Raw genomic sequence first — 71,859 nt, 5'->3', positions numbered from 1 at the left:
CAGGGCTGGAGTGTGAGGTCTGCGGGTGGCTTCCAGGTTTCTACCTCCTATGGAGTCAGGGAACCTTGTTTCTGCCTCTTCTTCTAGCCTTGTGACCTGGGGTATGACCTTGTACCTCTCTGGTGTCCATTTCCCCATCCACATGGATCTGTGGCACTAGAAGCTTCCTGGGGCCCCTTGCTCGCCTCCAACATTTCACTCATTGGCTCAGCACTTCAGTATGAAGCACCTTCTGTGTGTCAGGCATATGCTGGGCTCTGGGGATTGTGAACAAGACAAATAATGTTCTTGCTCTTGTGGAAATTAATCTCATGTGAAAGACAGTAAACCCACATATTACTTAATTACAATCACGAGAATTGTGGGATACTGTGAGATGATGTAAAGGAAGTTCTGTATACTCTGGGGGTTAAGGAAAAACTTCCCTAAAGAAGCTAGATTCAAGTTGAGACTTGAGAGATCAAAATAGAATAAAATAGTATTGCTAATAATAATAACACCTGATATTTTGCAAATTCATTTTAAGTGTTCCTTGGGTGCATCCTCTCAGGTATTGTTGTCAACAACTTTCTGGGGCACTGGGCTCCCTGTCTTGTGAGAATCAGGTGAGAAAAGCCCTGGCAAGTACCTGGCCCAATGTTTGGCATGGACCAGGGGCTCACATCCTATATCCCATGTCCTCCTTCCTTGCCACTCCCCCCCTACTCCAAGGTCTAGCTTCACCACCCTGGGTCATAGATACTACTACAGGGCACCTTCCTTTTCCTGTTCACTGCTCATCACCAGAGAACATGTTTCATTGACACCACCTCTTCACAGGAGTCTTCTGCATTTGCAGTATCATTTCAGCCCTTCTCTCCATTCACAGCAAAGGGAGCCCCATCCACAGTGTTGTGTGCTGGGCCTTCCTTCTGTTCCACCGGGAAACATCTGTTCTTACAATGTTAAGAAACCTTGGTTTTTTGTATTATCTTAGAAGTCACTTCCTCAGCTCCCACATCTTCTTTCTCATCCCACGTTGTTCTTCCCAGAACCATGAGGTCCCTGCAGATATGTCACTGGGTTTCAGGTCTGAGCATCTGTTCCTGAATGGCTTGGTGGTTTCTACTCTTGTCAGGCAAATCACACAGCCACTTCCAGAGCCTAGCTAAGCAGCCACCTCCTCATTTGTGCGCTAAATAGACCACATCTACCCCTCCAGCTGTTAAAGCAGAGTTTCAAACTCTCTATAGATAATGGGCTTCTTTGAAAAACTGATAAAAGCGATAGATCATCTCCTCCAGTAACCTGCCCCCGCAAAAAGCAAATGCACATCACAGCCACGCACACAGTTTCTCTCCCTCTTCCTTCCACAGTTTTGCATAAACCTCCAGGATCTTCTCAGACCCTCACAATCTACCCAGAAACCCCAGTTAATAACTGTTCTCTAAAACAGGACTTTTTTTTGACTCACCCCCAGCATAGCTCCACACAGGAGTAAGCTGTTGTCGGAGGCAAACAGGGGCTGATGATGATGATAATAGAAACCTGCAGACTACAGAGGAGCCCCTGGTGATTCACTGGTGAGACATTGGAGCAACTTGTATGCTACGAGTGAGCCCTTGACTGTTCACCAAGCCTTTGCCACGAGTAAGCTTTCTGGATTTCTCAGTGAGTCTTGAATTCAGCCCATTTCCAAGGCAATTAGAGAGCATGATTTTGCTGGTGGAGTCCTTATAAAGCTCTCTGCTCCGCCCTACAACTGGAGAACTAGATTTAAGGCTGGAATGAGTGACAGAAAAAATGTGTTTGTGGCTATTCACATGATCACGTGAATAGAGACAGTCGAGGAAACAGAGGCAGCCGCTGCTGGGGTGTTTCAGCCACAGGTATTCACAGTTTCCCGCCTTCCCGGGACTGGCATGAGTATGTGTCTCTAATGTGGTCACAGTTCTTTAGAGCCGGGTGCCTTGAAGTCAAGTGCCATGTGTGAAGGCAGTTTTCTTCCATTCCTCATTTCTAGGGATATCTGAAAGCATGAATGGAAGTTAAGTTTGTTCAATACTTCCTTAAGCATCTGCCTGGAGATTCTTGTATTGTTTCACCTTGAGAGAGACATGTGTGGCCTGTTGTGTCATTAACTTCTTTATTTTGATCTCTCCTTGTACTTCCAGAATAAAGTTCATTTGGTCAAGGTTCTTTTAATGCAGTCAGATTTGATTTGCTGTGATTGCCTTTAAGATTTTTGCATCTTTAGTCATAAGTAAGATCTGGCTCTATTTTCCTTTTCGGTACAGCTGTTGCTAGATTTTGATGCGCTGGCTTTGCAGTGATTTTAGAAGCATCTCATCTTCTCTGGCATCCTGGGACAAGGCATGGACCAGGGGGATGATCTGTTCCTGGAAAGTTGAGAGAATGGCTCTGGTCTTTAGATCTTCTGCTGCCAGGGGTGGGGGGTGGGGGTTCTTCCCAAGACTTCTTCACCTCTTCTCTCTTCCTCATCCTCACATTCACACACCTATCACCTTAGAGCTCCCAAGCTGGCAAACACCTGAGCCATCTTTGGTTCTTAGCATCCAATTGTCAGCCTCCAGTTCCCCTAAGTCCTTACTTTATGTGCCCATAAGCTACCAGGCAGGCCCATTTCTACATTGAGGTGGTTAGATCCCTTCGGAGTGCAGTTCCACTACAGGTGCTACATTTAGTAGGGCAGTTGATAAACCACTTTATATCCAGAGAGCTAACCAAGCTGGTGATGACGCCTTGCAGGGTTAAGAAACCCTGATTTTCTGTATCCTCTAGGAAGTCACCTTTCAGCCCCCCACATCATTCTTTCCTATCCCAAGTTGTCTTCCTAGAACCAGGAGGTCTCTGCAAACATGTCACTGAGTTTGAGGTCTGAGCATTTGTAAAGAAGTGGTGATATTTTCCTCTGAGAAGAAAACACAAAGGAGAAGTAATAGCTATCTTTAGATGTTTGACAGGTAGCCACCTTTGGAAGAGATAAAGGCTTGCACCTCCGGGATGGGGCACATCCTCCAGAAGGGAAAAGGGGCCAATGAAGGACACTGTAAGGAAGTAAACTTCAGTCTGCTACAAGGACGATCTTGGAGAAATTCAGAGCTGATCAACAATGGAATTGTGGTAGTGAGTTCCCCGTCAGAGGAAGTATTCAAGGAAAAACATGTCAGATGTAGAAATGTAGTCATGAGAATGGAGGCTCAGATGGATCCATTTGTAAGTCTCTCTGCTAAGTGGTCATGTCTGACTGGTTGTATGAAAATTGGTTGTTCTGTGAACATAATGAATAATAATTTCAGTGGTCTTGAATAAACAGATCCCAAAGCTGGCCAGTTCCCTCACAAATCCCACAGTCCTGCTTCACAGTCTGTTCCTGCAGAGCAAGGGCACTTGGTGATTAAAAAACCGCAGCCATCCATGGTGAGAGACCCTGGAGCCTCACCCACATTCTGTGCTGGAGCCCATGGGCTTGGGGTGATGGTGGGCAGTGCTCTTATTCTTGGCTCCTGCTGAAATAAATAAATTGAGACACACTTCAGAATTAATTTCCTGAGTGGCAATTCCAGGTAAACTCTCAGGGCCAACTTATCCCACCTCCAGGTCGATCTGGGAATCAATGGCCTTTTGTTATTGGGGTTTTTAAGTCAATGTGTCATAGGCCTTTGTACTTTACATTCACTTTTGTACTGACATCTTGAGAGTTTCATTCTGAGAAAACTAAAAGCTCAGAGCTTTCTTTGGCTTCCTTTAGAGAACAGAGGGGCGGTGGTGTGGTGGTTAGACTATTGGATGGGAATAGGAGACGTGGTTGCTAGCCCTAACTATCCCCTGCTCTTTGGCTCACCTCTCAGAGCCTTTCCTTCCTGGATTAAACAGACTCCATTATTCTGACATCCTATGAATTTTCAAAGTCAGCTCTCCAAGAGTCGAAGTATAGGAGCTGCTCTGAGGAGCTGAGCAGAGGCGGGACCTGCCCCTACACTCATGGCACCCAACTCTGCAGGACTCCAGGGACAACAGATTCTCCATTCCTCAGTGGCACCTTGCCCCCCTCTACCCAGGCTCCTCTACCAGACGGCTTCCTCTGAGGTCCTTGGTTGCTTCATACTGGCAAATTCCAACAGCTTCTTTCCAATCTGCATCTCTCTTGGAACATTCTATGGCCTTTGATGCCAACACGCTCACCTGTTTCCTCTTATTACACGTACCTCCCTGCATTCCTCTGCGGGCCATAGGCTTGTCTCTCTCACGCAAACTCTCGATTCCTAGTCTTCCATGGTTATTTTCAACTTCAGCACATGTTTAGGGCCCAACTCTTAATCCACCAAATAGGCTTCCTCTGTGGACTTCCGCATTTTTTGTCTCTGGTGAAAATAAACTCCTGGTCTTGAAACATTGGAGTCATTGCTGAAAGCTCACTCCATCTTCCTGTTCTCCACTGCTTCCTTTCCACCAGGTTCTTGCTTCTTTCACTTCCTCATCATTCTCTCTCCTCCCAATTCAGCTTTTGTGACCATATGCCTGCTCATGCGCCTTCCAGGCTACAGACTGTTCCTTGCTTCATAAGGAGATTCTTCTTATGGAGACTTCTTTGTCACCATGTTCTGAAGACTCTGCTGTTGCTCTACCAGAGGGAAAGTCCATAGTCCTTGGTCTTCTCCATGAATCCTCACCCTCTCCTCCAGCGAGACTGCCTCAGTTCCCCCAAAATGTAACCATGTTCTTGTCTCTTTCATTCCCCTCCTGATGGGGAAACCCCCCTGCCTTTCTGACTCCCCAGCACCTCACAGGCACAGCGTTTGGTGGTGTTGGTTAGTGTTTACCTGGTTGAGTGGCCAACATAGTGGAGGCCTGGGCCTCACACTTCTATGACTGACAAACTGATAGATGGGGCTACCTCTATCTGAGATCTTTGTGAGGTTAGTTCCCCAGGAACTGCATCCTGGCGGGGTGGGGTGCATCTCACTGGCCTGTGAGTATCTGTCTTTGGCCTCTAGTAAGGAGGTCTCCTCTGGGTTTCTTCAGGCCCCAAGAACCCCTGAGAAACTGCTTCTGCTGAGACCCACCCCTTGGGAATTATGTTCCTATCCTCCAGGTTAGTCCTATTTAAGACAAGAAGTTGGTGAAGTCTGAGAGCAGGGGAAGCCCTGGGGAACCACCCCCAGAGCCACCCTCAGAGCTGCATTAACAGAGCCTGGGGAAGTGTCTGCTTGCAACATGGTGTTTACAAGGCAGAGGGGCTTCCTGTCCCGCCTACCCTGCTGGCTGTGGGGCAACCCAGAGCTGTGCTTTTGGGGCGGGTGAGTGGGGCAAAGAAATGCTGAGAGGATTTCCCGGGATTCTTCAGGCATCCCCAGGGGGCACCAGGCCATATTGACTCTGGAAGAGATCAGGGAGATATAGAATTCAGCTTTTAAATGGGGAGAAAATAAAGTATTGCTACCAATAATTATTAATTTGCATATTGTCTTTCGCAGCTTGCAAAATGTTTTTCACAAATGTGACCCCATTAGTTGAACATGGAACCCTTTAGAGCACAAAGAAATTACTTTCTGTTACTACTAAGCGGTGTATGGGTCAAGGACAAGTCTTTTTTCTTTCACTTTTCTTGAAGGGGAGTTAAACTTCGTAGATAAAGGAGTCTTTCTAGGGGAAGGAAAGAGCAGTGTAAAGGACTCCCAGGGGAGGAAACCATTCTGATTCTGAGTTCATCCAAGATGGAGAGTGATCCCTCTCCACATGCACCTGTGAAATGAGCCATGGAGGCTGAGACTGACCTACCTGCCTCCTCAAAGGGGAATGGCCGCCCTGAGGCACCCACCCACTTGCCTGAAATTACTGCCATGGCACCCAGAAGAACACAACTTATGTCCCTTGCTATCTCTGGGCCCCTATACAAGCATCTGCAAAGATGTGGGAAATTGCCTCAGACACTCTTGGCCCCAGGCCCCAGTGAAGGGGCAGTCCATGGGTGGGTGATCCAAAATTGAGTCTTGCCTTCACCACCTGACTTCCAACAACCTGAGGTAGTTTTCTTGTGATTCTTTCTCTGAACCCAGCAGAGAAAGGAGGCAGAACATGAGCTGCCCAGCTGTAGAACAGAGTCCCAAAGGATTCCTGTGACATCAGCATACTAGCTGGCAGGCCACTGTGTCATGGTACTGGTTTTATTTTTGTTGTTGTTGTTTTTTAAAGATTTATTTATTTATTTATGCATACAAGAACTGGGTATAGGCCAGAGGTGTGGGGGGTGAGAGGATTCACCAGAGACAGAGTGGGGAACAGAACAGGCAGACTGAGTGAAACACACTGCTGAGGGGAGCAGCAGGCGAGTCAGGAGAGGTCTGCTGCACCTTGTGGGTACCTCCCTGGCTGGGGATTGAACTCGTGCTGCAGAGGCTGTGGATAGCTTCATAGATTGTGTCTTAACCCCTTGTGCCATTGAGGAGGCCCGATTTTGTAAAGTTTGCTGTTAAGTGCAAGGGGAGAAAAACATCAGGTATGACTCTGATGCAACAGCCTCCCCCATTAACATCATTTAACCAATAATGAACATATAATAATTAACCAATTATGAACACATTCTAATCAACCAAAGTCCATAGTTTACTTTAGAGATTATTCTGGGTGTACATTGTATGGATTTGGACAAATGTATAATGCCTCATGTTTGCTATTATCATACTAGATAGTATTTTCACTGCCCTAAAAATCCTCTGCCTTTTCATGAAATAACCAGTAATATTTCTATTGTCTCCTTAGCGTTTCCTTGGCAACACTATTTTTCACTGAGTTATTTGATCTTGTTTAAGAAAGAAAAGTTTTGTAATGCCCAACTTTCATCTCAAGGTACCTTCTTGTTGCCCAGTAAGCGATAATCTCTACTTCATATACCAAAACAGTACCCTCTCAACTTGAATTGCTTTAGTACTAGCTGGCCAACCCATTTTTCTCTGAAGAATGTCTGACCTTTGGGCCTCCCTGGTGGTGCAGGGGTTAAGATACAACCTATGAAGCAATCCACAGCCATGGCAGCATGTATTCGATCTCCGGCCAGGGAGCTATCCACATGGTGCAGCAGACCTCTCCTGAGTCTCCTGCTGCTCCCCTCAGTGTTTCACTCAGTCGGCCTGTTCTGTTCCCCACTCTATCTCTGGTGAGTCCTCTCACCCCCCCCACACCTCTGGCCTGTGCCCCAGTTCTTGTATGCATAGATAAATAAATCTTTAAAAAAAAAAAGAATGTCTGACCTTTAAATAACTCAATCCTTGCTGATGTATCATGTGGAGAATGTACACTCCTTCTGACTTCAGCTTTTGTGAGATGTCCCCTTACAAGGGAATTTTGGATATACCACAAGGTCTCTATTTAAGGTCAGGTCATCAAACATACTCCACAAATTTGGGGGAAATCCCACCAGTTATATCTAAATGACACATTAACAGACAACAAAAGTGTTGTCTTGCTTCTTAGATGACTAGTCTTGACTGAAATATTAGGCTTCTCTGTTATAGCGGAGAGATCCAAAATAGTAGTGGCTTAAGCAAGAAAGAGGTTTATTACTCTGTCATGTACAGGTCTAAGAATAAGTGAATCAGACTTGACATGAGGGTTTCATAGATTAGGAACCTACACTCCTTCTAGCTTGTTGCTCCATGTTCCTCAACATGTCTTTATTCTCATGGCCCATAATGGCTTCTCTAATAATTGCCATCACATCTGCATGCTAGCTAAGAGGAGGCTGAAAGAGGTGTACCTCTTCCATTTAAAACAGCGTTTAGAAATTGCAGTCATTAATGCACACTGATATTATATTCGACAGAATATCATCATATTGTCATATTTAGCTGCAAGAGAATCTGGAAAATGTAATCTACAATTTCTAAAAATTGTATTACTATAGAAGAGGGAGAATGGATATGGAAGGACAGTAATGAGTCTCATCTACATTTGACCTTTACCAGCTTGAGATTTTTCTGAATCTTCACTGTCATATATACATATTCTTCATTCCTTCACTTGTATAGTAAGCATGCCTTCCAGGCCTTATTAAAAATTGTTATTAAAAATGAAAGACTGTGCCAAATGGTGGAGTCAGCCCAAATAAATGTCTGTCTACAGATGAATGAGTAAATAAAATGTGATTATTTAGCCTTTAAAAGAAAGGAAATCCTGCCACAGGCTACAAATGCTAAATCAGTCACAAAAGGACAAATAATTATATGAGATCTCTAGAATAGTCAAACTCATGGAGACAGAAAGTAGAATGGTGGTTACTAAGGACAGGGGAAAAGGGGAATTGGGAATTGGTGTTTGATGGATGTGAGATGTCAGTTGGGAAGCTAAAGAAGTTCTGCAGGCAGATGGTGGGGATTATTGCATACCAAAATGAATGTGAATGTATTTAATGATTCTTGAAGTGATGAATTTTACCACAATTTAAAAACTGGTAAACTCTCAAGGACTAAAAGTAGAGTTGTCTGGCATTCTAGGGCAGATGCCCTTATTCCTGAAGCGACCCCACTCCTTTCACTCCTTTTGGTGACGTTATTAAGCATATGGTGAATCCAGCCATCAGCGTATTCATTCAATTTACATTTTTCTGCATTGTGTTGAGACTACAGAAGAATTTTCTTAAATTCTATTTTAAAAGCTGTTTTTGTGGTATTTTCTTGTATTACTTGTGAGTGGATCCATTCTAAACGCTAGTGGTCCTTGGTACATTTCCCAAGTGTTCATGAACTGATTCTTCATGATGTATAGAAAATATTGCTAGGTTATCAGCAGTGTATTTCGTCAGTCTGCCTGTTCTGTTCCCTGCTGTCTCTGGTGAATCCTCTCACCCTCCCACGCATCTGCTCTGTACCCTGGTTCTTGTATAAATAAAATAAATCTTTAAAAAAAGAAAAGAAAATATTGCTAGGTGACCGGTGTGCTCAGACACTGGAGTTTCTAATAGTCTGCCTTTCTAATGTTTATCCAAACTGGGACAACTTTTTCTAGAGTTCTTCTCTTTCCTTATGTCTCTTTGTTCATCTTTCATTTTCTCTGATTCTTCAAAATTTATCAGTAGCAGTTCCCTTTCACAACTTTGGGTTTCTTTATGACTGAGATGAATTTATCCTCACATTCAATCCTTAACTCATTTTAAGCAGCCAGCTCCAGACTAACTTCAAGCCCTCTATCTCTAACCCTCCTTCCCCACCAGCCTGTCTGCTCCTTTCTTCTTGCTGTTGTGGTCTTATCCCAAGACGATTTGTCATCCACTTTGGCAATGGCTCCACATGGCCCTGCAGTAGATCCTTAAGCAGTTAGTTTGGCATATAAGGCCATTTACACTGTCACCCAGCCCAGGCAGCTTCATCTTCCAGTATGATCCATATCAGACTCTATCCTTTGGTGACTCTTCCCTAAAGAAACTATGCTGTTCTACATCTCTTGCTCTGTCCATTTTCCCACTACCTTGTCTGAATTCGCAGGGCAGCTTCTCTGTCTTGAAGACTTATCTCAGGAGTTACCCTCTTGGGGAGCCTTGGTTAATTGACCTTTTCCCTCCTCCAAGTTTCTATTGCTCTTGTTTTATATTCACCCCCACGGGGCCAGCTAACCCATTGGGTAGGGTCTAGTTTGAAGGTTATTTTGAATGATGCTGCCGTGAGGGTCCAGGTAGGTGTCCTTTGAGTACACGCCTAGGAGTGGACTTGCTCTGTTACGGTGCCTGCTTGGAGTATGCACTCATAGGCATTGCTGAACAGCTTTCCCTTTGGAAATTGGTCATATCTGTTTACATCCCCATCTGCAGCTGTGAGGGTTCAGGTTGCTTCACTATCTCACAGTGTTTTCTAGCTTTTTATTTTAGCCATTCTAGTACTTGTGGCATTGAATTGTGGTTTTAATTTGCACTCTCTATGACTAATGAAATTGAGCACCTTGTTGTGTTTATTGGCCGTTTGGAGATCCCCTTATGTAAAGGGAATAGTCAAATCTTTTGCCTTTTTTTCTGTTGGGTTGTCTGTCTCTTGTATTTTTGTCTGTTACTGCTCTACCCCATTGCATATGCCTCTCAGAGGCTTGTATTCCCTTCTGACCATGAACGCCTGGAGATTCCTGGGCCCTCAGTGCCTAGCAAATTCCTCAGATGATAGATCCTGAATGCACGTTTGCTTTTGATGAAATAAACCACCTTTGATCTATATTTTGCAGGAGGACAACCGTTATTTTTATTTATTTTTCTATCTATTTATCTATTTATTTTTAATCTTCAGAGTTTTTTATTTTTTATATTAATTTTAAAAATCACTTTTACATCATTGTTAAACAATAATTCTTCCCCCCACTCCCTCAGGTGTAGTCCTCATACAGTTTTCTTCACCAGTGCACCCGTGCACCATCACCTCAGTCCCCTGTGTTCCTCCCTCCCACCCCTGAACCCTCTCTTTCCTCCTCCCCTGCAGGATGTCTCTGATTTATAATTGTCCATTTTTGCTTTGTTGTGTTTTGTACTGTTATTTTTTTTTTACACTGATGTCTTATTTGGTTCCCCTATATTCCTGTTATAAGTGAAACCATCCTATATTTTCTTTTTTCCTTCTGGCTTATTTCACTGAGCATAATTCCTTCTAGTTCCATCCACATTTCTGCAAATGGCATGAGTTTATCTTTTTTGGTTGCTGAATAATATTCCATGGTGTATATATGCCACATCTTCTTGATCTAGTCATCTATTTTTGGGCATTTGGGTTGTTTCAAGGTTTTACCTATTGTAAATAATGCTGCAATAAACATAGTGATACAGGTGCTCTTTTGAATCAATGTTTTTGTTTTCCTTTGGGTAGATCCCTAGTAGTGGAATTGCTGGGTCATGTGGTAGCTCCATTTTTAGTAGACTGAGGTCATATTCACTGGATAAGGAGATTTTTATTTGAGTAAATGAACTTAGGTTGGACAACCTATAAGGCCCCTTTTACTCTGAATTGCTGCAATTATCTTAACTACCCGGTGGGTGACATCCATCTCTGATCAAATTTATTTCTAACTGTCCTACCTGGGCTGTTTTGAACACACAGTTCAGTGACTTCTGGTCTCTGTTGGCATGTGGGGTCTGCATGAGATAATGCATCTTCTATATACTATTGCTGTCTAACAAACAACCCAACATAATGATTGTAGAAAACCACAGCCAGTTTAGCATGTTCATCAATTCAGTGGGCCAGCATTTGGGGCAGGTCACAGTGGGTTGGTCAATGATGTCTTGTCCTCAACTGGAAAGACTTGAGCCACTGGGGACTGGAACTGGAGTGCCTAAAGGGGCTTCTGCATTTGACCTGGGCTTGCTCACACTATGGCAGCCTCCAGCTGCATAGCTAAATTTCTAATGTGACAACTCAGAGCTCCAAGTGCAAGTGTGCTAGCGAATGAGACAGTAGCCACATGCCTTACTGATCTAACTTGGGAAACCACACAGCTTCACCTCCACTGTCCTCTGGTGGTTGAAGCAGTCACAAGTCCACCTAGGTATAAGGGGAGGGGAGCTATTTTTTACCTCTCAATGGGGGAGTGGCAAAGCTGCCTTGTAGAAGAGGCTGTGGGGTGGGAGACAGTATTCATCTTTGTCCAGTACAGTCTTATAAGGTACCTTCTTTTTCCCCCGTGAAGAATTCTCATTTTGTGTTATCACTTGGCTTTGGTGCATTTCCAGATGTCTGTTTGCAGCCTCCAGAATAAACCACCAGAGTAGGGAGTTTGGGGCCAGTGGCTTCCCTACTCCCATTACCACCCCCTGTACAAATGAGGTCCCCCTTGGACAGATGGTGGGTAGCCAAGCACAGAGCAACTGTTCTACAGGAGCATGTTCCCTGGGGCATAGATATTGGTGTTTCGTGATTACTGTTCATTTGTGGGTGTGATAGTGATACTGTCAGGCTAAGAGTGTCCTTGTGCTGGAAGGGTGTTCACTGAAGTGTTAGGTAGACTGTATGAACTTGCTGATGTCTGTTTAATTTTATTATGGTTCAATCTAATATTTAGGACCTTCTTGTTATGATGTCCACAACCTATAACTAACACACATGGTTTAGAAAAAAGTGTGTGTGTGTGTTTGTCTAATAAGGATTGGATCTGCCCATGCAGACAGCAACAAATAGAAATAAGACCAAAGGCAAACGGAGGCTGAGGTATTTCTGTCTGCCTTCCTTCCATCCAGGACTCCCAGCCATAACCTGCCTCTGGGTGGGTTGGGGGTTCTAGCAGGGCTAAGTGGGACCTCTGCAGGCCTGAATGACGTCCAGCTTCAGTGGATGAAGTGAGCTTGTCAGTTTTCTGTACAGAGAACCCCTGAGTCCCTATCCTGGAAGGGCCAGCAGGGAGGGCGGTGCCCTTTCTAAGTACCCTGGCCATCAGGATGTCAATGAGAACTTGGGCAGAGAAATGCTTAGGAGGCTCTGGCTATGGGTGTAGGAGGAAAGAGGGCACAGGGTGGGGGAAGCTGTGGATTACTGGAGGTGGTCAGTTCCTGGGAAGGCCATGACAGGAGCAGGTGCAGAGATGAGAAGGGGCAGGGCCTTCAGCCTCCACTCCAGGATTTGTGTATCCTTCAGGGGCTTTTGAAACAGCCCCTGTCCCCTGCAGCAAGAGGGAAAGAAGCTGAGATGGGGCAGGGGAGGGATGGTGGCAGGGGTCCACTTGTGATGTCACAGGGTATCTCGCCCTTCTGGAGCAGAGTGCCCCCAGAATCTCAGGAACCAGATCCCACTGGGCCTCCCCAAAGCTCCCACACCCTCCTACCTGGAAATTCTCAGGCAGTTCAGAGACAGCTGGCATGGGGAAGCTCATCCCTGTAAATCCTCTGATAAGCCGTGAAAGCCTGTGCATCTTTCTGCTTTCCCATTTTACGGACTGTGTAGAGGGTGTAGGCCACAGATGTGACTATGGCAGGAGACTCCCTAGAGAGCATCCTCAGGTGCACACCTTTGGGTGTGCCCAGGCAGTGCTCTGTGCTCTCGAAGCACAGGCCAGATGTGCAAATTATGCAGCTGTGCCTAGGGTTGAGCACAGCATAGCTTGCTTTTCTTGGAAATCATTGGTGATTTGTTAGAAAAACAGGAAACATTGGGGCCCTGGTGTACATTTTGGCTTTTTTGTTTTTGTTTTTGAACTCCTTTCATCTGTCTCAGAGTCAGGACGTTTTAGGGTTATCTCTGCTCAACCCTGCCCTTCAAGTCTCCTCCCTATAATTCCTTTCCCTCCTGGGCATCATCTCTTTTCTCTCTGCATCTTGCTTTTTGCTGCCTTCTCCCCCCACCCTCAATCACTGCTGTGGGGAGGGGCCGGGTTTAGGGAACCAGAGGAGCAGGTGTTGTATCTGTATCTTGGTGGTGTATGTAACTTCCAGCATGTGCTTCTGTGAATCTGGCTTCCCCACACCTGCCCACCCACTGTATCCACTCCCTCCCCGCCACCCCCCCATCATAGTGATTAGACAGGAAGCAAAATGGGGTGCTGCACATGGGGACCCACTGCAGCTGGGGCAGATGTTCTGTTGCTGACAATTGGTAGTGATATGACCAGGAAGGAGTCTTCATTCCTCCTGGGTCAAACAGGAGTTGAGGGGCCCAGATGTCACTATCCATGAGACCCTGAGACCAAGAGAGAACAGGGCTCTCCAAAGGCTCTAGACAGATGCCTTGATTAAAGAGTAGAGGAATGAGAAGGGCATCTGGGGCTGAGCTCTGACCTGCTCCTCCCAGGCTGAGTCTCAAACACAGGGCTGGGGGCAGCTGTGGTCATTCTGTGCATTGGGCTTTCAATAATTTCCAAACAGTGCGACTGCTTCCTAGTGTCCCCTGTCAGGATTGGCTTGGGACTCATTGTTTAAAAATATTTATTGATTCATGCATAGAAGTACTGGGGTCTAGGCCAGAGGTGTGGAGGTGAGAGAACTCAGCAGAGACAGAATAGGCAGGGATCAAGAACAGGGAACAGAGACAGAACAGGGAACAGAACAGGCAGATCTACTAAAATACACTGCTGAAGAGAGCAATGGGAGAGACAGGAGAGGTATGCTGTGTCATATGGGTCAGCTCCCTGGCTGGGGATCAAACTCAGGTCATAACGGTGATAGTGCTGAAACTTATCTCCTAGGCCACCAGGAAGGCCCTGTTTTGGGGCTCTTATTGTCAATCAGGAGTGACCTCTGAACACGTCTGATGGTTAGTTTTGGGGATGTACTCAAGCCTTCCCACCCCATAATGTGCCACTATGGAGAGGCCCATCTCCCATTTTATGGATGGATGAAGAAACTGAGGTCCAGAGAGATTACATAGCTTAACCCTTTATTTTCCACTCTCTAAGCAGACCCCATGAGCCAGCAAGGCCAGTGGTTCTTAGCACAGGGAGGTGCTTTGTCTCAGGGGCGCCCTTCTGCTGGGTTTTGCCCAGGGTTTTTATTCAACGTCTCTGCACCACTCCTTCAACTGGGACCTCCCCTGTTCCAGGGGAACTGAGCTTAGGGGCTCCCCTTCTGAAGTCATTCAAGAAGGCTGATATGAAAGATTAGAAACTCCCAAGCCTCCTTGGGAGTGTTATTCTAAAAAGCATTAAAATGTCCAGAGATGGATAAGGCATGAAGACTAAGATGGGGAACCGGGATGAGAAATTGAAACACTGATTTAGGGAGCTTCCCAGAAAATGAGTAGATTTGAGGATTTATGGACTAGGGAAGGAGAGTGGGCAGGAAAGTGACTCCTTCTTATATTTGGTCTTGCCTATGAACATCAAGAGGCAACATCAGAGCCGAGGAGCCCACGTTCCCTTTCTTCCTGGTCACCCTTCTTCTGAGGAGCAGAGACTCTTGCCTGGAAGCCAGTGACATCTTTATTTTCACTCACCTGTAATTGAAGTTTAGTGTTTCCTTCCATTATGAACATAGACAACAACCTATAGTCATATTAGCAGTATCTGTAACTTGGTACCAGTAGAAATCCAGATGTTCTCATATCAGTTTATGATATCCCATCAATCCAGGAAAAGGAGGGGAACTTCCTCAACTAGATAAAGAAAATCTTTAAAAATCCTACAACTCACATAATACTTAATGGTGAGAAACTAGATGCTTTTTCCCTCATGTCAGGAACAAAGAAAGGTTGTGGCCACTCATTCCTCCTATTCAACTTTGTACTAGAAATTGTAGCTACTGCAAACAAGAGAAGGAAGTAAAAGGTACACAGATTGGGAAGGAAGAAATGAAATTATGTTTGCAGGTGACATTAGTGTATATGTAGAAAATCCCCAAAAATTGACAGAAAAAAATTCCTGGAACTGATAAGTGATTATAGGAAGGTTGCAGAATATAGGATTAATACAAACCAAGTTATTGTTTTCCTATAGTCAAGTAGGAGCAATTGGAATTTGAAATTAAAAATATACCACCATTACATTAACATCAAAAAATAAGATACTTAGATACAGATCTAACAAAAAATGTACAAGATCTAAATGAGGAAAATTACAAAATTCTGATGAAGTAAAAAAAGATCTAAGTAAATGGAGTGATATCCCATGATCTTGGATAAGCAGAATCAATGTGCCACTTCTTTCCAATTTATCTATAGTCCAATGCTATCCACCCAAAATCCCAACAAATTACTTTGTCTAAATCAACAAATTCATTCTAAATTTGATATGGAAAAGAAACTGGGAATAGCTAACAAATAGTCAAGAAAAAGAACAAAGTGAGAACAGATACAACCTGACTCAAGACACACTATAAAGCTACAGTTATCAAAACAGTATGACACTGGTGAAAGAATAGGAGGATAGATCAATGGTACAGAACAGAGAGCCCAGCAAAAACCCATGCAATCGTACAACAAATAGGGAACCCTAATGTAATCTGTGGACTTTAATTAATATTGTTGTGTCAATACAGGTTCATCAATTGTGTCAAATGTACCACACTAATGGAAGATATTAATAATAGGGGAAACTGTGGGCGGCAGGGCATGAGGGAGCAGAGAGGGTATATGGGAACTTTCTGTTCAATTTTTCTGTAAACTAAAACTGCTCAAGAACTAAAATCTATAAAGAAAAAAAAAAGAAATAGCCATTTCTTCATCTTCTTATGTCAGCTGAAATCCACCTCTGAGCCCCACCCATCCTGCCAGGAGCTGTCCAAGAGCTCAATTTTTCATTTTTCTCCCATAAACCTCCAAGTAAGTTGCCTTATTATCATGAGGAAAGAGTGAGGGGAAGAAACAATGTACAGAAAGAAAGAAATTAATAGCCCCATAAATTGTCCTGTATTTATACTCTGTGGCCTTTGGAACAGCTCCTGGAAAACTCAGGTTCTGACCTCTTCCTATGGCCTCTGGCAGAGGAAATCAGGAGGAAGCAGGTCTCCAAGCAACCTGCCCACTCTGTGGGTGGCCAAAAATGACTCTTTCAACACCTCTGAAGACTGACTCATTGGGAAGTTACAATAGATGTGATTTCCCCTCAAGGCCTGAGGAATAACCCCTACTGCTTATTTGGTCATAGCACCATGACCACATATTTGGGTGGGGCTTTTGATTTACACGTTTGCACATTCATGTAACTATCTAGGGAGAATCTGACAGTGCCCTGTGCTGGGTACTGGGAGTAGAACTCTTAACATGGTGGATGGGCCACTGTCATCAAAGCTGAAAACTCAGTAGGGGCGACAGTTACATTGCAGGTAGGAGGGAAGCAGAGAGGAGAAATGGGCACTCATCCCAATGTGGAGTCAGGACGCTGTCCCTGAAGAAGTGGGCTTGTGAGAAGAAGACAGAAGACAGCACATTAAGAACTACATCAGAAGCAGGAGGTGGAAATACTTCTGGCAGAAGGATGACACATGGAGGAAGAAGTTCATTTTGGAGCCAGAGGGAAGGTGTGAGACAAACTAGAAGGGAGGAAGGCCCCAGACTTCTTGGGGTCTTATAGGGTGGGCTTGGGGGTCGAATTTTGTCCTAAGGCAACAGAAAAGCATTAGAAAGATTGAAGGAGCAGGGAGAGAATGACAATCAGATGTGCTTTTTTGGAGCCAGCTCAGCATAGAACAATATCTACGCTATGATCCCATGTATGTAAAAGTAATGCATGTAAGATGTATGTATGTGGGTCTATAAATGCAGTAAAAAGGACTGGAAGTATAATAAGCCAAACCAAGGTGGAGAATGTGTGTGCATTTGAAAAGGGAAAGTGGCTCATGGGTAATGGTGAAGTTAAGAAAAAGTTTGAAGATTTATTCTAGACACTTAGGTATGGCATGCTTTTAAAAAATGTTCTTATTGAGCTATGGTTTATACACAGTAAAATACAAAAATTTTGATGAGTTACTGAAAATATGTACACCCATGTAAAAAGTACTCCCACCAAGATATAGAGCATATTTCCATTATTCCAGAAAGTTCCCTCATGCTCATTCCTGGTCAGCTCTCTCTCTTTACCATTTTGATTAATTTCACACATACATACATACACACACACACACACACACACGACTATATAGATGTAGATATAGATATATATAGTGATGATTTTCTCCCAGTCTATGGCTAGTTTTTCATTTTCTTTATGTCTTTCATAAATGAAGTCCAATTTATCAATTTTTCTCATATTCCATTGATTTTGCATGATAAGATATCTTTGCTTACTGCAAAATCATTAAGAAATTCTCCTGTGTTCCATCTGGAAGCTTTATAGTTTTAGCTTTTTATAGTTGGAACTATAATCCATGTCTAATTGATTTTGTGTGTTTGGTGTGCTACATGAGCGAAAGATGGTTTATTATTTTCCATATGGATATGTAGTTGTTCAATACGATTTGGTAGTAGGCTTTTCTTTCCCCAATGAATCACTTTGGTGCCTTTGTTGAAAATCATTGAGCCATGTAAGTGATGATCTGTTTCTGAACCCTTGGGCTAACACATTTATCTGTTTATCCTTATCCCAGTATCATATTGTCTTGATTACTTCAGAGCCAATCTTGAAGTCAGATAGCATGCATTCTCTACCTTTGCCCTTCTTTCCCAAAATCATTTTAACTGTTCTAGGTATTCTGTGTTTCCATATAAGTTTTAGAATCAGTTTGTCCATATCTATTTTTTTTAACTTCACTGAGATAATGATTGAGGTTGCATTGAATCTGTTTATCTGTTTAAGGAAGGGTTGACATAATATCAATATTGTGTCTTCTGACCCATGGACATGGCATATTTCTCCATTTATTCTTTGGTTTATCTTAAACATATCTTATAGTCTTAAATCTAGAGGTTTCATATATATTTTGTTAAATTTATCTGTAAGATTTTGGTTTCTTGATGCTATTTTGTTATGTTTAAAATTTTCATTTACCAATTGGTAATTACTAATGTGTAGAAATACAATTGTTTTTACATTGATTTTGTATCCTATAACTTTGGTGTGATGGTTTGAAATAGATTCCTTATGATTTTCCACATCTACAATCATACCACTGGGAATAAAGATAGCATTACTATGAGGGACATCCTTCTGTTTCTAGTTTACTGCGAAGTTTTATAATATGTGGGCATTGAACCTTGTTAAATGCTTTTAATGTAGTTATTAAATGATCATGCGATCATTTCTCCCTCTATTTTATTAATGTGATGAATTAATAAAATGGATTTTGAAAGTTAAAACAACTTATTCTTCCACAGGCACCAAATACCAGGTGCAATGGCTGCCTCCCTGCCCTCCTGTTATGGCTCTTGCAACAGAATCCACACTCCCTCAGCTCTCAGGCATCCCATTCTCCTTGGCCTTCATGAGTTGCACCTTCTCATGTCCTTCTGCTGAGTCTTCATGGGCCTTCTCTGAAACTGGTGGCCCTGGAGCTGAGCCCTCGGCACCTCACTCTTTTCTCTTCACATGGTTCATGACCTCAGTGACCACAATGTTCTGTGTTCCCAATCTATAGCTTCAGCCCAGACTTCAGCCCAGACTTCTTGGATCAAAATGGGACATAACTTGGACAAAGCAGGACTCTTACTTTCTCCTCCCAATAGTCTTCTCCCCAAAGGTCCCCATCTTGGCAAATCTGATCCACCAATCCTCATTACAGGAATAAACCAGAGGATCATGTATCTGAAAAGAGTGCACACCTAGGAGCTTCTTAGGAGTCAAACTTTAACCATGATAAAGCTCCACCTACCTCCTACAGAGATTTTGGTGTGAACTGAAGCCTGGATTTCCTTAATCCATTTCTATCAGATTTAGACATAATATCAGTCTCTGGCTCTGACCTGTCATCGGCGACTTTCAGTTTGCATTGTTGGCATAAGCCTTCCTTTCTTCTATGTCTTCAAAATTATATTATTTGGTGAGAAGTTGGGAGAGACTGTATTAGTGTCTGCTGTCCTAATGCCTGGTAGATAGCCCTGAAGTCCTAGACTGGACTAAATGGGGCCCTTGAAATCAGTGTTTATTTCATAAAATGTTGTAAAAAACCGGGCCTCCCCTGGTGGCGCAGCGGTTGAGCGCTGGGCTGCGAAGCTGCCCACAGCCTCTGCAGCGCCGGTTTGATCCCTGGCTGCCAGTGAGGGTCCCACATGACGCGACAGACCTCTCCTGCCCCGCCCGCTGCTCCCCTCAGCAGTGTGTTTCGTCTATCTGCCTGGTTCTGTTCCCTGCTCTGGCTCTGGTGAATCCTCTCACCCTCCCGCACTTCTGACTGTACCCAGTGCTTGTATAAATAAATAAATCTTTAAAAAAAAAAAAAGTTGTAAAAACCACACCTGGCCAAGTATCAGGAGGTGTGTCTGATTTCAGTTCTGTCCGCAAACCTTGATGATTTCTTGTTAGAGAATTTCTCTATGAATGAGATGGGAGGGGAAAAGGTGAGAGATTTTTTCCTGCGTAATTGGGCAAGAATTTAAAAAGAGTGAAAAGAAGGAGACTAGAGAAGATGCTTATGCTCACAGCAAGTATCTGTAGCTGTTGGGGTAATGGAGCAAGGATGGGGCAGTTAGTGGTTTTGCGCTTTGGGAAGGAAGAGAAACAACCAAATGAAGAGAAAATGGACTCAACCAGTTTGTCCCGGATTGAGTCCAATAGTAAAGACTCTGGAAGTCACAGTGCTCCCTACAGGCTTCCCCAAACTCTACGATTCAAATCTGTCTAACAAACTAGAAATGTTTCTACAGAAAGTGAGCAGCCTGTAATGAGTGCAGTTTGTCACAGCGACAGTCTTTTTCCACATCCAGAAAACCCAGAAAGTTGCCAATATATGTGTCATTGGCCTTTCTTGAGCTTTTACATTTACATTCATTTGCTGCTTTATTACTCTGAGCATTTGCTAGCAAACAAGACAGGTTCTAAATTTGAAAGTCGGCAGGATTAAATCATCTCCAGTGCCAGATGCCCGTGGTTTAGCCCAGAGACCCAGAGGATTTGGCTGCTGCCTGGAGTGTATGCCAAAGTAAATTTTTATAGTCTTTTTGTGGTTCCCCATTTTGGCAGTAATTTCATTTTGCCCCATCTCTAGCTTCATTATAGTTTCCTTTAAGTGTTTAAGAGGCTAAATTGCCTAGGGCAAGTGGGGAAAGGACACCATCACTTACCAGCTGAGGAATGCTCTGTGCCTCGGTCTCCTCTTCAGTAGAATGGGATAAAAAAGTGTCTGCCTTATATGGATTCAGTGGGTTAATAAGAGAAAGTGCCTAGAACAGCACAGGGCACATAGTAAACCTTCCATTCCTGTTTGCTGCTATTATTATAATTAATATATGTGAAGGCACCATCATGCCTTCTTTTTTTTCTGTTTTCTTTTCAGTACCTTTCCAGATGGTGATCTGGCTAGAAGGGAACCAGAGAGATCTGAGTTCAAGTTCTGAGTAAATGAGATCATGTGCTTTTCAGAATAAATGAGATCATGCGCTTCAAGCCCCACACACAGCGTCACTGTCAGTGCAGTGCACACACAATGTCTTTCTCCTTCCCTCTTCCATGCGTCCCTCCTTTCTTCTTGGTTGTAACCACAACTTCTTCTTCCTGAGCACTCCCGTGCCCTTTCCTTGGTAAAAAAGAGTGTGGGCAAAGTTGGGAAGTAGGCAGAGTTATGCTCACTTAGTAGACCTCCCTCTCTGCTCCCCACCTGCCCCACTCACCACACAATCAGCACCTACCTTTTCACATTTCTTTCTTCCAGTGCCTGTTTGCGTGTGGTGCTTGCCTGATAGGACATCTGCTGTCTGCTGTCACTGCCACAATAGATGTCTTTGTGAGCTTAATGTCCCTCTAGGACTCTTGAAAAATGAGCTAAAACAGAGGAAGTGAGTAACATGAGCCTATGGAGAGTGAATCACTGACCAGGAGAATTCAGCAAGTTCTGTGCAAAGACCTCTTCTGTAGAAGTCTCAGATAATGACACAGAGGTGCAATCATGTGCTCAGACCTTTGAGTGTCTGGAAAACAGAAATGATTTCCTATGAACTTGGCACAGGAAAGGACATATGTTTTGGGAGTCAGGCCAACTTCAGGAGTGCTCCCACTGCAGGTCATAGGAGCTATGACCACAAGAACTTGACCAGATAAATAGCTGATCCCCAACCTGAACTGTAGGAATTATGATAATGGACGGCACCATGGGGTGGTTATGATAATTAAACTAGGTAATCAGGTGGAAGTGCCCAGCATGGTAGCTGACAGAACAGCCATTTAGAACAGCCTGACTTCCTTCTCTCCCTCCTTCCCTCTCTCTCTCTCCCTCCTTTCTGTCCATCTTTCTTGTTCTTTAGACTGAAACTTACTTATAGAGAACTGACATTCCTATGTAATAGCACAAAGATGTCAACTTTTTTTTACTTTCTAAAATATGTGTTAAAATGCATGACATAAAATTTTCCATCTCAACTGTTTTAAGTGTATAATTCAGTAGCGCTAAGTGTGCTCACATTGTCATGCAGAACTCCTCATCCTACAAAACTAAAGCTCTGCTCTTATTAAACAACACTGCCCTGTTCTCTCCCTAGCCCTAGTGCTGGCAACCACCCTTCTACTTTCTGTTTCTATGAATTTGACTGCTCTGGGTGCCTCATATAAATAAAATCATGCAGTGGTGTGTGTGTGTGTGTGTGTGTGTGTCTGGCTTATTTCACTAGCATAATGTTATCAACATTCATCCATATTGTAGTGTGAGACTTTCCTTTCTTCTTAAGGCTGAATAATATTCCTCCTTATGTATATAGCATGTTTTGTTCTTTAGCATCAGTTGATGGACCTTGGGTTACTTCTACTTTTTGGCTATTAAAAATAATGCTGGGCCTCCCCTGGTGGCACAGCAGTTGAGCGCTGGGCTGCGAAGCTGCCCGCAGCCTCTGCAGCGCCAGTTCGATCCCTGGCCCCTGGCGAGGGTCCCACGTAGTGTGACAGACCTCTCCTGCCGCCCGCTGCTCCCCTCAGCAGTGTATTTCATCAGTCTGCCTGTTCTGTTCCCCGCTCTGGATTGGTGAAGTCTCTCACCCTCCTGCGCTTCTGACTGTACCCAGTGCTTGTATAAATAAATAAATAAATCTTAAAGAAAAATAAATAAAAAATAAAAATAATGCTTCTAGGGGCCTCCCTGGTGGTGCAAGGGGTAAAGACACAACCTGTGAAGCTCACTGCAGCCACAACAGCACAAATTTGATCCCCGGCCAGGGAGCTGCCCACATGGTGCAGCAGACCTCTCCTGACTCACCTGCTGCTCCCCTCAGCAGTGTATTTCAGTCAATCTGCCTGTTCTGTTCCCCACTCTGTCTCTGTTGAATCCTCTCACCCCCCAAAACTCTGGCCTGTACCCCAGTTCTTGTATGCATAAATGAATCTTTTAAAAAAATAATGCTCTAGAACACAGGTGTATAAATATCTGTTAAAGTCTCTGCATTCAATTTTTGGGGTATATGCCCCAATGTAGAATTGCTGGATCATATATGGCAGTTCAATTTTTAATTTTTTGAAGAATTACCATACTGATAGTAACTGTCTTCATTCAACATTCCTACCAACAGTGTGCTTACACTGTGCTCACATAGGAATGCTTACACTTATTAATTTTTATAATGCATTCTAATGAGTATGAGGTGGTACCTCATCATGGTTTTGATTTTCCTTTTTTTCCCTGTGTTTATTTATTTATTTATTATTATTTAAATTTTATTTTTATATTCCCCATACAATTACAACCCCCTTATTTTGACCCCAAGCCCTCCTTTCCCTGTCCCCCACCCCCCATAGAGTGTCTCTGGTTCATAGTTGTTTGTTGATTTTGATATTTTCTTTCTTAGAGTTTTTCTTTTTCCTGCTCCCTTATTTAAGTTTTCTAGATTCCTGCTATGAGTGAGACCATCTGGTTTTTTTCTTTTTCTTTCTGGCTTATTTCACTGAGCATGATCCCTTCCAGCGCCATCCATATTGCTGCAAATTGCATGTGTTTATCTTTTTTGAATGCTGAGTAATATTCCGTGGTGTGTATGTACCACATCTTCTTGATCCAGTCATCTGTTTTTGGGCATTTGGGTGTTTCCAAAGCTTAGCTATTGTAAATAGTGCTGCTATAAACATAGGGGTGCAGGTGCTCTTTGGAATTGATGTTTCTGTGTCCTTTGGGTAAATACCTAGGAGTGGAATTGCTGAATCATATGGAAGCTCTATGTTTACTAGGTCCAGAAATCTCCACACAGCTCTCCATAGTGGTTGGACCAGTTTGCACTCCCACCAACAGTGCAGGAGAGTTTCTTTTTCTCCACAACCTCACCAACATTTGTTGTTGCTAGTTTTTTTAATATGTGCCATTCTCACTGGTGTAAGATGGTATCTCATTGTAGTTTTTTTTTTTTTAAAGATTTATTTATTGATTGATTGATTGATACATGCATACATACAAGCACTGGGTACAGTCAGAAGCACGGGAGGGTGAGAGAATTCACCAGAGCCAGAGCGGGGAGCAGAGCAGGCAGAAGGACCGAAGTACACTGCTGAGGGGAGCAGCGGGCGGCAGGAGAGGTCTGTGTGCCATGTGGGACCCTCCTCTGGTGGCCGGGGAGAAGCCGGGGATCGAACCGGCGCTGCAGAGGCTGCAGGAAGCTTCGCAACCCAGCGCTCAACCGCTGCACCACCAGGGAGGCCCATCTCATTGTAGTTTTGATTTGCATTTCCCTGATTAAAAGTGATGTTGAACATTTTTTCATATGCCTGTTGGCCATTTGCATTTCCTCTTCAGAGAAGTTTCTTTTTAGCTCTTCTGCCCATTTTTTGACTGGATAATTTTCTTTGTTTTTGTTGAATCTCATCAGCTCTTTGCAGATTTTTGTGATCAGTCCTTTATCATTAGTGTTGTGTGCAAAAACGTTCTCCCAGTCTGTGGGGTTTCTCTTTGTTTTTGTTATTGTCTCTTGTGCTGTGCAGAAGCTCTTTGATTTGATGTAGGCCCAGCTGTTTATCTTTGCCTTCACTATCACTGCTTTGGGTGATGTGTCTGTAAAAATGTCTTTGATGTGCATGTCATGTAGTGTTTCGCCTATATTTCCTTCTATATATTTTATGGTTTCAGGTGTTATGTCTAGTTCTTTAATCCATTTTAAGTTGGGTTTTGTGCATGGTGTTAGGTAGTAGTCAAGCTTCATTCTTTTGCATGTAGCGACCCAGTTTTCCCAGCACCATTTATTGAACAAACTTTCTTTGCTCCAATGCATATTCTTTGCTCCTTTGTCAAAGATTAGTTGACCATAAATCTGTGGGTTTATTTCTGGATTTTCTATTCAATTCCATTGGTCTGTGTGTCTGTTCTTGTTCCAATACCATGCAGTTTTGATGATTTTGGCTTTGTAGTATAGTTTGAAGTCTGGGAATGTGATGCCTCCATTCCCTTCTTTTTTATTCAGGAGAGCTTTGGCTATTCAGGGTTTTTTGTGATTCCATATGAATTTCATCAATAATTGTTCTATTTCTTTGAAGAATGACATTGAAATTTTGATTGGAATAGCATTGAATCTGTATATTGCTTTTGGTAGGATGGCCATTTTAATAATGTTTATTCTTCCAATCCATGAGCAGGTGATGTCTTTCCATTTCTTTGTGTCTTCTTCTATTTCTTTTAACAGTGTTTTATAGTTTTCTTTGGATAGGTCCTATACCTCTTTTGTTAGATTTATTCCCAAGTATTTGATTTTTTTTGTTTTGATAATAAAAGGGATGTTTTTTTTTATTTCTTCTTCTTCAGATTTATTGTTTGTGTACAGGAAGGCTACTGATTTTTGCACATTGATTTTGTATCCTGCCACTTTTACTGAACGGATTGATGAGTTGAATTAGTTTTTCTGTGGAGTTTTTGGGGGTTCTCTATGTATATTATCATATCATCTGCAAATAGTGATAGTTTGACTTTTTCTTTTCCTATTTGGATTCCTTGTATGTCTCTCTCTTGTCTTATTGCTCTGGCTAGGACTTCCAGTATTATATTGAAAAGCAGTGGTGAGAGTGGACATCCTTGTCTTGTTCCAGATCTTAATGGGAATGCTTTCAGCTTTTCGCCATTGAAAATGATACTGGCTGTTGGCTTGTCATATATAGCCTTTATGATGTTGAGGTATGTTCCTTGTATCCCAAGAATTTCAAGGGCTTTTATCATGAATGGGTGTTGCACTTTATTGAAAGCTTTCTCGGCATCTATTGATATTATCATATGGTTTTTATATTTCTTTTTGTTGATGTGTTGGATAACGTTGATTGATTTTCGGATGTTGAACAATCCTCGTGTCCCTGGAATGAATTCTACTTGGTCATGGTGAATTATCTTATGGATACATTGTTGGATTCTGATAGCTAAAATTTTATTGAGGATTTTTGCATCAGTGTTCATTAGGGAGATTGGCCTGTACTTTTCTTTTTTGTGTTGTCATTGTTCGGTTTTGGTATTAGTGTAATGTTGGCTTCATAGAACGTGTTTGGTATTATCCCTTCCTTCTCAATTTTTTGGAAGAGTTTGTGAAGAATAGGCACTAATTCATTTCTGAACATTTGGTAGAATTCATTTGCAAATCCATCAGGTCCTGGGCTTTTGTTTTTGGGGAGGTTTTTGATTACCATTTCAATTTTGCTGCTTGAAATTGCTTTGTTTAGGTGTTCTATTTCTTCTTTATCTAGCTTTGGGTGATTGTAGAGTTGTAGGAATTTGTCCATCTCCTCTAGCTTGTTGAACTTGTTTCCATATAACTGTTCATAGTAGTTATTAATTATTCTTTTGATTTCTGCTGTGTCCATTGTGATTTCTCCTCTTTCATTTATTATCCTCTTTATTTGTGCTTTCTCCCTTTTTGCCCTTGTGAGTCTGGCTAGGGGTTTATCTATTTTATTTATTTTTTCGAAGAACCAGCTCTTGGTTTCATTGATCTTTTGGATTGTTTTTTTAGTTTCAATTTCATTTATTTCTGCTTTGGTTTTTATTATTTCTTTTCTTCTACTGGTTTTGGGGTTTTTTTGTTGTTCTTTTTCTAGATCTTTGAGCTTTGAGATTAGGTTGTTTCTTTGAGTTCTTTCTTGTTTCTTGATGTGAGCATCTATTGCTATATATTTTCCTCTTATTACTGCTTTTGCTGCATCCCATACATTTAGGAAATTGGTGTCCTCCTTGTCATTCAATTCAAAGAAGTTTTTAATTTCTTCTTTGATCCCCTCGTTAGTCCAGTGGTCTTCCAGTAGTGTGGTTTTCAATCTCCATGAGATAGGAGAGTTCCTTGCCTTCTTTTTATGGTTTATTTCTAGTTTGATACCTTCATGGTCAGAAAAGGTGGTTGGTATGATTTCAATCTTGGTGTATCTGTTGATGTTTGTCTTGGGTTCCAGTATGTGATCGACCCGGGAGAATGATCCGTGTGCACTTGAGAAAAATGTGTACTCAGATTTTTTTGGGTTTAGTGTTCTATAGATGTCTGTTAAGCCCAAGCACTCTAGATCCTTATTTAGAGCTTTAGTGTCTTTACTTATTTGTTATCTCGTTGATCTATCCATTGTTGATAGTGGTGTGTTGAAGTCTCCCCCTACATATGTGTTTTCTCTGATGTCTGTTTTCAAAGATGATAATAGTTGTCTGATATATTTTGGTGCTCCTTCATTTTGTGAATATATGTTAATGAGTGTTATTTCTTCTTGAAGTATTGTCCCCTTGATCATAATTTAGTGACCTTTGGGGTCTCTTTTTAACTTTTTGAGTTTGAAATCTGTTTTATCTGATATGAGTATAGCTGTTCCTGCTTTCTTTTTTGGTCCATTTGCTTGTAGGATTGTTTTCCATCCTTTAACTTTGAGTCTATTTTTTTTTTTTTTTTAAAGATTTATTTATTTATTTGTTTGTTTGTCTGTTTATACATACAAGCAGTGGGTACAGTCAGAAGCGCGGGAGGGTGAGAGAATTCACCAGAGCCAGAGCGGGGAGCAGAGCAGGCAGAAGGACCGAAGTACACCGCTGAGGGGAGCAGCGGGCGGCAGGAGAGGTCTGCGCGCCATGTGGGATCCTCCTCTGGTGGCCGGGAAGCAGCCGGGGATCGAACCGGCGCCGCAGAGGCTGCGCGCAGCTTCGCAACCCAGCACTCAACCGCTGCGCCACCGGGGAGGCCCAACTTTGAGTCTATTTTTATCTTTTGTAGCTAAATGTGTTTCCTGGAGACAGCAAAAGGTTGGGTTTTGTTTCTTAATCCAGCCTGTGACTCTGTGTCTTTTTATTGAAGAGTTTAGTCCATTTACATTTAGAGTTAATATTGATATGTTAGCATCTGTATTTGTCATTGTGTTTGTCTTTCCTTTGATTTTATTTATTTATTCTTTTAATAAGTTTTTTTTTTTGGCCTTCTTTCGTTGTTATTGTCCCTTTGAGGTTCTGGCTTTAGGACTCCTTGTAGTATTTTTTGGAGTGGGGGTTTAGTTGTAATGAAATTCCAGAGTTTCTGTTTGTCTGGGAAGGTCCTCATTCTTTCTTCATAGAGAAAGGAGAGCTTTGCAGGATAGAGTTCTTGGTTGGCATCTGTTTTCTTGGAGTCTGTTGACTATGTCCCTCCACTCTCTCCTTGCCCATAGTGTTTCTTCGGAGAAGTCTGATGTCAGTCTTATTGGTTTTCCTTTGAATGTTATATGTTTCTTCCCTCTTGTCAGCTTCATTATTTTTTTCCTTGTCTTGAATTCTTGGGAGCTTTACTATTATGTGTCTTGCTGTGTTTTTCCTTTCGTCATGGAAGTATGGTGTTCTTCTTGCTTCTTGTATATAAATTTTCAGCTCCTTCTTCGTGTTTGGGAAGTTCTCTCAGACTTCCCTGGAGGTGGGGCAGCTGGATTGCACTCTGTGGATCTAAATTTCTGGAATCTCCTCTGGGCTCCAACTTTCTTTCAGGTGGGACTGGGCTTGTTGGGGCCTTCAGCTCACCTCTGACTGCACAGGGAACCTTCTCCCTCTGGCTCCACGGGGAGCTTTCTGCCAGATTCAAGCAGTCTTTATTGAAGAAAGGTCCCTGTTCTAAAATGGTGCTTTGGAGACAGGCACACTCTTCAGCACCCGGTCTGCCCCAGCCATTGGTGCCTGCTCCCCCTCTGGGCTCGGACTGCTGGCCAGAAGGGGCCTGGCATGGGCGAGCTTCCCTGCTCACCTCTGGCTCCTCCTTGAGCCTTCTGCCGGTTTCAAGCAGTCTTTATTGAAGAAAGGTCCATGTTCTTAAAAGGCGATGCGGGTATGCACTCCCCTGTGTGCCGGGTCTGCCCTGGCCTTGGGTGTCCGCTCCCCCTCTGGGCTCAGACTGCTGGTCAGAAGGGGTCTGGCTTGGACAAACTTCCCAGCTCACCTCTGACTCCTCTGGGAGCCTTCTGCTGGTTTCAAGCAGTCTTTACTGAAGTAAGGTCCCTATTCTAAAATGGCAATTCAGATACAGGCACACTCTTCCGCACGCTCGGTCTGCCCCGGCCCTGGGTGCCCACTCCCCCTCTGGGTTCGGACTGCTGGCCAGAAGGGGCCTGGCGTGGGTGAACTTCCCAGCTCACCTCTGGCTCCTCCGGGAGCCTTCTGCCGGTTTCAAGCAGTCTTTATTGAAGAAAGATCCCTATTCTAAAACGGCGATTTGGAGACAGGCACACTCTTCTGCGTGCCTGGTCTGCCCTGGCCGTGGGTGCCCGCTTCCCCTCTGGGCTTGGACTGCTGGCCAGAAGGGGCCTGGCATGGGCGAACTTCCTAGCTCACCTCTGACTCCTCTGGGAGCCTTCTGCCGGTTTCAAGCAGTCTTTACTGAAGAAAGGTCCCTATGCTATGGGGTGTTGGTGATTTTTTTTTCTGGTCGCTAGGTGGCGCCAGAGATCTCTCCTAGTGTCCTTGGGGAGCTGTTTTTTTCACCCCGTGGGACAGGGGAACAGAGTGGGAGTGGTGGGGAAAGCCTCAACGGCTTTGGGGTGCTGTGTATGCCTTGTGCCCCACCGTCATGGGGATCCCACACCCCAAATTTCATGCCCCCGGTCTCAGTTCCAAAGCCCTCAGGTCCAGGATGCGGGCTGTAGCCCAGTTCAGTGTCCGCAGAAATGGCGCATTTTGCACCCCACTCCCGTGTCCGGGCGCTTGGTTTCTGATTACTCAGTGAGGGACATTCACCAATGTGAGGGCCCCCGTGCCTCTCCCCACAAGCCTAGGTCGCAGGCACGGGGACCTGGGCAGGCACGATCTGTGTATGCTTTTCAAGTGCGCTGCTTTTCTGCACAAGCTTACCGGCTGGCCTGGGGCTGTGTGTAGGTCTCCGGGAGTCTTTGTTTTTCTCTAATGGTGCCTGGAGCTGTTCACTCACCTCCACTGCGAATCCTGCAGGGTTCTCCACAGCTCCAGTTCATGGGGTGTGGTGGCTGAAATAGTTCCTTTCCACTCACAGTCCTGCTTGATGCGTAGTTTGTTCTTGTTGGTTGTTTTAGTTTTTTTGTTTTTTCCTCCTTTCTGTTGGTTGGAGAGTGCCGACTTTGTGGGTGGGGGAGGGTAGCAGGGTTCTGAGCTTACCTCCCTTCTAATCCTCTTTTATGGCAACTTTCTTCTTCGGGTAGTTTGCTGGAGTTGCCCGTTTATCTTCCGTGTCCCAGTTCTCACTGGGACCTGCCACTTTTCCTCCCTATTAACTTTTTTTTAATGGGAGATCTTACTTGCAGTGTTTCCTCACTGCTATGTTGATCCGCCCTCTCCTTGTCATCTGTATATCATCATGGTTTTGATTTTCATTTCTCTAATGATTGATTTTGAGCATCTTTTCATGTTCTTGTTAGCCATTGTGTATTTTCTTTGGAGAAGTATTTATTCAAGTCCTTTGTCCATTGTTTAATTGGGTAGTTGGGGTTGTTGTTGTTGTTGTTGTTTTTTTATGATTTATTTATTTATGAATGCAAGAATTGGGGTACCGGCCAGAGGTGCAGAGATGTAGGGTATATGTGTGAGAGAGAATTCAGCAGAGGCAGAGCGGGGAACAGAACAGGCAGACTGACTGAAATACACTGCTGAGGGGAGCAGCGGGTGAGACAGGAGAGGTCTGCTGCGCCATGTGGGCAGCTCCCTGGCAGGCTGGGGATCAAACCTGTGCTGCAGAGGCCTTGGACAGCCTCACAGTGCTGTGCTCAACTCCCTGTGCCACTAGGGAGGTCCCTGGGGTGGTTGTTTTTTACTGGATACCTTGACACTTTGTTGTAGACTGGTCAGTCACTATACAGCATTTCTTTTAATTGGGATTGGGTTTTAGTGTTTTCTCATGATTAAATTGGGGTCATATGTTTTTAGCAAGAATCCCACAGAAGTAATGTCATGTGGTTTTCATCACATCATTTTAGGGACACATGTTGTTGATATGTCTTATTATTGGTGATACTAACTTTGATAATGACATTAAGGTGGTGCTGGGTTTCTCCACTGTGAAGTTATCATTTACCACTTTGTGATTGAGAACTTTCTAGGGGGAAATACTCTGAAAATATGCAAATATCTTGTATTTCCTCAAAATTTCACCCACAGATTTGAGCAAGCACAGGACCATATGCTTTGGTCCTTTTCTTCTTCCCACCTGTGGGACTAAGCCTTCCTTCAAAGCATGGGCCTGGAATATTCAAGAACACCAGAGGAACTCATCGAACCTGAAGCCCCATGTGTCTTTCCATACTGTTTGAGGAGTCCCCCAAGAGAAGAAATCCTCCTTCTTGCTCCTTGTGGGGCTGCCTAAGGAGGCTGGGCCTGTGCCTGCACTTTAGGGGAGATAAACCTGTCTTGAATCATGGGATCATGTCAACACATGAAAAGTTTTCGCTCTGTGCCTATTGGGGGTCCCCATCCTGCAACTCTAGTCCTCACTGTCCTGTTCAGACTCCCCAGTAAGGTCTCATCCTTACTGGCTCAAAAGAGGAACTAGGAGGTGGTGGCAGGCCCTGTTGCTGAGCACACCCTACAGTGGAAAGGCGGGCCATTCCTGTTCTGGAAGCCGTTGGAATTTCATAACAGAGCTCCTCTTAGTGAGCTCCTCTTAGTGAGCCAAGCCTTTGAAAAAGGGTGCTTGAGGCCTACTGCTGGGCAAGACATGACCCCTCTTGGTGTGTGGGGTGGATACTAAGAACAAACGCTGGACATGAGCGGTTTTGTTGATAGTTCACCCTAGAAGGACCCCAGTAGGGTGAGTGAGATGGCGCAGTAAGGTTCATATTCTGGCTTTGCCAACTCCTCACTGTGCAACCTTAGGCAAGTGGTTTAACTTCTTTCACAGATTTTCCACTTCTTCATCCCATTCCCTTCAGTTTATCCCAGAGATGGTACAAACTTCACCCTTGGGGAGATCAAGAGGGTGATACCTTTTCCCCCTTCTTTGTCTTTATCCCAAAGTCACTGGGGTTCTGCTGACAAGTGACAAGAAACGGCTGGTGTCTGACTCATATGGAAGTGAGCGTGTTGTGAATGAAGTGCTGGGCAACCCCTGGGCAGCTCAGCTGAGGATCACCCCACCACAGCCCCCAGATTCCCCCTTCCCTCTGCTCCTAGGGCCTGGCACCCTGGGCAAGTCCTGTCTCTAAGAGCTGGGGCAAGCTCTGGAAGGCCACAGGATGCCAGGGAGGCTGGCACACCAGGAATGCTACCCAGTGCCTGGGGATAGAAGCTCCTTGCATGGAGAAGACCTTGATTGTCTCCACTGAACAGCTGGGACACTGAGGCCAGGAGATGAGAAGTCTCGGGAAGGGAAGAAGCGTGGGCTGGCAGGCGTTGTGAGGGGCTTGGAGAGCAGCCCTGGACAGTATTCTAACTCCCTAAGGATAGGGGTGTGGTGGAAGTTGTCTGGCCAAGAATGTTCATTTGCATCTTGCATTCCCAGCAGTTACAGTGGGATGCAGTAGGGCAGGATGACTCATTCCTGCCTTGTGACACAAATGACTTGTCCATGGCATCAGGGGCTGGGCAGAGGGGGCTTTAAACCTGATTCACAGTTCAGCCCTCACTGCAGATAGAAGTCATCTCGCACTTTAGCCGAGAGTACTGCTTCTGTGAGTCCTGGTCTTCTCTCTGGAATGGGCAAAACTGGTGGGACGCTGGTATAGACAGATGTGATGTCCTCAAGATTGCCAGTGACTGACTCATATGGAGTTAAGCCCTCACTTTTCATAGCAGAAACATGAATTGGTTTTATTTTTCTACCAGTCGCTATATCCATCTGTGCCAAGGAGTGTGTACCGTAGTGGTTAATAGCCGGAAACTCTGGGTTCATATTCTGGCTTTGCTGACTCCTCACTGTGCAACCTTAAGGTGGTTTAACTTCTCTCACAGATTTTCCTCTTCATCCCATCCCCTTCAGCTTACCCCAGAGATGGTCCAACCTTCACCCTCTTACTGCGCTATCTCCCTCATCCTACTGGGGTCCTTCTAGGGTGAACTATCAACAAAACAGCTCATATCCAGCAGTTGTTCTTAGTATACATCCCCACACACTAGGAGGAGTCTTGCCTTGCCCAGGAGTGGGCCTGCAAGGGCTCATGGGTAGAACAGGAGCAATTTGCTGGCTGAGTAGAAAGTTAAAACAAAATGGCAGCATTCAGCCCTGGCAGGCAACCATTCTGATAAGGGAGTCTCTCTTTTTTTTTTTTAATTTATACAAGAGCAGGGGTACAGGCCAGATGTGCGGAAGGGTGAGAGGATTCACCAGAGACAGAGCGGGGAACAGAACAGGCAGACTGACGAAATACACTGCTGAGGGGAGCAGCAGGCAAGACAGGAGAGGTCTGCTCGCCATGTGGGTTGCTCCGAGGCCAGCAGGGATCGAACCAGCACTGCAGAGGTTGCGGACAGCTTCATAGCACTGTGCTCAACCGCCTGCGCCACCAGGGAGGCCCCTGATAAAGGATTCTCTTAAAGCCCCTCTGCTCTTGGCTTTGGGGAGAGAAAGTAGAACCCTTTGAATGGCTGACAATACCTTCTTTCCTCCCAGTTTTTACTTTCTTTTTTACTCTTTGGGAAAGGTTTTATTTCATTTTTTAACTGAGGTGACATTGGTTTACATCATTGTTTGTGTGTTAGGATCTCCCTCCTCAGGTGTTGTTGCCATATCTCACCTATAACCAAGACACCTATAGTCCACCACCAAAGTCCACCACATTCCCACTTTTCTTGCATTGATGTGGGCAGTGTGTCAGTGGGGACAAACCCCTCACCCGAGGGCCCCCCCACCACGACAATTGGCTGTGACTGTAGACTGCAGTATGTAGGCCACTCAGTACCTGCTGGCCTCAGCATGCTGCTTCCTGTGGGCCATCCCTCACCCTCCCGGGGATGTCGCCAGGGTGAAGTGTTGGACAGCTCACAAAGGCTTCTATTTATTGGGCCCATGGATCCTCTCAGGCTGGGGGAGGAGGGGAAGCTGGGAGGTTCGCCTATGCCAGGCCTCCATTGGCCAGATGCCCTGTGGCACTGCTGCTGGGCGTAGCTGGGCTCTCCTTGCTCTTTGCATGTCATTTGCCTAGCTCGACTCTGAACTCTTTCTGCTTGTGATTTCCTGGTCCATCCCTGGTTCCACGGTGCTATATCTCTATTTCCTCAGCTTCCCTCTGTGTGACCTGGTCTCACTGACCAGCAGTGGGATCTGCCTGGACAAGGTGAATGCAGCAACGCTGCTGGGGGAAAGGGTGGTCATGGCAAAGACTGTATCATGATAACTTTCATGTCTTGAATGTTTATTCGTCACGTCTGCTTTGGCCCTGTGGGGTTACCACCACTTCCATTTTACAGATAAGTAAACTGAGGTTCCACCAAGTTCAAGATTTTGTCCAAAGTTGTGTGATTAGCAATATCAAAGTCAAGATTTGAGTCCAAGTCTGTTGTTATCAGGCTTAACTCACTGTGCTGAACTGCCTGATATCGACTTTCTGAGAGACTCAGACACCCGCTCACATAACTAAGAAGCTGGGCTGGTCCTGATGAAGGCTCTCAGAATTTGACACACCTGACACAGTTCCCAGCAGATGCTAAATCCCCTTCTCACACAGTTCCCAGCAGATGCTAAATCTTCTGTCCTGGGCTAAGCACCTTCACCCCAACTTCTCCTCAGTAGGACAAGGGAGGGGACTAAGTGAGGTCTCTGGATAAGTGGTAATGTGCCAAGCCTCAGTGAAAGCAAAAGACAGTGGCCAAAGTGGAGGTGAGAGCAGAAGAGAACCGGTGCATGTGGCCTGAGCACCCAAGCAGAGGGTTTGGGGTAGGGGACCATGTGGCAGCAACCCCACAGGGCCCTAGCATTGGCTTACCCAGCATGCCAAGAGAGCTTCTCTGTGGCTCTCTGCCCATCCCTGAGGGGTGGGAGATGCAGGCTTGGAAATCCAGAACAAAATTGATTCTGATTTTTCCTTTGAGGTCCATTTGCTCAGCCCACTGGGATGAGGCCATACCCTGAGAACCCCCTGTAGGGCAGAGGAGATGTTTGGCTCTACCCAGTAGGACAAACAGACCTCTGCACTTCTCTGCTCCCTCCCCTGACCCTCACTTCCTGCCGCTCTGTGGTCTGCTGGTGGACTCCCCAGGCTCACCAGTGTCTGTCCCCCACACAGGCGATGACTCAGGATGCAGCCAGGGACCACGACATGCACGGAGGACCGCATCCTGCATGCTCTGGAGCGCTGCTTGCACGGTCTCAGCCTCAGCCGCAGGTCCACATCCTGGTCAGGTAGGTCTCAGGGAGTGGGGGAAGCATCTTGGGGCCCAATGAGGACTCAGGTGTCGTGATAAACCCTGAGTCATGCTTGGAAACCTGACAGAAAGTAGGCCCTCCATAAGCGGCATTGTCACCCCTTTCATGATTATCTCCCTCACCCCCAAGGGCCGTGTCTTGCTTCTTTAGCCTGTGCAGAAGTGTAGCTCCTTGAAGAGAGTGTTGAATCTGCTCAGAAATACTATAACTGCTGATTCCAAAAGAGCAGATGGGAATTTGTAGGCAACTTTCCTGTTTACTTGGTTTCTAGTTCCTTTCACAGCAGAGATCCAGGGAACAGGAGGCTTCCATGTTCCCTGTCCCCAGGACTGAGAAAGGGAGGTATCTGCAGAATGAGGCAGTTGTGGCTTTGAGGACTCATCCTAGTTGTAATTTTTTTTATGCTTGTCAAGATATTTCACATCCCATATCTCACTTGCCTTCCTAACTACCCCTTGGGACAGATACCCACTGCTCTCTGAACTTATCAGGAAGGAACATAACTTCCTACCTCGGGGCCTTTCTACCTGGCACTTTTCCCTCAAAGTTGCACATAGCAGCTCCTTCTCATACAGGTCTCAGCTCAAATGTCACCTCCTTTGAGAGACTTTCCTTGGCCTGTGGAATTAAACAGACCTAAACTAATACTGCCATTCACTGATTATAAACCATGCAACACCTCAGGACCCCACTTTCCTAGCCCATGAAATGAGAATAACAACACAAATCACCTTCCTGAAGGGAGGAGGGGAAACTCAGGGGAAATAATGTCCACAAAGGCCTAGCACCTTACTGGCATACAGTAGGAGGTGAGTAAATGGTAGTTTTCTTCCTTCTTCTCCTGAACCAGATTTTGATGAGGCCTAAGCTAAATTCAAGAATACAAATATATCTGACTTTTGCAAATTTTACAAAGACCTGTGACCACATAAAAACACTGTTAGATGCATCCGGGACTTTGGAAGGAGCCTTTGCACACAAGGTGGCCTGGAGCTTAAGTTCTATGAAATTCATGGTTAATCCACTTGTGCCTCTACTGCTCTCACTTCCCTACACACCCACACACACACCCACACACACACACACACAAACCCCTAGCTGACCTCCCCTTTAATTTTTAGGGGTTTACCCTTGCTGACTGCAGGGAAACAGAGATTGACAAAGAAAGTCTGGGGAAGTTACAGAGTGACAAATGTTCATTGTAGCTTTCAAAATATATGTGAATGTAGCTTCCCCTTCCTGGCCTCCATGGCTAGACAGTCCTGGCAAGTCTCGTGGCTGTCATCAACTCTGCCTTGTGTCCTATGGGTGGAGCTCATTCTTCCAGCATTCTCTGCCTCTACCCTTCTTCTCTGCATCTCAGATGCTCCTGTACCCACTCTAGGAAGCCAGGGTAGGGGAGATGGTGGGAGAACTGGTGGTCTGCAGAGGCAGGAGCTCAGAATCATAACCCAGTTATTGGCCTCTAAAGGAATCCTAGAGCCTGTCCATGTCTCTTGAGCCTCCTATTTGCAAGACTGAGGAACTTGTCCTTATAGCGTGATGGAGCATGATAAGGTTGAATGTTAATCCAGTATTTTCTGAGGATCTTTCCTTAGTAAAGAATGTCCTCACTAGGGATTCCTATTTTTCTTCTACCCCAAGCTGACTGCTCGCCTGTCTCTCTTTCCAGCTGGGCTGTGTCTTAACTGCTGGACCCTACAGGAGCTGGTCAGCAGGGACCCAGGTCACTTCCTTATCCTCCTGGAACTGATCCTGCAGAAAACCCGAGAGGTGAGGACAGCCAAGGATTGAAGGGCAAAGATGAGGCCAACCTTGTGGACTCAAGAAATGGGTCCTTACAGATGTCAGTTCTGGGATGCCTGAACCATCACAGGGTTTGGCAAAGTCCCTGGGACCACTGGGCTCTCTGGTTCAAGGGTGCTTATGGATTGGCGGTTTCTAGGAAGAGATGTGGTTCTCTCAATGAGAACACGAGAAGTGAGAACCAGAGTTCAAAGTTTAATGGCTTCTTGAGACAGACCTTGCTTGTAAGTCATGACAGTGACTAGAAAGGAAAGAGAAAGCTGTACCGAATTCCCTTCCTCAAAAAGATCCATAAGAATAAAAATACAAAAGAGTAAATAGATTGGGAAAGTAAACTGAGACTTCCTCCAATAATTCAATAAATAAGCCTTTTTTTTTTTTAATATCCAAAAGGTCAGGTTTATTATGTAAAAAAAAGAAAGTAAAGGATGCTTGCACAGACACAAGTGGGGAAGAAAGAGCTGCCCGGAAAGGGACAGGTTTGTTAAAAGAGACGCCTGCATAGACACAGCAGGCAGTGTTGAGAAGAAAGCTGTCTAAATAAGCTTCTATGGCTAAGAAGAGGAAGTGTGTTGAATGCTGAGCTAGACTGAGGTTCCAGAACAGCTGTGAGTCCCTGGAGAGAACTCTGGTTCTTCTATAAAGTGTTCTTTTTTAAGTTTCTGGTTTTTTTAAATACATGAGTGAGTTAGAAAACATGTGATGTACTCTTTAGGTAACTGTTCTGTAAGAACAAAGACTTGGTTTATCAGGATACCCAAGATTCCAATTCTGCCACAACCATTTATCTGGTGCTTTTACACCCGGATCACGAGCAGACCAACTAGAAACCCACCTTTGGAGTGCTTAAGTTATACTGCCAACTACACAGAATCAGCTACCATTTAGAAATAGAAAGGGTGTTGTAGGAAGTACCCAGCAGCAGGTATGTAGACATATGGTGTATTTAGGGTAAAGAGAAGAATCCTAAAACTCAGCAGAGATGATGCATCTTCAGCACCCATGAGCTCCACAGTGGGTCAAGAGATCTTTAGCGTTTTGAGCCAAAACATTAAATCCTGTTTGCCTGTGGTGTGGTGGGCAAGTGCTGTCAAAAAGACAGTTCACAAAAGAATAAATAGAACTTATAAACAAATATGGGGAAAAATGTTACCTCAGTTATAATAAAATAAATGTAAATTAAAGCCATAATAACACAACCTTTGCCTAGCAAATTAGGCAAAAAAAAAAAAAAATTGTAGGCCATGCAGGGAAAGGTATATATAGTGAAGATGTACTTTCATATATCCAGGAATCATAAATATCCACATCCATTTGGAAAATAATTTGACACTGCATTTCCATCATCATCAGTATGTTTATAGTCTTTAATCAGTTGATTCATTTATTGAACGCAAAATAATCCAAATGATAGAAAAAAGAAAAGCGCCAAAAAGTTTTTGCTGTAGAAGTGTTTAAACAGCAAGGAAATAATCTCAAATATTTAAAATGAAACCAAAATGATAGTGACCTACTAGAAGGAATAATATGCACCTAATAAAAAAATGATGGCTATTATATATTATATATTAAATTATGTTTAATATATAATCAAATGGCATCAGGAAGATTTATGAAATTCTAGGGGAATTGAAACATTTGGAAGAATACGGTGTGAGATTTCCAATTCACACCACATAGCCGATAGAATTTAAATGGATTCAAATTCTTAATTTAAGAAAGTGAAGCTTCAGGCCCTCCCCGGTGGCGCAGTGGTTGAGCGCTGGGTTGCAAAGCTGCCTGTAGCCTCTGAGCACCTGTTCGATCCCTGGCCACCGGGCGAGGGCCCCACATGGCGCGCAGACCTCTCCTGCCGCCCGCTGCTCCCCTCAGCAGTGTGCTTCGTCATCATGCCTGTTCTACTCTCCTGTCTGGCTCTGGTGAATTCTCTCACCGTCCCGCGCTTCTGACTGTACCCAGTGCTTGTATAAATAAATAAATAAATCTTAAAAAAAAAAAAGAAATGGTCAAACTATCAATATTTTCTAAAGTAGAAAATATTTAAAAAACAAAAAAGAAAGTGAAGCTTCAAAGAAAAGAAGAAAAAATATAGAGAGATACATATATTATCCTTGCACACAAAAGCAAAAATTCACAAAGGAAAAATTCAACCTTTGTTATTTCTGTACATTAAAAAAGTCATACAATTAAAAGGCCAAGCAACAAACCAGAAAATATATTTACAATGCAAATAACAAGTCAATGTATAAGTAAGAGAGAGAAGAGGGTGGTCTTAGATATCATGTAGCAAATCAGACATTCATTTATACAATTATATGCAGAAGATAGTAAGAGTGAAAAAATACATACTATAACTGTGTAATTGCAGAGGAGAATTCATAGAGAAAACTGGTATAAAGGGAAGTATATTGAAACATTAGCTGTGCTTGAGTTTGGAAGGGGATATTGTGAGTTTTCTGAGGTTTTTTTTTTAACATCTGTTTTACAAATTTTGTCTTATGGTTACATTGCTCTTCACTTGAGAAAAAGAAAAGAAAGAATAGGGCACGGGGCACCCTGTGCCCTGGGAATGTGCCTCATCCTGCCCTCTGTCCTCTCCACAGGTCCTGGAGAAGGGCACCTATGATCTACTGGCCCCTCTGGCCCTGCTCTTCTACTCTACTGTCCTTGGTGTAAGTTCCAGGGTGGGCTGGGGAGTAGATGAGGGAAGACTCTCCTCCATAGGATGGGGGTAGGGAACATAGCCTCACATCTCCGGAGACAGACAAGAGAAAGAAATCATCAAGCGGTGACACTGGAGATGGGTATCAACCTTCTGATGACCTCAGAGAGAAGTGGCTTCTAGTAATTCCCTGCAGATACCATTGTGTCTGGCATATCTTGGATCCCATGGAAGAATTGCTCTCACAGCCTGTTCCCGGGTTATGCAAGCCTTCTGTGGAGGAGTTTTTTTTTTTTTTAATAATAAATTTTATTTTTATATTCCCCATACAATTGCAACCCCCCCATTTTGACCCCAATCCCTCCCCTCCCACCCCCCACCCCCCAAAAAGTGTCTCTGGTTCATAGTTTTTTGTTGATTTTGATTTTTACTTTCTTATAGTTATTCATTTCCCTGGTCCCTTATTTAAGTTTTCTAGATTCCTGCTATGAGTGAGACCATCCGGTATTTTTCTTTTTCTTTCTGGCTTATTTTGCTGAGCATGATCCCTTCCAGCACCATCCATGTTGCTGCAAATTGCATGTGTTTATCTTTTTTGAATGCTGAGTAATATTCCGTGGTGTATATGTACCACATCTTCTTGATCCAGTCATCTATTTTTGGGCATTTGGGCTGTTTCCAAAGCTTAGCTATTGTAAACAGTGCTGCTATAAACATAGGGGTGCAGGTGCTCTTTGGAATTGATGTTTCTGTGTCCTTTGGGTAAATACCTAGGAGTGTAATTGCTGGATCATATGGGAGCTCTATGTTTAGTAGGTCCAGAAATCTCCACACAGCTCTCCATAGTGGTTGGACCAGTTTGCACTCCCACCAGCAGTGCAGCTGTGGAGGAGTTTTATGTGTACCTCATTTTGTGGCTCAGGGGTCAGGTTCACCAAGTTTCCCCTTGTGTTCACTAGACCGGTGACACTAAATGACTCCATCCACATTGAGTCAATCCACTTCAAAGAATAAACATTTGCCTCTGGTCAAGATACTTAAATACAAGATACTTAAATCAAAGACCATTTTCTGAAGTGAGGGACACCAACCGCACCATTTAGAATGACCTCCAAGGTGAGAGCTTTTCAGAGAGGTACTCTTAAGTGTTGGGCAGAACCATGTTATGTTTGGTAAACACCAGGTCCTTACAGTAGAGACATCCCTGTGCGCCATTTTGCCCATCTGTAACTTACTCCCTGCAGGTAACTTCCTGTTTTTCTTGGCCTTGTTCTGGGACACAGCTGCCAGGAAACATATGTCTTTTGTGGAACAATCCAGAAGGTCTGTTTTGGAATACCAGTAAGTATTCTCTCATCCAGACCTCTATGTTTGCCCCTCTGTCTCCATCCCAGACACCACACTTCCCACCAGACTCAGATCTTCTTCTGAAAGCAGCCAGAACCTACCACAGATTCCTGACCTGGCCTGTTCCTTACTGCAGCATCTGCCAGGAACTGCTCACCTTCATTGATGCTGAACTCAAGGCCCCAGGTGAGTGGTGAGGCAGCAGGCATGTGGGGTAGAGATCATGTGGTCAGGAGGCTTCCAACTTTTTTGGAACTGTTCTTTGGCCATGACCCTCCTCACGTCATATACCTCAGCTCATCTCTTCCCATGACCCTGTTCCAAAACCCTGGGGGCTCCTTTTCTTGGTATACATGGCACTAGATGGCTGAAACCAATGCACAAAAGTGGTAAGTCACAGAGGAACTCTTAGAGGAGGCTATGGGGCATGGGTTCAGGGCAAGAATACATAACCTGTGCCTAAGGCCTGTGCTTTTACTCTGGTTAATAAAAGGGTCTCTGGGGCTGCCATGGTCAGACAGAACCCCCATCCCTCCCCTCAACTTGCACAGTATTGAAAGAGGCCCTTGTTTGTTCTCTTTGCAAATAGGGAAAGATATGTTTGCATAAATTCAGTTCTGGAAGGTGTCTGCTGCTAGCAATAGACAGGTCGATGAGCACCAGGACAAGTGTGGCCTAGCACTAAGTTTTCATATGTAGGGCCTGTAAAGTGGGAGTTCTTGATAAATTATAGGTGTAAGAGATTTAAATTAGGTATAAAAAGACTATTGTAGAGCAAGAGAAAATGTAATCAAGTACGATGGACTTTAATATTAGAGTAATTTATCCCATCAGTGTTTCAAAGGAATAAGGTCACATAAACATCTCAATAGATGCCTTAAAATTGTGTGATAAAAGCCAATAGCCATTCCTGATATTGAAAACCCCTCTAATATATGGAAACTGTAATATATGGAGGTATTCTTAATGAGGTCACCCCTCCCTCTGCCCATGATGAAACACTAGAGGCATTTCCATTTATGTCAATAATCTTCCTTTTTGTGTTTATAGGTATTTTGCCTATGCAAAAGAGAAAAATGAAAAATATATCCTCTACTGGAGAAGATAAAATTCTAATTATGTGGGGATCAGACAATTGCTTGTCTGTCAGGACAAAAAAGGTTGGCTAAAGAAATGTCAGAGTAGTAACTAAGAGTTTTCCCCTATAATACCATTGATCAGTAAGAAAATATCATGGAAAAAAATTGACAATAGCAAGTAAAGATGTAAAATAAATAGAAATATGAATAACTCATGTAGAGAAAACAATTGTCTGAAGGATGATTTAAGAGATAAATTGCTGAAAAGAATAATACTAGGTGTTAGGGAAATAAATCTAACTATGATAAAAATATCAATAATATCTTTTTAAATTTAACAAAATAAAGCCCATTTGAAAGAACAAATGCTTATATTTTACATATATTTATATATAGCATTTATATATTTATGTATTCTTAAAGAAAAGTAAGAGTGGGATGTTTCCTTTATTAGATCTTTGGAGGTTCTATAATGCTATCATTATTAATATACTACACTATTGGTATAAGAATAGCTAAATTTTTTAAATTAATATTTTATTTTATATAATTCTTACATCATTTTTCATTTTTGCACAATGTATGCATTATCATTTTTGTTATATGCCCCATACAATTGCAACCCGCCTTATTTTGACCCTAGTCCTTCCTCTCCCCTTCCCTCCCCTGCTCAGTGTGTCTCTGGTTTATAGTTGCTTGTTGATTTTGATTTTTACTTTGTATTAATTAGCCTTTTTCCTGGTCCCTTATTTAGGTTTTCTAAATTCCTGCTAAGAATAGCTAAATTAATGGAACAAAAGTGAATAGCTACAAACAGACTAAATAAATAAAAATTTATTATGTGACAAAGAGGCATCTTCAAACCAGTGATGAAATAATTGATCATTTGATAAATCATATCAGGCTAAGTAGCAGACCATAAAAATGAGTTAGAATTCTTCCTCAGAAAAATATGAGTACTATCTCAAACATGAAACCAGCTTTCAGATGGATTGAAGCAATAAGTGTGGAAATTAAGACTATAAAAGTGAAAGAAGAAAAATAGGTTACATGGGCCTACAAATGAAGAAGAACTGTCAAACATGTCAACTTCCCTCCCACAGGCAAAAATTATGAAAGAAAATACTGACAGATTTGAGTGCATAAAATTAAAGCTTTATACAGCAAAACTCATTGTAAGTAAATTACAAACTAAGAAAAATATTTGCAACAAAATTCATATATCTGACCTATGAAGAATTATTTTGAGTCAATTTTAAAAATAGGCAAACACAACAATGGAAATATGAATAAAGGTCATGATTTACACACACCATAAAGGCCTGAAGGATACTTCTCAAATTATTTGCTCTCACTAGTAATAAAGAAAATGCAAAATTGAATGAGATCTCCTTTTCCCCCTATCAAATTGGCAAAGATAAAAGGAAAAGAATGAAGGACCTCCCTGGTGGCACAGGCGGTTGAGCGCCGCACTGTGAAGCTGTCCGCAGCCTCTGCAGTGCGGGTTCGATCCCGGCCAACCAGCAAGAATCCCACATGGCGAAGCAGACCTCTCCTGTCTCGCCTGCTGCTCCCCTTAGCAGTGTATTTCGCCAGTGCGTGTTCTGCATCTCACTCTGTCTCTGGTGAATCCTCTCACCCTCCCACACACCTGACCTGTACCCCGGTTCTTGTTTAAATAAATAAATCTTTAAAAAAAAAAAAAGAATGAAAATACCTCTGCTGGTGAGAGGAAAGGGAGAGGGGACATGTTCTCTAAGGCATCAAAAAGAAAGAATACCACCCAGCTATTCCAAGCCTAGAAATGTATCCTGATCAATAATTACAAATGTACTAAGATTTAACCAAGACTAGCACAAAGATTCACAAGAATGTCCATCAATGCATTCTTTCTATTGGTCAGTTAACTCCAAACTAAATATCATGTCATTGAGCATATTGGTAGGATGGTAGTCAGTCATTTAAAATGATATAGAAATAGATCCAAAGCTGTTGAATAACTCCATGAGAAAAAAGGCAAGCCCTAAAATACTATGTATGTTTAGTCCCATAAAAAAACCCTATATATGCAAAAGACCCTGTTTAATATTCACAGAATTTCTCATCATACACATTAAACACACACAGGACAGAAGTACATACTTTATTATCTAACAGCTCATGGACACTAGAAAGTTCAAAACTAGAAATTTGTGTTTACATTCCTTTGGAGGGGCTCCTGACTCTTTCTCTGAGCAATCATGTGATTTGTTTGTCCCTAGTGAATCAGCTGATTTGTCTGCCCAACCAATCACCTGATTTGTTTTCTCCCAACCAGTGAGCTATTGGTTGTTGCCAAGTTGAAGAACAGGCACAGACTTGGGTTGTCCAATCCCAAAGTCTACCTATTATTATTTAGACCTCACCAAATTGTTGAGACTTGGGTAGAAGAATTAAGAAATCAGGAAGACCTTGGGGAGAAAGGGTTGCACCCAGAAAGTTTCTTAGGCCTGTGATAGTCTACGAAACTAACTATTAAGGCACCCTAAAAAAAGGCCAATTTAAGGTTAATCTCTCATTCCTTTCCTCCGCAATGCCCCCAAAACATACAGATCTAGATTGCTCCTGGGCTTCTTGCTGATGACCACAATTCCCTGCACAAAAATGCAAAGCTTTTTTCCCCTTCTATCACATAAACGAAAAGGATTTAAAATGAAAATACCTTGGCAGGGCCTTCTATACCAAAGATCTAAAAGACTTTTCCTTATTTTGAAATGGATGAGGGGTTGAGTTGGTTGAGTTGGGTTGGCTGTCACCTATGTGCATGGAGACTGCTTCCCATTTGGAGTAAAACCAGCTGGCTCCCCTCAGCCACAGGCATGTTGTGCCATGTGGTAGTTTAGTGAACAGCTGGGCAGGATCTCTGCTGTCCACCGCTCAGAAACCAGATGAAGGTGGGAGGGGCCCGTGGTGTGTCCAGACTCTGGTATCATGAGGTTCTAACTGGGGGGGCAAGAGCCAGGCAGAACAGCAGCCAGAGATGAAAATGGAATGAGGGTGCTTGGATTATGAGCAGGGAGGACCCTGAGAGCCCTTGTTACTCGCTGCTGAGGGTCTTCTCTAGACATTGTCTTGGGGCCATGTGAGGTCTCAGCTATGCTAGTGACTCCGGAGAAGGCAAATACCTGGAGAGGGACACTTTGTGCACATAGGCTGCCCATGCTGGGGACTTCTCCAGGGAAAGCAGAACCAGGATAGGACCATTAATTCTTTCTCACGTGAGAGAGTCATTCTCAAATAGTTAAAAGAAAAAAAACCCTAACACTCATACAAATTGATAGTGAGCCTGTAACAAAGACATATTTACTACGAGACAGCCAACAAGATGGTAGAGCTGTTTAAGGAGAGTATAAGAAGAGATGAAGTTTCTCATATAAATTAGAATAAAATTGCAAAATTATCTATGATAGTTACTATCATATCAGAAAGTAAAACCACAACCTGTGAGGGATCTTTTTTTTTTTTTTTAAGGATTTTTTTATTTAGGCATAGAAGAGCTGGGGTACAGGCCAGAGATGCAGGGGGTTGAGAGGATTCCCCAGAGACAGAGTGGGCAACAGAACAGGCAGACTGACTGAAGTACACTGTTGAGGGAAACAGCAGGCAAGTGAGGAGAGGTCTGCTGCACCATGTGGGTTGCTCCCTGGCCGGCTGGGGATTGCTTCAGAGTGCGGTGCTTAACCCCTTGTCCTACCAGGGAGGCCCTATGAGGTATCTTTTCTACCAAACAAAAATCACTCATTCTTTACCCACCAAGTTAACTTCTATAGCAAATAGCAAGTTAGTAAGTTAAATTTGCAAGTAGTAAGTTAAGCCAAATTACCTTTTTCTTTTTTTTTTTAAAGATTTATTTATTTATTTCTATAAGCACTGGGTACAGACAGAAGCACAGGAGGGTGAGAGAATTCACCAGAGCCAGAGCCGGGAACAGAACAGGCAGATGGACTGATAAACACTGCTGAGGGGAGCAGCGGGCGCAGCAAGAGAGGTCTGCACACCACATGGGACCCTCGCCAGCAGCCAGGGATCAAACCGGCGCTGCAGAGGCTGCAGGCAGTTTCGCAGCCCAGTACTCAACTGCTGCGCCACCAGGGGAGGCCCTAAATTACCTTTTTCTTAAATGGGATTGTTAAAAAATGCTCTAGTGTAATTTTGTAAAAGCATGTGATAATTTTGTTGCCTATTTCTGAGTGTCCCCATCTCCAATAATCCCAGCAGAGGAAGGTAATAAGAGGAAATGGCGTGGAGGTTAGAATGGAGGTCAGGGGACGAGCTCCCAGAGAAGCTGAGGCTGAATCATTTGGTGCTTGTCAGTACTTGGGAGTGGACCATCATCGTTTCAAACCCTGGAGTGGTGGGCCTTTTAGCAAGACATTTAACTTATAGTAGCTTTGCTTTCCTCATCTGCAAAATGGGAGTATAGTAATGGCTCCCTTTGAGATCAATTTGTGAGAATCAGTGCTTGCCTACATGGGTTCACGTTGCTGGGGCCATCAGGGTGGGGGATGATGCCAGCTTAAAAGATAGGTCAGAGCACGGACACAGGGAGGAGATGACACTTGGGGGTGCTAGGCCCTCCACCCATGGGGCTTAGGGTGGAGTTGCCATGGAGATGAATGAAAGTTTTTCAAACTTTGATGTGGCTGACTGGCAAAGGAAGCAGACAGGTTATCAAGTCTGTGGGCCACCCCCTTCTTCCTGACTCTACTCCAATAGGGTTACCTACTACCTCCCCTCTGGGGGTGGCAGGAAATTTCATGTCAGTATTGCTAGGTGCTGCCCACCACAACACACTTGGGTTCAACCCAAATGTTTGTTGAATATTTACTCTGTGTTTGCATGGTTGCGTAGACCACAGTACTTGGCTGCAAGATTGATTTCGTTATGCATACAAGAGTTGGAGTACAGGCCAGAGATGCAGGGAGGTGAGAGGATTCACCAGAGACAGAATAGGGAGCAGAACAGGCAGATCTACTGAAATATATTGCTGAGGGGATGAGACAGGAGAGGTCTGCTGCACCATGTGGGTTGCTCCCTGGCCTGCTAGGGATCGAACTCATGCTGCAGAGGCTTCGGACAGCTTCATAGTATGGCGCTTAACCCCTTGTGCCACCAGGGAGGACCAGTTTTTAAAGCATACAGATCTTCGTTATTGCATCTCTCCCAGATGACAGACCTGTGGAGTAAGAGAGAAAAGCAACATTATTCCCATTTCCTACATGAGACAACCAAGACAGAGAAGTTTAATGTTTGCCAAGACACAAAGTCAGAGAAGAAACATGAACTTTGTTATAATAGAGACCTATGATTTCTCACTACAACAGGTTATGGAAGCTCTCTGAACCTCCTTGTCAAAAGTAGGATTGTAATTGTTGTTCATGATGATGGAGATGGAATTGCATTTAACATGTGCCTACTGTGCATTAAACCATCATCGTTTCAGGTGTGCATTAAATACTGCTCAGGGTCTGTCTGTGTGCATTAAACACTGCTCAGGGTCTGTCTATTCTATGCTCAGAACATCCTCCTGGATTGTTACTATTATTCCCATTGTTCGGATAATGAAGCCGAAGACTAGACAGTTAAGTCACTTAGCTTAACCATGGTCACAGAGCTAACAAGAGGTCCACCACTTGAACCTGTATCTATATGATTCCAAAAAAAAGTGTTCTCATATTTGCTTAAAGCTGTGTTTCTACCAAAAGAAATGGGCAGGTGAATGTGTGTGACCAGAGACCCTGGCCTGTCCCACCTGCCTAAGCACTGCCCCCCTTTGACAGTTTCTCCTGCCTGTTTCAGACACTTAGTACCTCCCACCCTTAGGCCCCTTATCAAAGCAGGAACAAACCTGGATTAGGTCAGTTTTGCCTATTAATGGGTGGCAGGTGAATTTTGAATATTCTTCAGTGGCATTGTTCTTCTTAGGACATTACCCTTGAGAGGCATTTGCATTTTCTACTTTTTGTCTCTGATTGAAAGGTTCATACTCCTTGAAGGAAATTCAACATCATTGATGAGTAGCTGAGAATCTCTGCTATTTTTATTCACAGGACACTCTGACACCAAATGTGTGAGGGTTTTCCCCACACCAACCAATTCTCCAGCTCTCCGGACACCAATTGGGTGTCCAGTGATTACATTTAGTTCTGATACCACCCACCTGGAGTTAGCACAGACCCCAGAGGTTAGGGGCTCTGTCCTACCACCTGTCCCCACTTTAGACACCGACTGCAAATCTGAATCCCCTGTATTTTTAATTGACTGGCTATAAACTGGAGGTTCCCATGACCCCTTCCTCAGGTTTGATAATTTGCTATAATGCCTCACAGAACTCAGAAAAACATGTTTCTTATGTTTACCATCTTATTAGAAGGATATTATAAAAGATAGAGGTGAACAGTCATATGAAGAGGTACATAGGCTGAGGTCAGGGAGAGTCCCAAGTATAAGGGGCTCTTTCCCCCATGGAGTTGGGATGCTCCTAGCACATGGATGTGTTCACCAACCCAGAAACCCTCTGAACCCCATTGTTTAGGGTTTTTATGGAAGTTCTTTTACAGGCCTAGTTGGTTAAATTTTGACTGTTGCCCAAAAGTTGAGGGGGCTTTAAATTCCAACATTCTAATCACATGGTTGGTTCCTTCAGGTAACCAGCCCCCACTGAGAAGTTATCTGGGGCTCCACCAATAGTCACCTTATTAGCATAAACTCAGGTGTGGTTTAAGATACTTGTTATTAGTAATAGAAAATGTTCCTCTCAGGAAATTCCTAGGGTTTAGGAGCTCTGTCCCAGGGACTGGGATGATGAGCATATATAGTCTTTCTTCTATCACAATATCACAAGGGGTGACTTAGGGAAAAGAGTGGAGAGGAGCTTTTCCAGAAATCCCAGAGTGTGATCAGTTAGGAATAAGCAACTCCCTATAACAGAAAGGCCCATTATAACCTAATGACTTAAACTCATAGCAGTTATTTTTTTTTCTATTGTTAAAAAAGAATCCAGAAGAAAGCAGCCCAAGCTTATCCTGGTGGTCCCAAGTATCACCCGCACCAGCCATCTCCCATCTTTCTGTTCTTAGGTCAGCTCATGGTCTAAAATGGCTGCTGAAGCTCCAGACAGCATGATCCTATTCCAACTAACAGAAAGGAGGAAATGAGGGGTGTCATAAAAATCGGTCTTCCACTCCACTCAACAGCTTCTGCAATGGAGGTTGAGAAATATAACTTGTTACGTGGGCACATTGCCCAGTGTCCTCTTAGTCAGGAAGGGGGATAGACATGGGTAGATGCTTAGAAGTTGTTGCTATATATTACTTAGTAGTGAGAGTGACCTAGAAGACCCAGACAGATCTGGCTGAGGTGGCAGATCTCATACTCTACTTGGGGACTGCTGTACATTCAGCACTAGCCACTGGCCTTGGGAACAACTCCCTAAGGGTTAGGGCATGCCAAAGGGCACAGATAACCCAAATGTCCCCATCTATGCAGCAAAATCAGGCAAATAGCCAGGTTATATGGTGTTATAACCTAATAGCTAGTAGGGAGCAGCTTCCAGTTCTGACTATCACAGTCTCAAAAAGAGGCCATTAAAGTGTCCTAAGATAAACAGGTGGGGAAATAAGTGTTCAAGAATGTTCTTTGTCACAAAAGGAGAAGACTGAGCTTCAGGGAGCAAATGATCCACAGTATCAAACACTCAAAAAGGGCAGTCTGAGTAGAGTGATTATAAGGTTGAGGCGTGGGGCTTTGTGACTGGGGAAGCATTGGCAGGTTTGGTGAGGGACAGTGTGATTGGGAACTTACAGCAGGGAATTTTGGGGGGAATCTGATATGGAAGGAAAGTGACTTCAGGGGCCACCAACCCCAAGAACATGGTCTCTGTCCACAGAGGCATAATGGGGGCTGGTGGTGAAGAAATTAATTAGCAGAATGTGAGTTATCCATTAAAAACACTACATAATGAAAGTGCAGTCCAGGTCAGAGAAAGCTGGGGTTTGCAGCCAGGGAGATTACAGGGAATAAGCATTTGTCACCACTATGGCACTATCCTGGGGGGCAAAGGGACACTGAGAGGAGCTTTTCTCTGTCATGCATGTGAGTAGCCACCAGATGGTGTTCTGAGTCCTGGTAATAAGAGCCACAGTTTCAGCGACATTCCTATAAAACATGCAAACAAACAAACATAATATTAACTTCTAGGCATATGAAAATTCCCTAAAAAAAAAATCAAACATCAGGCCCCAAATCAAAGCAACCAGGCCCTGAGTTAGAATCACATTAATGGGTAATATTCAGCCATGGGCCAAATATCAGCCTGTGTTGGCTCTTTGCACTTGTCTGAGGGATAGTGGTCCTGCTCCCAGGTCACACCCAGTCCAGGGTGCCCCCCACCAGTGACAGACACCCCCAGATGATTTCCAATTGAAGAAGAAGGCTGCCTGCACCTCTGAGACCAGGCCCTGCTTCTGACACCCTTGTCAGGGAGGAGAGTTCACTGTTGTTTTATCTCACTGTTGCTGACACAAACCTGGATACATACTGTGAAGGATCTGTCTTTCAGTTACAGGGCTCAGTCAAATTGCAGGAAAAAAGAAAAACTTTTTGGCTCCTTTCTTCTCTGAACTTTTGAAGTCAGAGGAGACAGAGAAGTGGAGGATACCAGAGGGAAGGGCTGGGAGGGGACCGTGTTGCAGGTTCAGACTTAGAGGGACCACACCAGGAAAGACTACTATTCCCCCGAGAGCGTGTGGGAAGCCTGGCAGAGGGGGAGACAGCTGAGACAGTGAACAGACTGAGGGTATCTGGCACTGGAGGACATCAAGGTCAGGGTGGGGAGCAGTGATAGGAACAGAGAGGGAGAGCTGGGGCAGAGCACAGTACTTCAGAAGGTGGCAGGCGGGGACCCAGCAGCCTCGTGGGCCTCACTTCCCTCCCAGGGTGTTCTGCCCAAGTCTCTGAAGAGTCGTCTTCATACTGAAGATAATGCAGAAGTTGCATACACCCCATCTGTAAGGTGGGGGCCGGTAGAGCTGAGGCAGGGCCTGGGAATCAGACCATTAAAGGCCCCAGGAGGCCACAGATCTAATGTGCTCCTTGTCCTGAACTTCATCCAGGAACTTCCAACCGACATTTCCAGTGCTGGGCTCACTGCTGAAGGAGTAATTAAACCCATGAACTGTTTTTGTGTTTTTTGGCCACAGGAATCTCCTACCAGCGACTGGTGAGGGCTGAGCAGGGCCTACCCATTAGGAGTCACCGCAGCTCCACTGTGTGAGTGCCCTCTGGGAAGACGAACTGGGGAGCCCCCACCTCATCGTCCACCATTCCTCCACCCCCTTCTCCATGCATCCATCACTGTACAACCACACCCCACCCCAGCCAGCAACAGTCAGACTTTAAGGAGTGGAATGCCCTGGAACTGCTAGTGATGTTTTGTACACCGGATTGTTTTTCTAATCTAAGGATCTTTTATTACATACCTAACTGGGTCTGAGACTGGAAAAATAAAAAAAAGTTAAAAACTGCTTGCACTGGTTGAGCCAGGTGCTGGGTACACATTATCTCACTATACGTACCCCACTTTTCATGAAGAAACTGCAGGTCAGAGAGGCCATGTGACTTTTGTAAGGTCGCACAGGCAATAAATGTCTGAACCAGGATCTGAACCTCAGTCTTCCTCAAACACCCATGGTCTTTCCCTGATGTCTCTCTTCTGGTTACTAAAACAACATCTGTCTAAACTTTCTGGGCCAGAACCTATAATTAAAAAGGCATCTTATATAACAAAATGGTCACTGGGCTTCAAGTCACCTCACCTAAAATACAGTCCTCTTTGAGTAATCTTGCATTCATTCATGTCCTGTAAGAAAAGTGTTTATATTAAAAATTAGGGTAAAATTTATTCTTAAAATTTAAGTTTAATTTTACAAGGTCTTTGAAAACATCAATTGAAGAATACTGAAAAGTAGGCCATAAGCTTTCCCCGAGGAGCTGGGGTACGTGACACCCCCCGCCCCGCCCAGCCTTCCTCCTGGCCTCAGGCCCTGCATGGCAGTGAGGAAGCCTTCATGGGGCCGAGCACCAGCAGGCATAAGATGTGAGGGACCGTGTGCCCAATGCCCACAGCCAGTCCTCTGTGCCCCTAGCACCGTGCTGTTGCTGAACCCCGTGGAGATGCAGGCCGAGTTTCTTGCCGTGGCCAACAAACTGAGCGCACCCAGACCCTCACCCCACAGTGCCTACACCACCCTGCTCCTGCATGCCTTCCAGGCCACCTTTGGGACCCAGTGTGACCTGCCAGGTCTGCACTGCAGGCTGCAGGTATGTGCCTGGAGACCTAGGGCTCAGCACTGCCCCCTTGTGGCAGAGCTCTTCTCTGGGGAGGCGGAATCCCCCCAGCTCCATGTCAGTGCTGCAGTCACTGGGGCACACAGGCTGATCTCACCCTGAGTGACCAGGCAGGGCAGGGTGGGGTGGCTGGCCTCATGGAGAGGATTTCTGTTGGGCTGGGTCCGGACAGGGGTGGGTAGTACTCTGGGCAGTGGGGCACAGAGCCTCAGAAGCCAGCGTGGGTTGGATGGTAAAGGAACAAACTTGAGATTGAAGTGGGAAGATCTGGCTTTGAGTCCAGCTCTGTGAACAGGTCAGTTGTGTGAGCCTGGGCAGCCACTTCTCCTCTCTCTGGGCTACAGTGATGAGCTCTGAAGTCCCAACTCTGTAGTGCCAGGATTCTACACCTTTTGCTCATGACCATTTCCTGATCACAGGGGACGAGAGGGCGACCAGACTCCCTGGGCAGCTGTGGGTAGTGGTGGATGATAAGGCCATCTGCTGCCCTTGCTGAGGCCCTGGGGGTTGCAAAAATCAAGCAGACCTGGTACAGGAGCAAGCCTGTCTTTTTCTGGGCTTTTAGTCCAAGACCTTGACAGAGCTTGAGGACATCTTCACGGAGACTGCAGAGGCACAGGAGCTGGCAGCTGGCATTGGGGATGCAGCTGAGGCCCGGCAGTGGCTCAGGACCAAGCTGCAGGCCGTGGGAGAGAAAGCCGGCATCGCCAGTGTCTTGGGTGAGGCTCTTAAGAAGGTGGAACCCACCCTCCCTAGCACCTGTTTTCACTTCCAGAGAGCAGTCCAGGTGGTTCTGCTCCACACAGTCATTATTCAGGTTCTTCAACATTATGTCTTACTGCTCCACATCTCTGAGGGCTTGGGTCCTGTCTGTAGGGTTAGGGTTGCATTGCCATCATGTGGCAACTTGTGGGAAAAAGAAAAAGATAGGGCTAATTGAAGGCAAGGGGCTTCATTTTTATACTGAAGATAATGCAGAAGTTGCTTGCATCTCATCTCCAAGTATCCCTGTGAGCCGGTCTCAGTCAGGCGGTCACACCTGGCCCTGTAGAGTCTGGGAAACAGCCTCTCTACAATTCCATCACCGTAGAAGAAAGGACACAGTATTCCTCACAAACACCTGATGAGATAATGCTTTTTCCCCTTTGGTCCCTATGAAATGAGACTCAGAGCTCGTGACCTGGCCACATTCACACAGCTTATCAGAGGGCATGGCATCTACATGGCGTACTTGGAAGAATGCCCTCTGGCTAAGAGCACAGCATCTGGCTTCCAATTCAGCCTGAGCCCGCCCAAGGATGGAACCAGAGTCCTCTCCCAATTCTGGTCTCTTCTCTAAGATGAGGGCACTGGGCTGACCAATCCCAAGACCCCCTTCCCAGCCCTCACTCTTGCCTGTCTGTTCTTACAGATACCACAAAACCCGGCAAGCTCCGTACCATCCCCATCCCTGTGGCCAGGTGCTACACCTGCAGTTGGAACCAGGACAGTTTTGGTAAGCAGACAGTGGGGGTCCCTGTGGTGTCTACCCCCAAGCTGCCAGGGCTCTCTTCCCAATTGGGGATCAATATAACTGCCTCTCACCCCTGCTCCCCACCACCCTTCCCTCCTGAATAGGCTCTAAACAGAGCAAGAGCAGTAGTCTGAGTCCAGGATGGACCCACCTTGACTCTCCTTTTGCCCTCTTCTCTCCAAGTGCATTTTGTCTGAGTCCATTCGTTGTTCCTTCCAAGGGTGTGCATGAGAGGCTTCAAGGGCCCACACCCCCAAATGGTGCCTTCCCTTGCTTCCCTGCAGACATCCTGAAGGAAATCCTGCTTAAGGAACAGGAGCTGCTTCAGCCAGGGATCCTGCGGGACGATGATGATGATGATGAGGAGGAGGAGGAGGAAGAGGAGGATTTGGAAGCCGATGGACACTGTGCTGAGAGGGACTCAGTGCTCTCCACCAGCCCGGTGGCCTTCCAAGATTCCACTCTGTCTCTTGCCTCATCCCAGGCCGCAGGAACTGACCTCCCCCACCGGTTGACGTCCTTTGTCTCAGGCCTCTCAGATGGCATGGACAGTGGCTACGTGGAGGACAGTGAGGAGAGCTGCTCTGAGTGTCCCAAGAAGTCTGACCGCCAAGAACGCCGGAGCCACCGCAGATCTGGGCCGAAGTTTAATAGGATCTATAAACTCTTAAAGAGCACCAGCCAGCTGGTCCTGCGGAGGGACTCTCGGGTCCTGGAGGGCAACTCGGACACAGCCCTGTTCTTGCGGCGGACCGAGAGCCTCTGCAGCCCCCCGGGTGACTCGGCACTGTCCCCCACCCGGGCCCAGCGCTCCCGCTCCCTGCCCCAGACCAAGCTCAGCAACCAGCTGCCCAGCTGGCTCCTGGCACCTGCCTCACGCATCCGGCGCCGGCGCCCCTTTCTGAGCGGAGACGAGGACCCTAAGGCTTCCACACTTCGTGTTGTGGTGTTTGGCTCTGATCGGATTTCAGGGAAGGTGGCTCGGGCATACAGCAATCTTCGGTAAGAGCTGTAATGGGGAGCATCACTCTTTGCTGGGTGGCAGGTGGTGATGCTGGCGTAGTCTGAAGCTTGAGGCTCTGGGAGGGACCAAGGAGCACCCCCTTACCCTCTTCTTTTGCAGGCAACTGGAGAATAATCGTCCGCTCCTCACACGGTTCTTCAAGCTTCAATTCTTCTATGTACCCGTGAAGCGAAACCATGGGACTGGCTCCAGCACCGGCCCAGCCCCTCCGAGTCAGATGCCCCCACTAGCCACAGACTCCCCAAGGCACCCCAGCCCTGCAGTATGTTTCCAGCCTTGCACCAAATGGGGTGGGAAAGCAGAGTGGACATAAGTGGGTTCCCGTCACTTGGAGGGAGCTGGTTGAAAGTCACCAAAAAAAACCCAAAACAAAACAAACAAACAAAAAAAACCAACCATACAATCAGCTGTGTTTATAGGGTGCCTTGTCCTGCCTGACCTTCACCCCTATGAATGGTCCCTGCCCTGTATTTGGGGGTGACATTGTGTTATATGATACAGACTGAAAGTTGTCAGACCTCACCAAGGGCAGGGAGAAATCAGAGTGGCTGCAGATGCCAGCAGGGGTCTGGAGCTATGATGGCAGGCCTCCTGGGTAGCTGGGAATGACTCTGGCCCTTGCCCCAGGAGCTGGGCACGGTTCCATGGGCGGAGAGCACCAATGACATCTCCTACTACCTTGGCATGCTTGATCCCTGGTATGAGCGCAACGTGCTGGGCCTTATGCACCTGCCCCCTGAAGTCCTGTGCCAGGTGAGTAGGCCCAAGGTGGGAGGAGAGGGTCACTTGCTGCAGTCACCCAGCCTTGCTTAGAAGGCCCTGGTTGGGGGGATCCAGATTGGGGTCTCCATGGAAAACCAGGGTTAGCTAGCTGGAAAAAGAAGTAGATTGGAGAAGTAGATTGGAGCTTGGACCAGGGTGAGAAGTAGATTGGAGCTTGGACCAGGGTACTGGGGGCAAGGGGTGGAATTGCTGCAATGACAGGTGGGGTACTTAGAAGTATTGAAGGGACCTGAAGCTTCAGTCCCCATCCTCAAGTCCTTTTCATCCGGCATGGCCATGGGCGTCCCTGGTGGCCCATGCACCAGGGCAGGAGGGGTAAGGAGTCTGGGCTGCGGGCCTGACCTGACCATTCTGTTTCTTGCTTCCATATCATCATCCCCCTCCTGGTTCTCTACCTTGGTATCTCTCTTCTGTGGGCATGTATGCACGTGTATGTGTGCACATGCTTCTCTGTATCTCTTCCTTTCGTATTCTCTCTGACTTTCTGTCCCTCTGGTTTTGGCTCCCCTGCCTGCCCCCTCAGTCTCTGAAGGCCGAACCCCGGTCCATGGAAGGCTCCCCTACCCCGCTGCCCATCTTGGCAGACATGCTGCTCTACTATTGCCGCTTTGCTGCCCGGCCAGTGCTGCTGCAGGTGTATCAGACAGAGGTAAGGTGCACCCTGCTCCCCAGGCTCAGGCAGTTGTCCCTCAGCATCCAGCATAGCCAGGTCTTGGCCTGTGCCCTGCCAGTCCTAGAGGGTCTGCCCCCCACCCCATAGCAGTTAGCAGCCCTGTGTTTGGAGGAGCCTGGTGGGCACCTCAGGGATGGCCACACTGATGCCCAGGCCCTTTGCCCTCTCTAGCTGACCTTCATCACTGGGCAGAAGACGACAGAGATCTTCATTCACTCCCTGGAACTGGGTCACTCTGCTGCCACACGTGCCATCAAGGCTTCAGGTGTGTGTTGCCTCAATCGTGATGGAGCTGGTAGGGAGACTGGGCCAGAGGGCCCAGGAGGTGGGACCCTGGGGGCAGGGTTAGGAGGGGTCCCGAGGTTGGGCCCTGAGGAGGGGAGCTGCCCCAGGGTACTGTGAGGGGCTCCAGAAGAGAGGAGTGAAGGGTCTGTGTGTGGCACAGGTCCTGGCAGCAAGCGGCTGGGCATTGACGGCGACCGGGAGGCCGTCCCTCTAACACTACAGATTATTTACAGCAAGGTAAGACCCGTAATAGGCCATTCCCCTCCAAGATCTGCTCCAGGTCCTTCCCCTGACTCCCACCCCGGAGCTGTATATGTTCCTGGACATATGAGCCTGAACCCAGAGGTGAAAAATGAAGATGGGTATATAGATGGTAACAAAAAGGGCTTTGGTGAGGTCCCCTAATGGAGAAAGCTGGATGGCAGAGCAGCGGGCCTTGGTGAAGTCCTGAGATTTGTGTCATAGGCTGCAGACAGAGCAGAGAGGCACCAGCTACACAGGTGGTGGGGAAAGCAGGGTGTGCCATTTTGGAAGCCCAGGCGAGGAGAGTGATCAGCAGAATCAATAAGGTCAGTAAGGTGAAGACTGAGAAGTGTCCCTGCGGTTAGCAACACAGTGCTCTGATGAGAGAGACAGACAGGGACTCAGAGTAGAGGCTCCCGCCTGGCTCTGTCTGGAACTCCGTGCCTAAGGCAGTCTCCTCCTGGCCCAGATGGATTCAACAAAACATTTTCAAGACTTGAGGTGCTCTCACCTCTGGTGACCTATGATCTGGTTACAGACTGACCCTCACACCAGCCCAGTGACCCATCGCTCCTCCTGGAGGTCTGTACAGGGGTCAGAGAGCTTTTGGTGAAGACACTGCAGACCTGGGTGAGAGAGAACTTCTGGGGCTGTGCTGACTGTAGGCAGTTCCCAGTCACTGGTGGGTCTGGAGCCTCTTTGAAGCAAAGGCAGCAAGCCCTGGGGAACCCCTGGACTGAGAGGATCTGAGTTTGCTGCATTTCCAGGGGGCCATCAGTGGGCGAAGTCGCTGGAGCAACATGGAGAAGGTCTGCACCTCCATCAACCTCAACAAGGCCTGCAGGAAGCAGGAAGAGCTTGGTGAGGGGTTAGGCAGGGCGGAGGGGAGAAGCCAGTGGTGGGGGGCAGGGCTTCTGAGCCTGGTCTAAGCCTCCCTACCCTCCTCTTCAGACTCCTGCATGGAGACCCTGACGCTAAACCTGACAGAAGTCATAAAAAGGCAGAATCCCAAATCCAGGAAGGGCTTTAACCAGGTAAGGTCTCCCCTCTCTTCCAACACCACCTTCAGAAGACGCTTTGGGCATGTGTGTGCTCATGTATGTGCAGGGATATGCATATGCAGGGGTGTGTGCAGGGATGCATGTGTATGTGCAGGGATGTGCATATGCAGGTGTGTGTGCAGAGATGTATTGTGTGTGCAGGGGTGAGTGCTTGTACAAGGGTGCATGTGTGTGTGCAGGGATGAGTGTGCATGTGCAAGGGTGCATGAGTGTGTGTGGCGATGAGTGTGCATGTGCAAGGTGTGTATGTGCAGGGATGTGCATATGTAGTGTGTGTGCTTGTGCAAGGATGCATGTGTATGAGAGAGAGGAGGGGTGTCGAGGTACCAGTGGTGCATGTAGGGCAGGAGAGGAGAAGCAGGGTGCGGGGTGAAGTTTGGGGGTTTACACACATGTAGAGTGCCATGTGGAAGGAAGGGGTACCCTTATGAGCCGATTTGTATATGTGGGAAGGTTCTGAGGTGGACTCTAGAGAGCCTGCTCGAGTCCAAAGAGCAGGCTCCTTGTCAGGGAACCTGGGGACTCTCCTGGGGCAGACAGTGGACAGTGGGCAGTACAGTTTATCCTCAGGGGGCCCTGGCTTCTTCCAGACTTGGGCGAGGGTAGAGGCTAGAGGGAAGGCAGGGCCTGATTGAGGCCTTAGTCCCCCTCTGCTGAATTGGCCATTAGCCCAGGAGTGCTGCCAGCCAAGCTCTTGCTCCTACCTGCCAGATCTGGTTGGGAGGGCTAAGGGCTGGTGGCTCTCTGGACGGGCTCTAGTGGCTGACCCAAGCCTGCCTTCCAGATTAGCACATCACAGATCAAAGTGGACAAAGTGCAGATTATTGGCTCCAATTGCTCCTTTGCCGTGTGTCTGGACCAAGATGAAAGGAAGATCCTGCAGAGTGTAATTAGGTAGGAAAGGGGGGGCCGAGACTGTTTCTGTAAAGTGGGGGTCTCAGGAAAGGGGTCTGTTTCAGCTCAACCCCCTACCCAGAGGCCTGGAAGAAGCCAAAGGGATGGGAGGCCTGCCCTTACTCCTGCTTTGCCCACAGGTGTGAGGTCTCACCTTGTTACAAGCCAGAGAAGAGCAGTCTGCACTCCCCACCCCAGAAGTCCCCCTTCCCGTCTGCCCAGGCTGCATCTGACCTTTGCTCCTTCCTCTGCCTGCCCATCATGACCTTCAGTGGAGCTTTGCCCTAGTGCAGCCCAGCACCAACCTGGACAGGAAGCCCTGGGGAGCCTCCTCTGAGACCCCCCCCCCCCAGAGAGTCAGCTTTGAGCGTCTCACTCCCCATATCTCCACCACAGGCCCTGTCCTGGATCAGGGTACCACAGTTGGCCCTGCAGTGCACAGGGGACAGGAGGTTGATGATTTGTGGAGCTTCAGGGCCCTGTTTGGGGAACAAACATACTTGGAAGAGAGGGACTTGGCCCACCTTCCTTCAGATTCCTCATGGTAGGAGCGGGATGGGTAGCTGACCTCCAAAGGCCTGGGCCACTAGTGTGGTCTAGGATCTTTTCTAGAAGAAAGATTAAGGCTCTGGTGCTCTGGGATAGACATCTGTGTTTCCTTCCCAACCTGTGGCTGGGCCTACCTCTTCCTGTATCAAAAACTTGGCCTTTGTATTTGGAGCTCACTTCCCTCTACTCTGGGGTTCAGGTGGTAGAAACAGGAATGACCTGACTTCAGTGCCAGCCTTCGCCCTCTCTCACACTCAAATACCCAAACTTGAACACGTATTCACACTCTCTCTTCCACACTTTACCTGTTTACTGTCAGGACTGGAATAGATTCGAGTTTGATCCCTGGCCAGGAAGTTGACCCACATGGCACAGCAGACATCTCGTGACTCGTCTGCTGCTCCCCTCAGCAGTGTATTTCAGTCAGTCTTCCTGTTCTGCTCTCCACTCTGTCTGGTGAATCCTTTCACCCCCCACACTTCTGGTCTGTAGCCCAGTTCTTGTATGCATGAATAAATAAATCTTAAATTCACTGGTTAGGCAGAACCAAGACTGCAGGCTAAGGAATGGCCACTTATACCTTCTGGATGAGGAATTGCCTTCATCAGGGTGGTGTGGGGGATGGGATGCTGCACAGGAGCCCCCACTTCACCTCCTCTCCTAGGTTGGCCCCCATACCTCAATCCCATTCCACTCCTTGGGTTGGAGATTCTATACACTGGAGTCTGACACTTGGCACAGGCTGCGAAGACCTCAGAGAAGTAGAGGATAGAGGAGTCCCTCACCCTGCAGAGCTTGGTGCCTGAATGAAGGAGGGAATAGGTGATAGAATATGAAAACCAAACATTTTTGACTGCCAGATTGGAGTGATTTAAGAATCTGGAAGCAAATGTGGACTCAAGTGGTAGGGTGGAGGGCAGGGCTTGCACCAGGATTTGGACAGGTGGAGGTGGGGATAGTAAAATTGAATTGGGATTGTTGTATTTTGCACCAAGCCATACTTCTTTCCTATGCCAAATACTCTGGACCTCTCGGAACCCCTGGCCTTGAGTACTCCTGACTGGAGAGAACTGGACAGGCCCACCTCCTGTGCTGTCTGGCCATTCCGCCCCCGTTTGGATCATCTGTATTAGGTCCAGGATCCAGAGAGCAATCAGCCATACACCTTCAATGTCAAAGAATTATAAGATTTAAATGGAATTTAATATTATTGTCCAATAAAATTTGATTTTTTCCTATATTTGATGACTATATTGCTATTTCCTGTGTGACAATTAACAACTAGTTTGATATTTCCCATAGAACCGAAGTAAGATTCACATCTGATAGTCTTTGCAAAATCCCGTAATCCTAGTCTAATCATGAGGAAAATGTCAGATAAATTCAGATTGTGGGACATTCTACAGGGTAATCTGAGCAGCTCTCACAGAACAAAGGGGACTTAGGAAACCTGAAAACTAAACAAAATATAGTGCCTTGATTGGATCCTGTAATAGAAAGAGAAAATTCATGGGAAAACTAATGAAATCCCAATAAAAATCTGGAGTTTTGTTTAAACACACAAACACACACACACACCCCTCATTGTCAAGTTCCTGGGTGGGGGGGAGGTAATAAAAAAATCATCAAGATTTTTGGGGCTCAGCAATTAAACTGAGAGCCCCCTTCTCAATAGAAACAATAGAAGCTAGAAGACAATGAAATGACATCTTTAAAGTGCTGAAGAAAATTAACTGTCAACCTAGAGTTCTATACCTAGAATTATCCAATGAGGGCTGTGTGTGTGTGTGTGTGTGTGTGTGTGTGTTAACATGCTCATAGGAGACAATCTTTAAATATAAGAACACAGACATATTGGGGCCTCCCCTGGTGGCGCAGGCAGTTGAGCACCATGCTGTGAGGCTGTCAGCAGCCTCTGCAGCACCAGTTCAATCCCGGCCAGCCGGCAAGGGTCTCACATGGAGTGGCAGACCTCTCCTGTCTTGCCCGCTGCTCCCCTCAGCAGTGTATTTCATCAATCTGCCTGTTCTGTTCCCCGCTCTGTCTCTGGTGAATCCTCTCACCCTCCTGCGCATCTGGCCTGTACCCCGGTTCTTGTATAACTAACTAAATAAATCTTAAAAAAAAAAAAAAAAAAGAACATAGACATATTGAAAGGAAAAGGATGGAGGAAAATACCATGCAAACCTAACCTCCAAAGCTGGTGCTGTTACACTAATACCAGACTAAGATTTTAAGGTAAGAAGTATTATAAAAGATAAAAAGGGATGTTTTTTTTTTTTTTTTTTTTTTTTTTTTAATAAATTTTATTGTTATATTCCCCATACAATTGCAGCCCCCCATTCTGACCCCAATCCCTCCCCTCCCGCCCCCGCCCCCCTAAAAGTGTCTCTGGTTCATAGTTTTTTGTTGATTTTGATTTTCACTTTCTTATAGTTATTCATTTTCCTGGTCCATTATTTAAGTTTTCTAGATTCCTGCTATGAGTGAGACCATCCGGTATTTTTCTTTTTCTTTTTGGCTTATTTCGCTGAGCATGATCCCTTCCAGCGCCATCCATGTTGCAGCAAATTGCATGTGTTTATCTTTTTTGAATGCTGAGTAATATTCCATGGTATATATGTACCACATCTTCTTGATCCAGTCATCTATTTTTGGGCATTTGGGTTGTTTCCAAAGCTTAGCTATTGTAAACAGTGCTGCTATAAACATAGGGGTGCAGGTGTTCTTTGGAATTGATGTTTCTGTGTCCTTTGGGTACATACCTAGGAGTGGAATTGCTGGGTCATATGGAAGCTCTATGTTTAGTAGGTCCAGAAATCTCCACACAGCTTTCCACAGTGGTTGGACCAGTTTGCACTCCCACCAACAGTGCAGAAGAGTTCCTTTTTCTCCACACCCTCGCCAACATTTGTTGTTGCTAGTTTTTTTAATATGTGCCATTCTCACTGGTGTAAGATGGTATCTCATGGTAGTTTTGATTTGCATTTCCCTGATGACAAGTGATGTTGAACATTTTTTCATATGCCTGTTGGCCATTTGCATTTCCTCTTCAGAGAAGTTTCTTTTAAGCTCTTCTGCCCATTTTTTGACTGGATTATTTTCTTTGTTGTTGTTGAGTCTCATCAGCTCTTTGCAGATTTTTGTGATCAGTCCTTTATCATTAGTGTTGGGTGCAAAAATGTTCTCCCAGTTGGTGGGGTTTCTCTTTGTTTTTGTTATTGTCTCTTTTGCTGTGCAAAAGCTCTTTAATTTGATATAGTCCCAGCTGTTTATAAAAAGGGATGTTTTGTAAAAATCAAAAGGGCAATCCAACCAAAAATAGCATAATTAAATTTGTGTGTATCCAATAACAACCTATCAAGCAAAAAATGGACAGAATTAAATTCTCCACAACTATATTGAAGGACTGTAACAAATCTTTCTCAACAGCTGATAAAACAAATAGATCAACACATATCAGTAGTGGGCCTCCCTGGTGGCACAGGGGTTAAAGACAGCACTGTCAAGCTGTCACCAGCCATTGCAGCATAAGTTCGATTCCCTGGTCAGTCAGGGAGGTGAACCACATGGCGCAGCAGACCTCTCCTGTCTTGCCTGCTGCTCCCCTCAGCAGTGTATTTTGGTGGATCCACCTGTTCTACTTCCCACTCTGTCTCTGATGAATCCTCTCACCAGCCCCCCCCCTTACCCCGTACCTCTGGCCTACACCCCAGCACTTGTATGCATAAATAAATAAATATTTAAAATATAAATAAATAAAAAACAAAAAACATGTATCAGTAGCAATACAGAGGACCTATACAACACAATCAACAAATCTGAATTCATTGAAGTAGAACATGGTGCCCAAGAACAGACAGAATCACATTATTTCCAGGTACAAATAGAATATCAACTTTCATATGATTAAAATCAAAGAGTACATTTTCCGACTACAATGTAAATCAATTATAAATGAAACAGATATTACTATAAAATCCCAACTGAGGGAAATTAAGCTCTGCATTTCTAAATAATCCAGGGGTCAAAAAAGAGGTACAAATGGAAACTAGAAAATGGAAACTAGAAAATATATTGAGCTGGTTGATTGTGAATATATAATTTTGAAACTCCTTGGATGCTAGCAATTCTTAGGAGGAAATTTATTGTCATAAAAATCGTTTCTTAGAACAGAGTAAAAACTAAAGATCAACTTTATATTTCCATCTCAAAAAAGCTAGAGACAGAACAGTAGATCCATCCTAAAGAATGTAGAAGAAAATTAATGAATCAAGAGAAGAAATCAATGAATTAGAAAACCAACATATTGACAATCTCCTAGCAAGATTGATGACAGAAAATAAAATGACCATTATCACAAATGAAAAAGAGGACACCCCTAACAATCCTACAGAACCTAAAAAGATAATAAAAGAATATTATAAGCATATCAATAAACTTGGCAATTTGGATAAAATGGGTAAATTTTTCAGAAATGCAATTTGTCAATCTGACAGAAGAAATGGAAATCTGGGGCAGGCTAATACATATCAGAGAAACTGAAATCATTTTACAAAATGACGGACAACCACTCATTTTTTACTGTCTCCGTAGTTATACATTTTCGAGAATGTCATATAGTTGAAATCATACAGTCTGAAGTCTTTTCAACTTGGCTTCTGTCATTTGGCAACATGCATTTAAGGTTCCTCCATGTCTCCTCACAGCTGCTGCTTCTTCTTCTTCATTTCTCTTTGTTGCGGAATCATATTCCGCCGTTTTGATGCATGAGAGTTTGTTTATTCATTCAGCTCCTGGAGGGCATCCTGGTTGATTCAATTTTTTGTCAATTATGAATAAAGCTGCCATAAATAATTGTGTGTGGGTTTTAGTGAGGACATGGGTTTTCCCAATGCCAGCGAGCACAATTGTTAGATCATGTGCATTAGTATGTTAGTTTAATTAAAAAAAAAGCCAAACTGGGGCCTCCCCTGGTGGCGCAGCCATTGAGCGCTGGGCTGTGAAGCTGCCCGCAGCCTCTGCAGCACCGTTTCGATCCCCGGCCACCAGGGAGGGTCCCACATGATGCGCAGACCTCTCCTGCCGCACCCACTGCTCCCCTCAGCAGTGTATTTCATCAGTCTGCCTGTTCTGCTCCCTGCTCTGGCTCTGGTGAATTCTCTCACCCTCCTGTGTTTCTGACTGTACCCAGTGCTTGTATAAATAAATAAATAAATCTTAAAAAAAAAAAAAAAAAAAAGCCAAACTGCCTTCCAAAGGGGCTGTGTCCATTTTCATTCTCACCAGTAATGAATGAGGGTTGTGTGGCTCCACATTCCCATCAGCTGCTGGTGTTGTCAATGATTTGGGTTTCATCAATTCTAGTGGGCAGGTAGTGGTATCTCTGTTGTTTAATTCCCTAATGTCGATGAGGTGGAGTCTGTTTTGATGTATATTTTCCATGTGTATATCTTCTTTGGTGAGGTATCTGTTCAGATCTTATGCCCACTTTTTAAATTGGGTTGGTTGTTTTCTTGTTGTTGAGTTTTAAGAATGCTTTGTATAGGATGGTCTCTCCTATAGGAGGAATACAGGGAAACTGAACAAAGGATTAGGAAAAAGACAAAACTTGCAGGCAAACCATAGCTCTGAGGCATACAGCAGGAGAGGGGGACAGAGAGGGCTCAAAACAGAGGAGGGAAGAGCACGAGGGACTGGTGATGGCCACGGGTGCTGTGGTGGTGAGAGAATTATGGGGACTACACATGAAGGGAGAAATCGAATAGTGTACAAAAATGAACAATATAAGAAAATAAAATATATATACATATATAAAATGCTTTGTATGTTTTGGATCCCCATCCTTTATCAAATATTTTTGGCCAATATTTCCTTTCGGTCAGTGGCTTATCTTTCATTCTCTTAACAGTGCCTTTTGCAGGAGCAGATGGTTTTAATTTTAATGAAGTCTGACTCAATTTTTTCTCTCCTGGCACATTGGAGCTTCCTCCGGGGCCTGGTCACTATCTTCAGACCTTTCCTGTGGTCCTTGACTTCTACAACGCCAGGGCAGAGAACACCTATGATCCCTACTGCTTTCTGAAAACAGACGCATTGGGAGCTTTCTGGCCCCTGCAGTTTTGCAAGCACAGGATTTGCATGAGGATGGGCCTGCTTGGTGCTTGCTTGGTGCCTGCCCAGGGTTCAGATGCCACTCCCTCACTATCGCATCCAACACACCCTCCAGCACTGGGGCATGGTTGCCCTGGCTGAGAAATTCTCTGTTTTCTTCAGGGAGAAGTGACTCGCTCATTTCCCCAAGTCTCTGAATCCCTCTATTTCCTCCCTGAATCCTAAAAAAGCCAGGGGAAAGGAAATTGCCTCTGGTGGGGAAGAGAAGAGTGCAGTGGCAGACTGTCCCCACCTGTGCTGGTTCATTTCTCTCTGTTTCACGTGGCAGGACACCTGTGTCCTGGGCTCAAACCACAGTCCCAATGTTTTAGTCAATTCAGGTTGCTGTAACAAAATACCACAGAGGAGGCAGCTTAACATTTATTTTTCCCAGTTCTAGGGACTTGGTGGGAAGTTGACGATCAAGTGCTGGCAGATTCAGTGTCTGATCAAGTCTCTCTTCTTCGGTTGCAGACAGCCTTCTTCTCTCTGCATCTTCATACGGCTGGTGAAGGAAGCTCTGGTCTCTTCTTCTTATAAGGGCACTAATTCCATCGTGGGGGACTCTACCCTCATGACTTCATCTAACCCTTAATTACCTCCCAAAAGACCCACTTCCTAATACCAATACTGAGGGTTCAACATATGAATTTGAGGAGAACACACACTCAGTCCACAATACCTGGCAAGTATGAGTATGTGTCCCTGGAAAGGTGACTGTAGTCACAGTAACAACAGCAACCACAACAATCATATGCATCTGCCCCTGTCTTCCGAGGGTGAATGGGAAAAAATAGTGCCATTCAGGGAACTTCAGAAATTAGGGCTGGAAGATTGAGTCATTGCAACCCAACTAAGGAGTCACTACTGACTGTCAAGCTAGTGCAAGCTGAGAGATCAGCAAACATTTCACAGCATTTACAGTACATGTGCCCAGCACTTTGTGCTTTGCATCCTTGTGTTAGCTCTCTTATATTTCCCAACTGCCCCCAGGAGGTAGGTAAGCTCAGGCCCCAATTTACATAGGGGGAAATTGAGACAGAGATGTGAAGAAACTTTCCCAAGATCACAGATGCAGCAAAAAGGGGATGCCAGGATTCAAGTTCAGACAGCTGAGCCTCAAAGACCCTGCTTTTAACTGCTAAGCTACGGTGCTCCCTCAACCCCCCTTATGTGGTGGGGAAACAGACCCAGAAAAACAAAGTTCACACAGATATCTAGGAGGGATGACTCCCTTATAATGCAATTCTCAAGGAGTTCTGAAGGCTTCAAAATGAAAACTACACTCTTCAGTCTGTAGGAATGGTGGGGGTGGAGAAGTTGGGGGCCAGGTTGGATGCGGAGAGGGAAGCTGGCCCCAAATGGATTGGCAGGGCGCCAGGTAAGTGTTGCCACTGCTGAGGGGAAATAGGAAGGAAGCCCTGGGGCGAATGTGGTTCCCTGCCTAAGAGCTGGTCCAAGGGGGTCTCCTGAGACCTTTGGAGAGGTAAATGGGAGGGAAGGAAGGGAAGCAGAACAGTTTTATCCCACCCCTTAATCATAGCCTTCTCCCTTGCATGGCTTCTCATCAAGAGGCCATCTCTAATCAAAACTGTAGCAGCAAGGTTCCAAGGCCAGAGCCAGAAATTGCCTAGAAGCTGACATTCTGGGGACTGAGAAAGCCGTGGAGGGCTTTGCAGACATACTCTCCAATCCCTCAGGTTATAGATGAGGAAACCGAGACCCAGAGAGAAGGAAAACATACAGATCTAAAGATGTGCTAAGATGGGGCTCAGCCAGATCACTTGTCTCCCGTGTGTGTGTGTGTGTGTGTGTGTGTGTGTGTGTGTGTAGACCCCAATTTGCATGGGGTCTTTTGTTTTCTGACTAATGTCCCTGCCATCTAGACTTGCCAGCCAATCCCTCTTCTTGGTGGAGGGAGTTCATTTGTGAGAAGGAAACAGCAACTGTGATAGGCATTTTATATGAATATGGCTCCTGAGCCTCGTCCATGTACTGGGAAGCCTCAGACTTGTTCCCCTCCTTCCCCCCCTGCTCAGCTCTTCCAGAAAAATCCTGTTCTGGTGGAACCTGAGGTATCAGGGAAATAAAGAGACGGGTTTGGGGGCAGAGAAGGAGCGCCCATGTGAACTTCCTCTCCTGGCTGACTGAGAAAGGGGTTGTAAGAGAAGATCAGCCCAGTGGTGGGCAGCCTCTCACCTGATTCAGGGTGTCCTACGATGCTGAGGAATTTGGAAGACAGGATAGATGCACTTGGAAGAGAAGCCTGAATTGGGGGGGGGGTGCGGGTGTCACAAGGTTTTCCTCACCTTGAAGGATTGTTCGTAGAAGAGGGAATGTGACCTGTATAAATGTGTTACTAGTCCAAAAAGACATTTAGATTTAAAAAAATGAAACAGAGCTATAGGGGTACTACGGCAAGTCAGTAGGACAGTGGCCAGCTAGAGATAGAGGTCAGGTCGCTGTCTGGGGGTTTTCACCTGTGTGCATAATTGCAAGATCACACAGGCTCAGGGAACAACAATTATGGGGTTTATTTAACAAACAGTGGAAACAAGGAGTTCTTAAGGCCACCAGTGACTGGCGATCTCACCCCAGGTAGTGTCCACAGTGTCTAGAAGTCTCAGGCAAAAGGCCACTTATTCAAGATGGTGCTCTCCCACCAACGAGGGCCTGGAGCTCATGGCACATCAGTAAGCAGAGGGCCAGGATGCAACTCACAGTTGCAGCTGGTGATGCTCGCAAGTGGGGGTTAAGGGAAGGGGTCTCTGAGATGATATTGCAACCTGCAGCAACAGTCTGAAGGTTGGGATGAACAGCACCAGACGCTGGTCCAGACAGCAGTGGAGGCAGCATCACCAGTGTTACAGTTCTTTGTGAGTTGCTGGCACACACCATCAAGAACCATTTCTCTTGAGACACCAGACCTGGGGCCTTTGGTGCTCCTTTCAGGTGGTGTCAGCAGCAGCACCATTGGGAGAAGCAGCTGCCAGTTTGCTGCGAAGCTCTTATTAGGCTTCTCTCTTCAGAGGTCGGCTGCTGGATGCTTCTTTCTTTTTTGGAGGCCAGGGCCAGTGTCAGAGTGTGTGAGTCTTAAGCTCCTTACTGGCCTTATATCCTTTGCTGAGGTCCCCCACCTTAGTTGATACCGACCTGATTGGATCATTTTCAATTCTAAGTGACCGATTGGACCACTTTAGAACCAATCAGCCCATTTGAAGCTGAAAAATTAACTAAGGAGCTGATGAACACCATTGGTCCATTTAGCTTGAATCTCACTGGTCCATTCTATCATCCCAGTGCCAACTATAAACAGGCTAGCCAGGCCACCATCAAGCCCCAGCCCATCAAGACCCAGCTGCTCCAGACCTCCCTTGGGCTTCCTGCAGGACAGCCTGGGTGCTACCAAGAGGAGACAGTGCTCTGGGCATCCAGCAGGGAAACTCCTCCTCAGGCTTGGAGCTCAAACCTGGCTGACTGCAGGGAAGGTGCTACCACAGGCAGCAACTCCTGGGGGGTGGGGCGGCTGCGGAAAACGCCCCTTTTTTCCAAGTTGGAGGGGTGTGTGGGAAACGCTTGGGCTTTTCCAACTGCTCCTGAGACTTAGCCAGCAGTGGGTAAGAGAGCCGATCTTGCCCCACAGCCCACACTGTGGGGCCCCAGATTCAGAAATAGTGCGGTTGATCCTTATGTGCGGATGTATAATGATCTCCGATGAAGTAAGTCAAAGAACAATCTGCACAAGTCACCCCGATCTATCAGCAGCGCTTATCTTTGGGTGGGGGAAGAAAAAAACTGGAAAGGGGTGGGGGAGCGCTCCCTTTAACTCTGTATGCTGCTATATGTTGAGGAGTTTTACAATGACAAGGTATTTAGAGAAATTTTTTTTAATGCTAATTTTTTTTTAAAGTTGATGATATTGAAAAGTAAACTCCCTTCCTCCTCCCCCCAAATTAGAATGGCTGAAAGGGTAAGTGGATGGAAAAGAAAGCATAAATCTGCTGCCTTTTACAATGTCGGTTTGGGGAGGTGTTGGGGTCAGAAAGCTGGGTTCTTGGGTTACCTCTGAGAAAAGTTTCTCCAGAACTCCCTTTTCCGTGGCACAGCCCCCCTTTTTGCCCCACATCCAGGTTCTGGCCTTGTGAGGCAGTCTCCCCACAAGGTGGAGATGTTTAGTTATCCAAAAGGGCAGATGTATTATAAAAAGGGAAAGGAAAGTAAAAGATGCTTGCATCGACACAAGTGGGCAGAAAGAGCGGCCCCTGGAAGGGACAGGTTTGTTAAAAGAGAGGCCTGCACAGTCACCGGTAGACAGCCTTGGGAGGAGAGCTGCATCTTGCTAGTGCAGAAATTGTACTGATACAGGGTTTTTCTCTTTGGGAGGGGCTCATTCCTTTGTGGAATTGTTAATTGTTGTTGGATAAATTACTTCTAGGGTGTGACTAGGTAGGTTCTCTACAATGGCCTTCAATCTCCATATCCCCACCTCTGGTCTGCACCTTGGGGTACTCCTATACCATCTGATACTTGCTGTGCAGTTGGCCCTGAGGGCTTTCATTCTTATCACTAGTTTAACGACTATGTTAATCATTTCTACCCCCATCTCCGGTTTCTGGTCTTGTGATGCCAGTTTCTGATCTTGTGGTACCTCTTTCCTTCATTTTCTACTCTTAACCTCTGTCATTACCTATTGTCCTATTAGTCCTCATCTGCAAGTGCTTACCCTGAGGAAGTGCCTGGGAAGTCCTTGACATTGTTCTGCTGCCCCTGCTTCCCTGGGCCATGGGTGTGAGGGCTGAGGGGATTCATTGGAAGCAGAGGAGCCCCACAGGTGGGTACCAGCCATGCCACAGCCTTGGCCTTCTGCAGGGGAGTTGAGAGCTAAGGAGCATGACTGGGGACCGGCCTGGCTCAGCCTGCATGTCTTCCCTGCAACCCCTTGCACTGGGCATCTCCTGGTTCAAGTCCTGCCTCTTGGAATATGAACCTTAAACTCTAGTCTACCCATTTTTGTAATTGGAGGGTTCTAGCAGCCAGAGAACCATTTGTTTTTTGGATGTTGTTAATGAGTTTGGGGTAGAAAAAGGAGGTAAGCATTAGAATGGAGCTGAAGTGTTCTGAAGGCAACTCCAGGAGGGTTACTAGATGTCAGTGAAAAATTCTAGGTAGGAGGAGCTAGGAGTTAGTGAGTTAGGGTCACTTATGGAGATCAAAGAAAAGAAAAAAAACACTCCAGATTTACTTGGCAGAGAGGAGGGACACATGAACTTGAGAAATATCCGTGGAGGGTTTTTAAATAGTAACAGTTTGTTAAGAGATGTATAATGTACACTCTTTTACCATCTCCCCGATACAATCTGCAAAATCTATGTTTCTTGTTAAGATTTTCTGAGTGAAGGGCCTCCCCGGTGGTGCAGTGGTTGAGCGCTGGGTTGCGAAGCTGCCCGCAGCCTCTGCAGCACCTGTTTGATCCCCGGCTGCTCCCCGGCCACCGGAGGAGGGTCCCACATGGCGTGCAGACCTCTCCTGCCGCCCGCTGCTCCCCTCAGCAGTGTACTTCGGTCCTTCTGCCTGCTCTGCTCCCCACTCTGGCTCTGGTGAATTCTCTCACCCTCCCGCACTTCTGACTGTACCCAGTGCTTGTATAAATAAATAAATCTTTAAAAAAAAAAGATTTTCTGAATGGATTTCATAGAAAACTCTAAGAGATGATGAACTCTCCGTGAGATGTTAGATAATCCTAAAGGCAACTCCCACAGAAAGTGGCACTGGAATGAGGGTACAGGTAACCTGGGTTACCTGTACTTACCTGACTTCAGTGTTCTGGTCCTCCAGCCCCCAACATGGGTCCCTTCTGACACCACAATTGCAAGAAGGTTTAATTTTTGTTTAAAGATCCAAATTGCCTTGTAAGAGACAAAAAAATGGATAAAAGGTATTTTTCTGAATAAAGGAGTCTATAGGAAAGAGGAGGAACTGGAACAGAAATAATGGATTGTCTGCAGGAAAGTTAGTTACTTTGTAGTTGACAGGTGAGAGGCCTAGGCTGAGATGGAGGAGTCTGAGAAGAAGCTATCATGGCTGCACCAACGGCTTCAGCAGGGAGTAAAGTCCCCTGGCTGGTTGATAGAGGTGGGTGGCAATAGATGAGACTTCTGCTTCTGAATCTTGGGCATTGG

General features: G+C 45.4%; 1 protein-coding gene across 1 annotated transcript; it reads left to right on the top strand.

Moving 5' to 3' along the window:
• Window positions 1-35,095: 35,095 nt before the first annotated feature.
• On the top strand, window positions 35,096-59,266 carry PIK3R5 (phosphoinositide-3-kinase regulatory subunit 5; the record flags this gene model as incomplete). Its single annotated transcript, XM_084238226.1, has 18 exons — window positions 35,096-35,198; window positions 36,895-36,995; window positions 39,632-39,700; window positions 41,085-41,223; window positions 51,356-51,425; window positions 52,301-52,475; window positions 53,068-53,221; window positions 53,914-53,997; window positions 54,300-55,017; window positions 55,139-55,301; window positions 55,667-55,792; window positions 56,346-56,471; window positions 56,667-56,760; window positions 56,941-57,017; window positions 57,791-57,884; window positions 57,975-58,057; window positions 58,869-58,978; window positions 59,119-59,266. The coding sequence occupies 18 exons, from the start codon at window positions 35,096-35,098 to the stop codon at window positions 59,264-59,266; spliced, it is 2,634 nt and encodes an 877-aa protein (XP_084094352.1).
• Window positions 59,267-71,859: the final 12,593 nt, after the last annotated feature.

The sequence above is a fragment of the Talpa europaea genome (assembly GCF_964194135.1).
Source record: "Talpa europaea genome assembly, chromosome: 7".
Lineage (NCBI taxonomy): Eukaryota > Metazoa > Chordata > Mammalia > Eulipotyphla > Talpidae > Talpa > Talpa europaea.
The sequence above is the reverse complement of the archived record's forward strand: the minus strand, read 5'-3'. Positions and strand labels throughout refer to the sequence as shown.